Source organism: Zonotrichia leucophrys, chromosome 6, assembly GCF_028769735.1.
Source record: "Zonotrichia leucophrys gambelii isolate GWCS_2022_RI chromosome 6, RI_Zleu_2.0, whole genome shotgun sequence".
Taxonomy (NCBI): domain Eukaryota; kingdom Metazoa; phylum Chordata; class Aves; order Passeriformes; family Passerellidae; genus Zonotrichia; species Zonotrichia leucophrys.
Window position 1 is genome coordinate 32,096,433 of NC_088176.1, and position 57,706 is coordinate 32,154,138.

At 54.1% G+C, this 57,706-nt stretch overlaps 8 protein-coding genes across 11 annotated transcripts; 5 read left to right on the forward strand and 3 right to left on the reverse strand.

The window, feature by feature from the left end:
- The first annotated feature begins 6,693 nt into the window (after window positions 1–6,693).
- On the forward strand, window positions 6,694–14,525 carry LOC135449463 (lipase member M-like). Its single transcript, XM_064716506.1, has 10 exons — window positions 6,694–6,722; window positions 7,565–7,676; window positions 8,659–8,776; window positions 9,058–9,256; window positions 9,961–10,070; window positions 10,382–10,527; window positions 11,461–11,607; window positions 12,776–12,847; window positions 14,119–14,184; window positions 14,292–14,525. The coding sequence occupies exons 2-10, from the start codon at window positions 7,572–7,574 to the stop codon at window positions 14,523–14,525; spliced, it is 1,197 nt and encodes a 398-aa protein (XP_064572576.1). The 5' UTR covers window positions 6,694–6,722; window positions 7,565–7,571.
- Window positions 14,526–15,598: 1,073 nt separating this feature from the next.
- Window positions 15,599–18,527, forward strand: PAOX (polyamine oxidase). The gene is made up of 7 exons (XM_064716505.1): window positions 15,599–16,078; window positions 16,401–16,893; window positions 16,971–17,173; window positions 17,371–17,626; window positions 17,717–17,829; window positions 17,908–18,065; window positions 18,358–18,527. Exons 1-7 carry the CDS (start codon window positions 15,934–15,936, stop codon window positions 18,496–18,498), a joined length of 1,509 nt encoding a protein of 502 aa, XP_064572575.1. The 5' UTR covers window positions 15,599–15,933; the 3' UTR covers window positions 18,499–18,527.
- A 125-nt stretch (window positions 18,528–18,652) lies between these two features.
- MTG1 (mitochondrial ribosome associated GTPase 1) lies at window positions 18,653–21,884 on the forward strand. The gene is made up of 11 exons (XM_064716507.1): window positions 18,653–19,063; window positions 19,144–19,208; window positions 19,332–19,436; window positions 19,518–19,598; window positions 19,809–19,865; window positions 20,427–20,517; window positions 20,597–20,658; window positions 20,800–20,896; window positions 21,009–21,090; window positions 21,207–21,319; window positions 21,412–21,884. Exons 1-11 carry the CDS (start codon window positions 18,949–18,951, stop codon window positions 21,507–21,509), a joined length of 966 nt encoding a protein of 321 aa, XP_064572577.1. The 5' UTR covers window positions 18,653–18,948; the 3' UTR covers window positions 21,510–21,884.
- Window position 21,885: 1 nt separating this feature from the next.
- On the reverse strand, window positions 21,886–23,069 carry SPRN (shadow of prion protein). Its single transcript, XM_064716512.1, has 2 exons — window positions 22,998–23,069; window positions 21,886–22,590 (listed from the first exon to the last, which is right to left on the reverse strand). Exon 2 carries the CDS (start codon window positions 22,581–22,583, stop codon window positions 22,170–22,172), a length of 414 nt encoding a protein of 137 aa, XP_064572582.1. The 5' UTR covers window positions 22,584–22,590; window positions 22,998–23,069; the 3' UTR covers window positions 21,886–22,169.
- A 307-nt stretch (window positions 23,070–23,376) lies between these two features.
- ECHS1 (enoyl-CoA hydratase, short chain 1) lies at window positions 23,377–25,619 on the forward strand. Its single transcript, XM_064716509.1, has 8 exons — window positions 23,377–23,509; window positions 24,152–24,349; window positions 24,421–24,548; window positions 24,627–24,726; window positions 24,807–24,911; window positions 24,989–25,108; window positions 25,195–25,262; window positions 25,373–25,619. Exons 1-8 carry the CDS (start codon window positions 23,392–23,394, stop codon window positions 25,436–25,438), a joined length of 903 nt encoding a protein of 300 aa, XP_064572579.1. The 5' UTR covers window positions 23,377–23,391; the 3' UTR covers window positions 25,439–25,619.
- A 368-nt stretch (window positions 25,620–25,987) lies between these two features.
- On the reverse strand, window positions 25,988–27,159 carry PRAP1 (proline rich acidic protein 1). Its single transcript, XM_064716511.1, has 3 exons — window positions 26,887–27,159; window positions 26,727–26,785; window positions 25,988–26,403 (listed from the first exon to the last, which is right to left on the reverse strand). The coding sequence occupies exons 1-3, from the start codon at window positions 26,953–26,955 to the stop codon at window positions 26,070–26,072; spliced, it is 462 nt and encodes a 153-aa protein (XP_064572581.1). The 5' UTR covers window positions 26,956–27,159; the 3' UTR covers window positions 25,988–26,069.
- Window positions 27,160–28,793: 1,634 nt separating this feature from the next.
- Window positions 28,794–32,430, reverse strand: ZNF511 (zinc finger protein 511). 2 transcript variants are annotated; one of them, XR_010440746.1, is made up of 6 exons: window positions 32,188–32,430; window positions 32,005–32,078; window positions 30,992–31,193; window positions 30,770–30,894; window positions 30,085–30,484; window positions 28,794–29,936 (listed from the first exon to the last, which is right to left on the reverse strand). XR_010440746.1 is itself a non-coding variant. In XM_064716508.1 (6 exons), the coding sequence occupies exons 1-6, from the start codon at window positions 32,416–32,418 to the stop codon at window positions 29,255–29,257; spliced, it is 888 nt and encodes a 295-aa protein (XP_064572578.1). In that variant the 5' UTR covers window positions 32,419–32,421; the 3' UTR covers window positions 28,794–29,254. The 2 variants fall into 2 exon arrangements, 1 of the variants encoding a protein (XP_064572578.1); XM_064716508.1 differs by having other exon boundaries at window positions 28,794–29,324; window positions 30,299–30,484; window positions 32,188–32,421.
- TUBGCP2 (tubulin gamma complex component 2) lies at window positions 32,427–56,145 on the forward strand. Of its 3 annotated transcripts, none has more exons than XM_064716502.1 (19): window positions 32,427–32,467; window positions 33,626–33,771; window positions 34,753–34,925; window positions 36,269–36,397; window positions 36,667–36,846; window positions 39,746–39,905; window positions 40,237–40,444; window positions 41,026–41,225; window positions 41,673–41,862; window positions 42,382–42,527; window positions 43,113–43,293; window positions 44,212–44,392; window positions 44,585–44,757; window positions 45,766–45,894; window positions 46,336–46,456; window positions 48,774–48,917; window positions 50,096–50,224; window positions 50,913–51,076; window positions 55,883–56,145. In XM_064716502.1, the coding sequence occupies exons 3-19, from the start codon at window positions 34,776–34,778 to the stop codon at window positions 55,986–55,988; spliced, it is 2,691 nt and encodes an 896-aa protein (XP_064572572.1). In that variant the 5' UTR covers window positions 32,427–32,467; window positions 33,626–33,771; window positions 34,753–34,775; the 3' UTR covers window positions 55,989–56,145. The 3 variants fall into 3 exon arrangements, with proteins under 3 accessions (XP_064572572.1, XP_064572574.1, XP_064572573.1); XM_064716503.1 differs by lacking the exon at window positions 32,427–32,467 and adding an exon at window positions 32,553–32,799; XM_064716504.1 differs by lacking the exon at window positions 33,626–33,771 and having other exon boundaries at window positions 32,431–32,467.
- The last annotated feature ends 1,561 nt before the right edge of the window (window positions 56,146–57,706 follow it).

The window sequence follows — 57,706 nt, forward strand, 5'->3', positions numbered from 1 at the left end:
CCAACACCACCAGGCAGGTCTGTGGTGATTGCAGAGGGTATCACAGAATCATGGAATCATGGGTGGTTTGGGTGGGAAGGGACCTCAAATCCCATCTCATCCCACCCCAAGGACACCTTGGTGGCTCCAAGCTCTGTCCAGCCTGGCCTTGGGCACTGCCAGGGATCCAGGGGCAGCCACAGCTGCTCCAGGGCCTGCCCACCCTGCCAGGGAACAATTCCTAATTCCCAATATCCCATCCAGCCCTGCCCTCTGGCACTGGGAAGCCATTCCCTGTGTCCTGGCACTCCATCCCTTTTAAACAATCTCTCCATGTTTCTTGTATCTCCTTCAGGCCCCAATTTGGTCACCCCAGAGCTTCTCCTCTCCAGGCTGAACACCCCCATCTCTCCCAGGAGAACTGCTGCATCCCTCTGCCCATCCTGGTGCCTCCCCTGGATCTGCTCCAACAGATCAATGTCCCACATATCTCAGTCCATGGTGTTCCATTCACCCACAAAGCCTCCACCACCCTTTTCTCCTCCCTGTGTGGGCAAAGCAGCCTCAGCCACACGTGGGGAGGATGTTGGTCACTCAGCCTCTCATTCAATCTTCTCCCAGGTGTGCTCATGCAGAGGGTGTCACATGAGGCTGTGAGGGCTCACAGCTGTGTCACATCCCTCCCAGGGGACAGCAGTGTCACCCTGCTGCCTGATCCATCATTTCCCACCTCACACAGGGCAGCAGCACACACAGGAGTCGTGGAGAGGAGCACAGGCTCTTTCCCACATGCACAGGCTTGAAGAGAGGTGGTGCTTTTGCAAGCAGCCCAAGGATTGCTCTGGTGTCTGCTTTAAGCAACGTGCTGGCCCGTGGGGTTGTTTGGAAACTGATTTGTCCCAGAGTTAATCTAGGACAAGGTTTCGTGGAGTTATGACAGATGGCGTGCTGCCTTTTCACGTCTTTTTGATCCTTTACAGCCTGACAACGATTTCCAGAGGCATTGCTGAGTACATTCAGGCTTTTCATTTGGTTGAAAGCACTGTGCTTTCTTATTTCAGGAACTCACAGCAATTTCCCATGTTATTTCCAGTGTAATTTTCAAATTTTCTTTTGAGTTTGTTAGATGAACCTCTGAGAGAGAGAGACTCTGGTTTTAAGATTTGCATTTTCTTGGAATGGGACTTCAAGCAGGTGGGAATATAAGGCCATGGAAAGTTAGCTGAAATCAAAATCAGATGTAATTTTCTCCAAAACTTCACAAACAGGTGTTGAAAGCTCAGCCAGATCAGTTTGTCTCCAGTATGCTGGGAAATAATCTCAGGAGCACCATGGCACCAAATTTGAAAACTGTGGGTGTTTCTTTACTGAGAAATTTTGCTCATGTTTTCCTAGGTCTGTTCAGGCACAAACCAAACTCTTTCAGCTGTAAAATACACTTTAAAGCCAATGAAGAGAAACCAGGGAAGAAGTACAACGAGTTCAGTGTTGTTCTGGGCTCTTCTGAGCACAGGAACAGGGGAGGAATTACTGAAGAAACACCAGTGACCACATCTCCATTATTTCCCAACCCACATTTATGCTTTTGTTTATTCCATTTCATTAGAGAGAATGGAATGATTGCATGAGCAACCCAAACAAGGTGTTGTGAAAAGATCAGCTCTTTCCTCAAGCTCCACTGTGCAACTCCAGCACGGGCAAAACCCCTATAAATGTGCAAACCAGAGACAGCCCAGCCTAGCCAAAGGGACTTTAAACCAGGAAAAGCACGAGCAGATAAGGACTCACCAGGTTCTTCAACCTGAGTGTTCTCCAAGGTTACTGCAAGGCAGTTTTGTGTTTATTTGGCAGGGATTGCACAAGAGCTGGCATTCATACTGCCAACAGCAGGGTGCTGCTCCCTTTCCCAGCTCAGGATGCCAGGGCCAGGTGGTTTGTGGCTGCTTCACCCTTGGCAAGAGGCACCTGGGCACAGAAAAGGGGCAGCAGGAGGAGCAGAGGGCACCATCTGGAGGGAAGGTGGGCATGGGCAGCAGGATTAACCCCAGTCCCAGAGCTGAGAGTCTGGTGCAGCGAGGGATAAGGTGGCAGAAGCCAGGACGCAGCCAGCAGGGCCCCAGCTGAGGGAAGGTGGGCATGGACAGCCCAGGAGAGCAGGGTTAACCCAAATCCCAGAGCTGAGGAGGTCCTGGTGGAAAACAGTAGCAGGAGCAGCAGCAGCAGGGCCCCAGCTGAGGGAAGGTGGGCATGGACAGCAGGATTAACCCCAATCCCAGGGCTGAGGAGGTGCCTGGTGGAAAACAGCAGCAGCAGGAGGAACAGCAGGGCTCCAGCAGTAGGGAAGGTGAGCATGGACAGCTCAGGACAGCAGGATTAACCCCTATCCCAGAGCTGAGAAGGTCCTGGTGGAAAGGGGCAGCAGGAGGAGCAGAGGGCACCATCTGGAGGGAAGGTGGTCATGGACAGCAGGATTAACCCCAGTCCCAGAGCTGAGGAGGTGCCTGGTGGAAAGGGGCAGCAGCAGGAGCAGCAGCAGGGCCCCAGCTGAGGGAAGGGAATGGAGCAGACAGGTACCCAGGAAGCAGGGGTTAAACCCAAATCACAGCAGGGCCATGAGGGAGTGCATGGTGGATAACCCCAAACCAGATGAGTCTGAAACAGAGCAGGCAGCAGCAGGGCCCCAGCTGAGGGAAGGTGGGCATGGACAGCTCAGGACAGTAGGATTAACCCCAATCCCAGAGCTGAGGAGGTGCCTGGTGGAAAACAGCAGCAGGAGCAGCAGCAGCAGGGCTCCAGCTGAGGGAAGGTGGGCATGGAGAGGGAGGATTAACCCAAATCCCAGGCTGAGGGTCCTGGTGGAAAGGGGCAGCAGGAGCACACAGGCCCAGCTGAGGGAAGGTGGCATGGACAGCAGATTACCCATGCCAGGCGAGGAGGTCTGGGAAACACAGCAGCAGCAGCAGCAGGCCCACTGAGGAAGGTGGGCATGGAGAGCAGGATTAACCAATCCAGGGCTGAGAGGTGCTGGTGAAACAGCAGCAGAGACAGCAGGCTCCAGCAGCAGGAAGTGGCATGGACTGCTCAGGACGCAGATTACCATCCAAGCTGAGAGGTCCTGGTGAACAAAGCAGAGAGCAGCAGGCCAGTTGAGGAAGGTGGGCATGGACAGCCCAGGGCAGGATTAACCCCAGTCCCAGAGGTGAGGAGGTGCTGATTGCACCCGTGTGCCTCAGAGGAGGTGACTCAGCAGCAGCAGACCTGCACCTGAGGGACAGCACTGGGGACACAGCTGATCCCACAGGCTGCTTCCCTTCCTGTTGTGCCAGCAGCAGGTGGGGTTGCAGTCCTGTGATGCCTCAAATGAGAGCATGAGAGGCATCCTGCAGCAATGCTGCCTGATGGCTGAGAAGGGTGAAGCTAACAAGCAACACACCACAGCAGAAGGTGTAAATTTTGATTCTTAAGGGCCTCAGAGGCCAAGAATAATACAGGGTTTGGGACTCAGGCAGAGTCCAGGACTCATTGGATGGAAACCTTGGCCTTCCATGTCACACCTGGACACACATCCCTCTGAGAATGTAGGATCCCAGAGTGGTTTGGGTTGGAAGGGACCTTAGAGATCACCTCATTCCACCCCTACCATGACAAAGACACCTTCCACTGTCCCAGAGTGCTCCAGCCTGGCCTTGGGCACTGCCAGGGATCCAGGGGCAGCCACAGCTGTGCCAGGGCCTGCCCACCCTGCCAGGGAACAATTCCTAATTCCCAATATCCCATCCAGCCCTGCCCTCTGGCACTGGGAGCCATTCCCTGTGTCCCATCCCTCCATTCCCTTATCCCAGCTCCCTACAAAACACCTTTTATCCAACAACATTCCAACCCCATGAAGGTGTTTTTTTAGCTGTGATTTTCCTTTCCTTACCTCCCTGTGCTTCCCTTTTCCAGGAGCAGCCACAGCTGCTCTGGGAAATCCATTCCAGGGCCTGCCCACCCTTCCAGGGAACAATTCCTTCCCAAAATCCCATCTAAACCCAACCTCCTTCAAGTCCTCAAAGGTTTGAGGACTTTCATTCCTCCCTTTGACTAAGCCACACAAGAGTTCCTCAGTAAAAATCCAGCTAGTTTTTTTTTTTTTGGCACCTTCTGTCCTTCCACCAGAGGTGGAACAACCGCAGGTGCTGAATCACACACTCACCCCAGCACTGACACACTGCTCCAATGGCCTCGTTCCACAGCCTGGGGATGCCAGAGAAGTCTCTGCTGCCTTTCCAACATCTACTACTATTAATTTATCACTGTTACTACTAGTTAGTAACTGCACTAGAGAATGAGTAGTGGGGTGAGAAGGCAGCAGGGCAGGGGGGATTCTGCCCCTCTGCCCCACTCAAGTGAGACCCCACCTGTGCACAGCCCTGGTGCTCCCAGCGTCAGAAGGACATGGAGCTGTTGGAGCAGGGCCATGGAGATGCTGAGGGGGTCTGGAGCAGCTCCCCTGTGGATCCAGGCTGGGAGAGCTGGGAATGCTCAGCCTGGAGAAGGGAAGGGTGTGTGGAGACATCACAGCTCCTTCCAGGGCCTGAAGGGACACAGGGGAGCTGGAGAGGGACCCTGCAATGGGAACTGGAGGGACAGGACACAGGGAATGGCTTCCCAGTGCCAGAGGGCAGGGCTGGATGGGATATTGGGGATTGGGAATTGTTCCCTGGCAGGGTGGGCAGGCCCTGGCACAGGGTGCCCAGAGCAGCTGTGGCTGCCCCTGGATCCCTGGCAGTGCCCAAGGCCAGGCTGGACTTCGGGGCTTGGAGCAGCCTGGGACAGTGGAAGGTGTCCCTGCCATGGCAGGGGTGGGATGAGATGAGCTTTAAGGTCCTCCCAACCTATATAAGTTCCCTTCCATGATTCTCTGACTCTTTGCAGTGGTATTTTCCTGCCCACAGAGGAAGGAAGATATTTCCAAAAGCCCAGAGCAGGAACAGCAGGCACCTCTCCTGCCTGTGTTCCCCTCCACAACTCCTGTGTGTGCTGCTGCCCTGTGTGAGGTGGGAAATGATGGATCAGCAGCAGGGTGACACTGCTGTGCCCTGGGAGGGATGTGACACAGCTGTGAGCCCTCACAGCCTCATGTGACACCCTCTGCATGAGCACACCTGGGAGAAGACTGGATAAGAGGCTGAGTGGCCAGCCTGCATGTTAGACAGTCTATCTCTGCTCTAAACCAATCCAAAAGTGCCAGCATCACCCAGAAGATGGAGGCTAGGAGGGAGAAAGAGGAAGAGCAGGGCACACCCAAATTCCTCCATCTTGGGACCCTGAACCTCCATTCTAAAAACCTTAAAATTCTACCTTTTCACCCTGTGACAAACTATTATTCTACTTAACCTCTCCTGACTTGTAATTCTTCATACAAAGCTGGTAATTTGCTCCAGCTCTGCCTTGTACCTCTGGCTGCTGGTGGGACCTCCAGCCTGGAGCTTTTCCAGAGAGTTCTACAGAGCTTTGGTGAATTGCTCTTTGCTAACATGACACTCCTGGACCTTACTGTCACTTTTCATGAGGGGAGGGATATGCAAGTGTCTGCCATCCAGGCAGGCAGGGAGGCCTGAGCTGTCCTTGGGGAGCTCAGCATGCTGCTGAGGCTTTGGAAAGGTGGGAGTGAAGCCTTCAGAATGGTGCCTTGGGTTTAAGTTTTTATATTTTTCAGATTCTGTGCTGCTTTAGTGTGTAGCTCTGAGCTTCACACTAAGGGATGGTGAGCTCTGTGCACAGAGCAGGGAGACAAAACAATTCCTGCTCTAGCTGGGGACCAAGGGCAAATGATCCAAATCTCAGGCCCAAGAGCACAAACAATGGTGAATTGAAGAGAGAAAAACAAACAGGATGGGACTTCATAACCTAAAGCTGTAATTGGACAATTAACTCCAATATGCAAATGGAGCAGAACTGATCACAGTGACAGACCCCATGACCAGGTGTCCATTTTGTGCCCATTTTGGTTCACCTTGGGTGCAGCCCTGGCTGGGCTCTTGTGCTGCCCAAGGTGGATCCATGGAGGAGATCCTTTTAATAAATCCCTGCTTTATTCTTTAGCTCTGTTCTAGGTCAGCCTTCTCAAGGCATCAGTTCAGACCAAGATTTTGTTGCCCCAGGAACTCTCCCAAATAACCCGGGGAGACAGGAAACTACCCTGAGAGTTAGGAAATGACCCTTTACCAAGAAAACCTGTTGGCTTTTATTTTGTTTGTTTGTTCTCTCTTGGCTTGTTGGCTTTTTTCTTTCCCACCCTGGCTATCAAGAGCTTAAGCTGCAACTCCATAGCTGGAATTCCTCAGCACACCAGCCCGGCTGCCTGTGCAGAACCGCAATCAAAGCCACCAGAAGCTTCCCATGAAGGGAGGTGCCCCAGGAGTGATCAGCACCCATCTGTTAATTGGAGGGCACGTGAACAGCGAGTGCCAGCGTGGCTGGGCTCTGACACAGCCCGCTCCTTTTAACTCTGGTGATGACAGAGCCACTGGCACTGCCACCAGCAGCCTGGCCAGACGCGCCAGGGCTCTGCTTGGTAACCAATTTCCCTCCTTGTCCTTCAGATCTGAGTCCTCTTGGAGCTGCCTGGTAACTTATTTCCCTCCTTGTCCTTCAGATTTGTGTCCTCTTGGAGCTGTCCCCAGCGAGGGAAAAGCATCACTCGATTTTTTTTTTTTTTTTAATTTTTGGTCTTATCTCACAGCTTGGTGACACCACAGGTAGGTTTGCTGGGAGTATTTAGAGGGTAGGAAGGTCTTTGTGGTGTGGGAGCAGAAGGAGGGAGGCAGAGAGAAATTCACAGTTCATGCTGCTGGGCTGAAGTTGGGCTCTAACTTTTGAGAGCCTGGCAAAACATCAGGAATCATTTGTAATGTTAACTGTGTGCATTTAAATAGGCCTCTAATAGCTCAGGAGCAGCTAAGGTGATCAAAAAGGTTTCTGGGTTTTTTTTTTCAGGCTGCACTGATTTAAGCAATAGCCTTCCTATGAGGCTCTACCAGTTTTACTCATAGGATCTGAAAAATAGGATCTGTTTACAGTGGGGTTTGGGTAGGAAAGCTAAGAAATAGAGAAACACAAAAAGTATAAACAAGAGTCATAGCCCAGCCACACTAAACATGTTATTTCCATAGCATAAACTCCCCCTTTAGGTTAATTCCTTCTGTGGGACAACTGACCCAGTCTGGGATTATCCCAGTACTGATTTAGTTCTTGTTTTGCATAGCTGGTTCTCTTCTTCTTGCCATTAAAAATATAAAAAAGGCTCCAGCCTAGTACCAGATCCTGTCTGTACAGTCTAAAAAATTCTAAAAATTTGGGAATTCCCTCCACTTTCCCAACCCAGAAAATGGTATGTGATCTCCAGATATGTGAGGAACCTAACACATCCCAACCAAGCAGAAACAAACATTCACATCAATTCCAGCAACAATAACAACAACAACAGCATCACTGGCGCTACCGGATTTGCTGTTGTCGCTCTTGCTGCTGCTCCTGTTGCTATTATTACTATCATTATCATTATTTTTTGCTGTTGCTGTCGCTGTTATTATTCACACAGGCACGAGATGTGGCTGCTCATGGCAGTCCTGCTCCTCCTCCAAGCACCCAGCAGCTCCGAAGGCGCCAGCAAGCAGAAGAAGGCTCTGAACCCCGAGGCTCTCATGAACGTTGTAAGCCAGGAGAACTCTGAATTCCCTGTCTGAAGGCTTGGGCACGTTCAGCTGGAGGACAGAGAGGCTGGGAGAGGGCTGGTGCTGTTGGGCTGCATCATTAACATCATTAACCAGCTCCTCCTCCCAGCAGAATTAATGCAATTACAGCAGGGCAGTTAGAGATGGGGATAATCCCAGACTGGATTTGATCAGATATCTCCCCAGAGGGTAGAAATTTGTGCATGGCTCCTCTCCTTCAATAACAGCAAGTCGCTCAGGGCCATGTCCAGGTGAGCCCTGAGAGGCTCTGAACCTGGGTTATAAGATAAAATTGCATTTAAATCTTTAAACTGCATTTAAATCTTTCCTGCCAACCTTCATAACAAAGCAACCCGTGGGCAGGACCACAGCTGGATTTTCCCAGTCTGTGGAGTTTTCAGCAAGAATAAAGCTCAGGCAGAGCCTTGGGAGCCCTGCATGGCTCCTGTGGGATTTATCCCAGTGCCCTTCCAGTCAGCCCAGCTCGGCAGGTTCATCCCTCTGCCCCAGCACCTTATCAGCCCGGCTCATCACCGGGAGCCTGATGTGACATGTGTGGCAGGAAATCGGTGCCAGCCGTCTGTAAGGCGGGGTGAGGCGTCAGGAAATCCTTCTGGTTTCAATGGTTTCAGTGAATCCTTTTGGTTTCAATGGTTTCAGTAAATCCTTTTGGTTTCAATGGTTTCAAGCCCTGCGGCCGCCAGCTCCCCTCTCACCCATGGCTGAGCATCTCCCCTTCCCCTGGGCAGGTCGCTGGGGCAGGGTTTGGACAGAGCCACAAAAAGTCCTCAGCTGATCCAGAGACAGCCTGGGCAAAGCCATGTCCCACAATTTCAGTTTTACCACATCCCAGAACTTCATTTTTACCATGTCAGATGGTAAAAGTCAGGTGCTTATCTCCTCAAGTCAGATAAGCACCTTCACCATAGAATGTTTCCCACCTGGGTTTTTCTTCCCCCAGAGCCAAATCATCTGCCACAAAGGGTACCCCAGTGAGGAGTATGAAGTGCTGACTGATGATGGCTACTACATCCACCTGAACAGGATTCCTCATGGAAGAGAAAAGCCTAAGAACAGAGGTACAGCTTGATTTCAGTCTGAGACAGCCAAAACTAAAAGCTCTGAATGCCGGCAGGGGAATGGATGAAGCTGGACAGGCTGGGGGAATAGTCATTGTTAAAGCAAAAAGACTGAATCTGTGGGATTTCTCCAATTTATACTCAAAGCTGTAGCTGAAGACATGGCCAAAATGCACATTTTGCTTGGGAAATGCAAGGCTGAGGCTTTACTGGCCTTAATTTGGGGTGAGTGAACAGAGAAAATGTGCTCCAACGAAATGTGCTGTTTCCTTTGCACCCAGGGGCCAAGCCAGTGGTGTTTCTCCAGCACGGGATATTTGGAGAAGGCAGCCACTGGGTGGAAAACCTGGCCAACAACAGCCTTGGCTTCATCCTAGCAGACTCTGGCTACGATGTGTGGCTGGCAAACAGCCGAGGGACAAGCTGGTCCCGGAGACACCAGCACCTTTCAGCCGACCAGGTGGAATTCTGGGATTTCAGGTGGGCTGGAGATGTTACAAAAGCCTGGCAGAGGCTCTCTGCCTGTCACCGAGCTCCAGGCACAGGTGGGGGCCTCTGAGCAGGCAAGTCAGGGCAGCTCAGCCCTGGCACTGAGGATGGGGCACCTGAGCAGACCTGCCTGCTGACACGGTGCCAGCTCCTCCCTGCAGTGCTGAGTGCACGGGCACTGCCACCTGTGTGGGGACACACAGAGACATCACAGAGACCTCACTGAGCTGGCCACAAGTGTCATTGCCACCTCCCCTGCTCCTAGACCTTGTTGTTGCCCCTTTCTTAAGCTGCTGCTGCCTCTCCAGAGCAGAACCCCCAAGCTCATGAAGAGGCTTTTAGAAAAACCTCACACGGCAGGTCTGCCTTTCACCACCTCCCACCAACACAACAGGAGCCAGTGCTGCATTCCCCAGGGGGAAAGAGCATCCCAGGGAGCAGAGCTGGTGCTGCAATCCTGGTGGGAGCTGGGTATGGCACAGGAATGCTGGCCAGGCTCTCTGCACAGTCTGTTTACTGCTCACCACAGCTGTGGGAGGGCTAAGCCCTTTCAGGGCAGGATGATGCCATGGCAGGAGGGATCCATGCCAGGAATTTCCCCCTGGAAAATCAGCCCCAGATGTGGAGCTGGGCAATGCAAGGCAGCTCAGGGGAAGCTGCTGCCCCACAAGCAGCATCCCCCTCCTGTGTTGCAGCTTCCATGAGATGGCAATGTTCGACCTGCCGGCTGCCATCGACTTTGTGCTGCAGAAAACGGGGCAGAAGCAGCTCCACTACGTTGGATACTCCCAGGGCTGCACAATTGGTGAGTTCCAAAGGGTCACCCACCACCTTGACTCAAAAAATTCCATTTTGGTGTTTTTGTCAGCAGAAAGCAGAGGACTCCCCCACTTGTGGGCTTAACAACCACTGACGTGTCCCATCAGCCAAGGGAATAAAGGTCGTGCCTCCCTTTGGGCATCTCTTGCACCAACATTTAGCAGGAGAAGGTGGCAACAGATCTCAGATTTCCAAGTGGAGATAATCAATTAAACAGAGCGGGGTCCAAGTGAGCCTTCAGATAAGCACCTGAGGAAAGATGGAGCAAGCCTGAGGTTGTTTTTTCTGTTTTCTCAGCGTTTATTGCGTTTTCATCCATCCCCGAACTGGCTCAGAAAGTCAAAATGTTTTTTGCCCTGGCTCCAGCAGTGTCACTGAAGCACAGCAGAAGTCCACTCATGAAGATGCAGCTCCTTGTGGACAACAAGCTCCAGATGATTCCGGTAAGGGATTGACTCCACACCCTTCTGCCCCAAAACTGACTGGCTCTAGAGGTGGGATCATGCCCAGCCACAGCCCCTGGGGCTCCCTGGTGCAACAGAAAACAGTTAATTCCTGCTGGTTTATTAGCACAGACACAATTCAGGCACACACACAGTCCTGGATGGATTGTTGAGTGCATTTCTTCTTCCCATCTGTAGGATACACATGGTCTTTATTTGGGGGCACATGGGAATAAATCACACAGGATTCCATTTTCTTCATGGTGGGAAAAGCCCCTTCTTTAGTCACATAACTCCTTTTTATACAGTTTTATAGACCTCATGTGTGGCTCCAGTTGGTCAGGAGCTTTCTTGCCAATTACTTTTATTGGTAATTAACAAGTTGTTACCCTCACTCAAACGACTGGTGTGTGTACATGCAAGAAAAGTTGTTTGTGAAGAGGTAATTTTAATTTTTTTGTCTGTGTAAAAAGAGTTTATACAGGTGCTGGTTGTTTTTTTATCCAGTGATAGATTGCTATGTTAATGAACTGCTCACCCCAGGATTGCTTCACATGGGAACTTGCACAGCACTAGCTTCCCTTAGAATAAATGACAGGCCACCCAGAGCAGGCTTGATTTTACAAGGCTTTTCTTTATAATTTTTCTACCTTACTGCACCAAGGGCACTTGTAGGGGCCCTAGACCAACACCTGGAGAAGAGCAGCTTTGCTGTGTTGGTTCCATGAAAAACAGATCCTATTCTTGGGGGAGGTGGTGGGAAAGAGGAGAGCTGTGAATATTGATTTCGTTGGCGTTTGTTCAGTCAGCACCAAGGAGCTGTGCACATCTCCATGGGGCAGGGGCTCGATTCCTGGGTGTTCCCTGTCTGGTGGGGCTGGGCAGCAGGGAGGGCAGGCAGGAGCACCCTCAGCGTGTCCCTCTGCTCCGCAGCTGCTGCTGGGCAGGACGGACGCGTCGCTGCGCATCAGGAGGCTGTGGCGCTTCCTGCCCGAGCTCTGCAGGCACACGCTGCTGCACAGGCCCTGTGCCAACCTCCTCTTCCTCCTGGGGGGCTACAACGAGAAGAACCTCAACATGGTGCGTGTGCCATCCCAGCGGGGACAAGGGTCACTGTCCGTGGGCAGGGGGGAGGTTTGCAGGCTGTCCCGACGTGGGAAGGGATGAGAATCTTGGCTCCGTGCTTCAAGAAGGCTGATTTATCATTTTATGGTATATATAGATTAAATTTATACTAATAGAATAGAAGAAAGGATTTCATCAGAAGGCTGGAAAGGAGAAGGAAAGGAAAGGGGAAAGGGGAAAGGGGAAAGGGGAAAGGGGAAAGGGAAAGGGGAAAGGGAAAGGGGGAAAGGGGAAGGGGAAAGGAGGGAAAGGGAAAGGGGAAAAGGAAGGAAAGGGGAAAGGGAAGGGAAGGGAAGGGAAAAAGGAAGAAGGGAAGGGAAGGAAGGGAAGGGAAGGAGAAGGGAAGGGAAGGAAGGAAGGGAAAGGGAAAAGGGAAGGAAGGGAAGGAAGGAAAGAGGAAAAGGAAGAAGGGAAAAGGAAAAGGAAGGAAAGGAAGAAAAGGAAGAGAAGGAAAAAAAAAAGGAGAAGGAAAGGGGAAAGAAAAGAAAAGAAAGGAAAGAAAAAGGAAAGGAAAAGAAAGGAAAAAGGAAAAGAAAGGAAAGGAAAGGAGAAGGAGAAAGGAAAAGGAAAAGGAAAAGGAAAGGAAAAGGAAAGGAAAAGGAAAGCTCATGACTCGCGCAGAGTCTGAGACAGCTGACTGTGATTGGCCATTAATTAGAAACAACCAATATGGGCCAATCACAGATGCACCTGTTGCATTCCACAGCAGCAGATAATCAATGTTTTTCATTTCCTCTGAGGCTTCTCAGCTTCTCAGGAGAAAAATCCTGGCAAAGGGATTTTTCGGAAAAGATCATGGCTACAGCCAGGTGGCCCTTGGCAGCACCTCTGAATCACTGTGACCAGCCTGGGGCGCAGCCCCTGCTGTACCCACCTGCTGAAGCAGCCTCTGGGTGAGCTCAGGCAGTCACTGAAGCCTTGGGCCCAGGGAAGGTGTCTCACAGAGCTCATCCCCATCACTCTCCTCCCCGTGCTGCCTCACAGCAATGGGTTTTTAATGAAAATCAGATCCAGCTCTTCAGGCAGTGTGACTCAGCAGTGGCTGCTCTGGGAAACACCTGGCAGCTGCCACTCCCCTCCCACCTGCTGGAAAGCACCCTCAGTGGGATTTGTTTCCTTGCAGACACGGCTGGATGTGTACACATCCCACTATCCAGATGGCACCTCTGTCAAAAACATCATCCACTGGGCCCAGGTAGGACCCCTGACACACACACACACCCCTGGGATGGGCCCTTCACTGAGGGCCAGGGCAGGCACGAGAGCTCAGGGGTCCCAGACAGTGGGAAAGGAAAGGCAAGAAGTCAGAAGCGGTGCTGGGTGCAGGATGAGCTGCCCTGGTGCCTCTGGGGACCAGGGGACACTGCAGGACACTGTGTGTCCTGTGCTGGGCCAGGCAGGACAAGGGACAGCATGGGGAGGCCACAGATGGGTGTTGGACCCCACTAGGAGTCACCAAAGCAGAGCTTGGGGACACCATGAAGCCCAAGGAGAGGCTGGGGGAACTGGATGAGGAGGAAAATGGGGAGCCAACAACATCTCCCCCTGTCCAAAGGGGGCCTGGACACCCTGGAGATGGACTCTGCAGCTTCAGCAGAGTTCAGGCCCTGCTGGAAATGGAGAACCCCACCCATGTGCCTCCCTGCAGAGCCAAATTATTGGCAATGGAGGCTGGAAAAGGACAATCAGGGTGCTGGAGGAGCTGCAGCAGCACCCTGCACACACAGCTGGTGGTGAGCAGGATTCCAGAGGGAAGAGCACCAGGGCAGCCTAGGAATCACGTGGAGCACCTTGGTTTGTCAGCCCATGGCTGGGGACAGGCATGGAGCCAGGGGTCACAAAGCCACCCTGTTAAAAAAGGTGGAATGTCATCTCCTCCTGCAACGTCCCACGGGTGAGGACACCAACACCTCTCCTTGTCCTGCCTGTCCCCAGCCAGCTGGCATGGCTGGAGATGGGCACAGGAGGGCAGGGACTTCCACAGACACTTTCTGAGCACGCTCTCATGATGGGTGCCTTGAGGGGGCCAGGAGATGTGAGACAGATGCAGGAGCAGATCCATCCTCTCCCAGCAGATCCATCCTCTCACTCACAGCAGATCCATCCTCTCACAGATCCATCCTCCCACAGCAAGTCCATCTTCTCACTCCCAGCAGCTCCATCCTCTCCCAGGAGATCCATCCTCTCACAGATCCATCCTCTCACAGATCCATTTTCTCACAGATCCATCCTCTCACGCACAGCAGATCCATCCTGTCCCAGCAGATCCATCCTCTCACAGCAGATCATTCCTCCCACAGATCCATCCTCCCACAGCAGATCCATCCTCTCCCTCACAGCAGATCCATCCTCTCACAGATCTATCCTCCCATAGCAGATCCATCCTCCCACAGATCCATCCTCTCACAGATCCATCCTCTCCCAGCAGATCCATCCCCCCACAGCATATTCCCCCTCTCTCCCCAGGTGATAAAATCCGGAGAATTCAAAGCCTTTGACTACGGCAGCGAGAACCGCGCTCGGTACCACCAGGTAGGATCCATGGCCGTGCTGGCAGCTGGAGGTGCTGGGGGCCTCTCCAGGGTGCTGCAGGGACACAGTGGCTTCCCTGAGCCCTGAGAGCCCCCCGTGTCCCCCAGGACACCCCGCCCCTGTACCCCCTGGAGCAGATGCCGGTGCCTACAGCAGTGTGGTCGGGAGGGCAGGACTGGGCAGCTGACTGGAGGGACGTGCTGGAGCTGCTGCCACGCATCAGCCACCTCGTCACTTACACCCACATCCCCGACTGGAACCACTGGGATTTTGTGTGGGGCCTGGACGCCCCCGGGCGCCTCTACAGCAGCATGCTGAGCCTGATGGAGGGCTCCCGGTAGAGCGGCAGCTCCCGGCGGCCTGGCCCCTGTCCCTCAGCTGAGACAGCCCCAGGAGGGGCTGGGACAATCCCTGCTGTCCCCTCCTTCCTGCTGGCCTGACACGCTTGTGGTGATGGTGCTTTGGTTGTTGGGTCTCTCCTCCTTGCTTGGGAGCTCCTCAAACACCGGCAGCACCGGGGTCAGCTGAGGCAGAGCCACCGGGGTCAGAGCAGGCAGGAGCCACCAGCCCTGCTGGAAGGGTCCCAACATGATGGTGCTGAGCCAGGGACACACATGGGGACTCTGCCATGACCCCACGGTGGGTTGTGGATTAGAGCAGCCAGCCTGTGAGGAGCTGGGCCTGTGGGGGGACAGGCTGAGAGCAGCCCCCAGCCATGCACACAAAGGAATGCAGGGGATGCATGGGGCCAAACCCTTCTTGGCAGCAGCAGCAACAGGGGCTCTGGCCCCAGATTGCACCCCAGGGGGTTCAGGTTGGATTTGGAGAATCCTTTTTCCCCAAGACAAGTCCTCAGGAAGTGGAAGGTCTCCATATGTGGGCAGGGACTCAGCGGCCAAAGGTCCCCAGGAGTGGCTGCTTGGCTCAGCACCAAGGCACTGGGAATGATCATCCCTCATCCCTGGGAGCTGCTGACCCCAAATGCCCTGGGCTGGGTTGCAGGGCTGCCATCCCCCAGGAAGCTGCTCCAGGCTGACGTCCCCAGCCTATCCCACCCTGCTGCTTGCTGCAAACCCGGAGGTGGGGAAAATCCATCCTAAATAAATGCTGAAAGGGGGTTTCAGGAGCCTGTGCTTTGACACTCACAGCTCTTCCTTGCATGTGAATATTTTCTGGCAGCAGGGACACAGGGCCAGCTGGTGGGTTCTCCAAGGGTCCCAACTGGGAGTATCCCAGTACATCCAGCACCCTACCCAGCCCCTGGGCAGTGGGCAGGAACTCTTGCTGGCAAAAATAACCCCAGACAGCCTTGGGAGTGGAGAGCTTTATTGTATCCATGATGGTTTGGGCATCACGGGTGGGCGGGAGCGCTGGGACTGGCCCTGGGGCAGCTCTGCTGGGATGTGTGCGGCGGGACCGCGGGGCCGTGGGCACCCACTGCTCCTCCACCTCGCCAGGCTGGCCGCCACCGTATGAGGTGGATGAGCGTGGGCAGAATGGGGAGAGGAGGAGCGTGGGGAGGTGGTCCCAGGGCTGCCCCTGCTCCAGGGGGGTCCCCTCTCCCAGCCCTGCCCTCCATGTGTGCGGGCAGCCGGTTCATCGCCGCACCGGGACCCCATCCATGCCTCCCTCCATCCCTTCCTTCCTCCTTCCCTCCGTGCCGGGGCTCGGGCCGCTCCAGGGGCGGTGCCGTTGGCGGCGGGCGGTGCCGGCGGCGGCGGAGGGCGGTACCGGCCGGCGCGGGCGGCCATGGAGGGCAGCGGGCCCCGGGTGGTGGCGGTGGGCGCGGGGCTGGCGGGGCTGGGGGCGGCCCAGCGGCTCCGCGGACACGGCTCCCTCCGCCTGCTGGAGGCGGCGGCCCGCGTTGGCGGCCGCGTCTGCACCCGCCCCTTCGGTACGGGCGGCGAGGCCGGGGCAGGCTGCGGGAACCGGGGGTGGGCGGCACCGGGGGGCGGGCCCGGGCCGGGGCGGGGGGCGGCGGTACCGGGATGCGGGAGCTGCCGCACCTGAGCCCCGGCCCGTGGGGCCGGTCCGGAGTGGGCCGGACACGTGGCGGGGGTGGCCGGTCCCGTGAGCACGCGGGCACCGAACGGAAGCCGCTCACGGGGGGCAGCGGGGGCCGTTCCGGGGCACCGGGGTCCCGCTGCGCCTCGAGCGCTTCTGCCCGGGCACGGCTCGGCGTGACCCGCTCTCCCTCTGTCCCTCCCTCCCGGCAGCGTCGGGGCTGGCGGAGATGGGGGCACACTGGATCCACGGCCCCTCGCCGGGAAATCCCGTGTTCCGCCTGGCCTCCCAGTACGGCCTGCTGGGCCCGGAGACCGCCCGGGAGGAGAACCAGCGGGTGGAGGGGGGCGGCCACCCCCCGCTGCCGTCCGTCACCTACGGCAGCTCGGGCAAGGTGCTGAATGCCCAGGCAGTGCGCGAAGCCCGCGACCTCTTCTACGCCCTGCTGGCCTCCACCCGCGCTTTCCAGGGCTCCAAGGAGCCGCCGTGGCCCAGCGTGGGGCAGTACGTGCGGGCGGAGATCGCCCGGACGGTGCCCACCATGGCGGGGGGCCAGGAGGATGCGCGGCGGCTGCAGCTGGCCGTGCTGGCCGCCTGCCTCAAGCTGGAGTGCTGCATCAGCGGGACGCACAGCATGGACCTGGTGGGGCTGGAGCCCTTCGGCGAGTACGTGTCGCTGCCCGGCCTGGACTGCACCTTCCCAGGGTAAGCGCGGGGCTCCGCGGCGGGACGCGAGGAGCGACCCGTGGCCGGCCCGTGCCCAGCGCTGACTCCTCCCACAGCGGCTACAGCAGCTTGGCCGAGCGCCTGCTCTCGGATCTGCCCGAGGGCACCGTGCTGCTCAACAAGGCCGTGAGGACCATCCACTGGCAAGGCTCCTTCCGAGGGGAAGGCGACGGTGGCGGCAGGGTTTTCCCCGTGCGGGTGGAGTGCGAGGATGGAGATGTCTTCCTTGCTGACCACGTCATCGTCACCGTCCCGCTGGGTGAGGACACCAACACCTTCCCTTGCCCCGCCCTTGCCCTCCGGCCAGATGGGCGAGCGGAGGGCAGGGATTGCCCAAGCCCCTTCCCAGCCTCCCCTCTCCCGCTGGGAAGAGGTTGGAAAGGGGTTTGGGGAGCTCAGAGCACCTCAGCCACCACTGAGAGCTTCCCCGCTGCCTGCCCGAACTTGTGGCTGCAGGTTTCCTCAAGGAACGGCACCAGGAATTCTTCCAGCCCCCCCTTCCCGAGCGGAAAGCACAGGCCATTCGCAACCTGGGCTTCGGCACCAACAACAAGATCTTCCTGGAGTTCGAGCAGCCTTTCTGGGAGCCCGAGCAGCAGCTCCTGGAGGTGGTGTGGGAGGACGAGTCGCCCCTGGAGGAGCCCGACGCTGACCTGGAGGCCAACTGGTTCAAGAAGCTCATCGGATTCGTGGTGCTGCAGCCGCCAGAGCAGTAGGTGACGGGGGATTTGGGGCATCGGGGCCGCTCCCGGGTGGGCACGGGGAGGGGGCAGCAGCTTTCAGCCCCGCCTTGCCGCCCCAGCCACGGGCACGTCCTGTGCGGCTTCATCGCGGGGAAGGAGTCGGAGCACATGGAGACGCTGAGCGACGCCGAGGTGCTCAGCGCCATGACCCACGTCCTGCGCACCATGACAGGTGCCCGCCCCTCCCCGCCCTGCCCCGCCCGCTGCCCCGGGGGGATCTCCCGATCCTATCCCTGAGCTCCGTCCGCAGGGAATCCGGACCTGCCCGCGCCCAGGAGCGTGCTGCGCTCCCGCTGGCACAGCGCTCCCTACACGCGCGGCTCCTACAGCTACGTGGCCGTGGGCAGCTCGGGGGACGACATCGATGTGCTCGCACAGCCCCTGCCCGAGGACCCCCGCGACCCCCGGGTGAGGACTCAGCCCCAGGGGGTGCGGCGGGGACAGACAGACAGACAGACACACGGCGGTGGGGACAGCACAGGGAGGTGGCACTGCTGACCCTCTGCGGGGCTCACCAGTGCTGGGGTCACCGGCTGAGCTCCACGGGGGAGGGGGCATTCCCACAAAACTCATGGGCAGGCGGCTCCTAAGGAAGGGGAAGTGCCCTTAGGGGGTTGTTAAAGCGGCGGTGCCGGAGCGCGGGGGTGAGGCTGTTCCAGCGCAGCCCGCGGCCCCTGCGCTCATCCCCCGCCTCTCGCAGCCCCTGCAGCTCCTCTTCGCCGGCGAGGCCACGCACCGCACCTTCTACTCCACCACCCACGGCGCGCTGCTCTCGGGGTGGCGAGAGGCCGAGCGGCTCAACCAGCTCTTCCAGGCGCCCGTCCCCGCGCCTCAGTCCTGAGGCGGCGAAATAAACCGCGGTGCTTTGCCCTTCGCTCTCCTTTATTGAGAAACCTCCGCGCCGGCGGCTTCTTCCTCTCGGTGGCGGGGTGGTGCGGCGGGGCTGGCTCCGCGGGGCGCTGCCGGTTCAATACCAGTTGGTGCTGGAGATGGTGTAGCGGGGATCGTCCAGCGGGTCCTGCGTCGGGCCCGGCCGCGGGGGAGCCTCCGGGGCAGGTGGGCAAGGGGGCTGAGGCTGAGGCTCAGGCACGGCGGCACGGGGAGTGCCGGGGGGCGCTCCGGGGCCTGCAGGGGGTACGCTGTGCCCCCCGCGGGTCCCGGCACTCCCCGTGCCGCCGGGGGGCGCGGACGGACCCCCCTGAGGCCCCGGTGGTGGCGGTGGCGGCGGCGGCTCCGCCATGGCTGTCACTGAGGCGGCTTCCGGTCGCGGCGGAAGTGACGCGCCGCAGCCATGCGGGTGTGGGCAGCGCTGCGGGCGGCGGGGACGGCGCCGGGAGCGTTCCGGGAGCGCTTCGAGTTCGGCGGCCGCGATGTGGCCTCGTGGTTCCCGCGACACATGGCCAAAGGTGAGCGGCGGCAGCGCGGCGGGTCGGGCTCCTCGGCCTCCCCGCCGAGCGCTCACCTCGCGCTGTGCTGTGCGCTGCAGGCCTGCGGCAGATGCGGCTGGCGCTGCGCCGCGCCGACTGCCTGGTGGAGGTGCACGACGCTCGGATATCCTGCATAGCTGCCGGACAACCCTGCCCCTTGTCCCTCCAGACCACCCCTGTCCCTCTCCGCCTCCTCTCCCTCCCCTTCCCGCTACGCTCTTGCGGTCACTGTCCTTAGCGCAGGCACATTCCGCTGTCGGGCCGGAACCCCGCGCTGCAGGAGGCGCTGGGCATCCGCCCTCACGTCCTGGTGCTGAACAAGGTGGATCTGGCTGATCCCCGCCGGCAGCCGGTGAGCGCCGGGGCAGGGCAGGGCGGGTGACAGTGGCAGTGTCACAGGTGGGTGACAGCAGTGCCTCCTCCCGTCCTGCAGGAGGTTCTGGAGCAGCTCAGGCAGCAGGGATGCTCGCACGTAGTGTTCACTGACTGCCAGCGGGATGTTAATGTCAAGAAGGTAATGGGGCAGCAGCCCAGCCCTGCTCCCTGGTGAGCTACCAGCCCACCAGGAGTGCCCTCGGTGCTCCAGCTGGCTGCTCGCTTTCCCCCTTCCCTTTCCTTGAGTCCTCTGCTCAGCCACCATTGTGCACATCCTGCTGGCGCAGTGTCACCAAGCGAGTGGCTGCTGCCAGCCAGGGCACAGAGTGACAGCCCTGTCCCTCTGCAGGTTGTCCCCATGGTTGCCAGGCTGGTGGCTGATGGCCCACGCTACCACAGGGCCGAGGTGAGGCACATGCACAGGGGGCACAGAACATCCTGGGTTGGAAGGGGCCCACAAAGACCATCCAGTCCAGCTCCTGGCCCCACACAGACACCCCAACAATCCCACCCTGGGCATCCCTGGAGCAGTGTCCAGGCTCTCCTGGAGCTCTGGCCGCCTCAGGGCCGTGGGAGCCTGGGCAGTGCCCAGCACCCTCTAGAGGAAGAACCTTGCCCTGATCTCCAGCCTGGCACAGCTCCAGCCATTCCCTGGTCCTGTCCCTGTCCCAGAGAGCAGAGATGGGAGCTGCAGCCTTTGGTGAGGTCTGACCTCAGTGTGCTCTGCTCCTTTGGACACTCCCTGACAGCTTTACATCTCTTTTATATTGTGGTGCCCCCAAGGCAGGAGGTGAGGCTGCCCCCAGTGCAGAGCAGAGGGAGGGTCACCCCCTCTCCAGCCAAGGGATGAGGCTGCTCCCTCATGTGCCACAAGTGCCTGGCAGGGCAAACCCTGGGATATTTCCCTGCTGCTGCAGGGGGTGGTTGGTGACCAGCTGCTCCTTGCCCGTGTCTCCCTGGCCTGCAGAGCTCCGAGCACAACATCCTGGTGATCGGCGTGCCCAACGTGGGCAAGTCCTCGCTCATCAACTCCCTGCGGAGGCTGCACCTCAAGAAGGGTATTCCTGCACGGTGCCAGGGCTCGGGGGGCAGCTGGGCACTGTGCCACCGTGTCCCTGACTGTGTCTGTGCCCCCAGGCAAAGCCACTGCGGTGGGGGGAGAGCCAGGGATCACCAAGGCAGTGCTGTCCAGGATCCAGGTACCGTCCCTGCATGCAGGAAAGCTCCAGGCTCACTGAGGGGTTGCTCAAGTCCCCTTTGCAGCAAGAGCTTAACTCAGGCTCAGTGCCTCGCTCATTAGCCCTGTGGTGCTAACTAGCAGCCCTGCCTGCCCGTGCCAGGTGTGTGAGAAGCCCCTGATGTACCTGGTGGACACCCCCGGCGTGCTGCCCCCCCGGCTGGGGGATGTGGAGACAGGCATGAAGCTGGCACTGTGTGGTGAGGCTGGGGTCACACTGCTGCTCACACCCCCTGTGTGTGAGGGCTGGAAGGAGGGCTGGCCAGGGCTAGGCAGGGCTGAGGGAAGCTGGGGCTCGACCCTCTTTTCCAGGAGCCATCCGTGACCACCTGGTGGGGGAGGACGTCATGGCCGACTACCTGCTGTACACCCTGAACAAGCAGCAGCAGTTCAGGTGAGCCAGCAGGGAAGGGTGCCAAGAGGGTCATGGAGATGGTCATGGAGATGCCATGGGTGATGGAGATGCCCTGCCCAGGGAGTTTTGGGGGTGTGAGCCATGTCCTCTGGCAGGTACGTGCAGCACTACGGGCTGGCCCAGCCCTGCGACCACATCGAGCCCCTGCTCAAGCACGTGGCCCTCAGCCAGGGCCGCACACAGAAGGTGAAGGTGCTCACAGGCACAGGTGGGTGATCCAGAGTGCAGGGCTGAGAGTTTTGGGGATTCCAGGGCAGCGCCAGGCTGCACTGACACGCCTGTATCTGCTCCCACCTCCAGGGAATGTCAACATGATGATGCTCAACTACGCAGCTGCTGCCTACGAGTTCCTGCGGGACTTCCGAGCAGGACGCCTGGGCAGGGTGACACTGGACTGAGACCCATCATGGACAGGCACTGCCGGCAGCCGTGGGGACTGGGGACACCCTGGTGCCCCTTGGAGCTGGGGACACCTCAGCAGGGAGCCATGGGGTGTGATTGAGGTGGCTCTGCCAGGGCTGTCCCCGGTTTTGGGCAAGAGGCCGCAGGGACAAGATGCCCTGTGGTGTCGCTGTTGTGGTGCTCCCATGGAGAGCCTGGGGCACGGCTGGTGCCTCCGGCTGGCACCTGGAGAGCTGCTTCCTCGCCAGGGAGCTGTTTCCTCTCTGGGTTTGGCTTGCCTTGGAGCCTCCATCCCGAAATAAAGCCTGTGTGGGCAGGGGCCGAGCTCTGGCCATCCCAGGGTCCCGCCCCTCGCCCCGCATCCAGCCACACTTGCTTTCGCCCAATTTTATTGCCGCCTCCTCGGCCTCCGGACACGGCGAGGCCACGGACAGGGGCGCGGTGCGGAGGGGTGCCCGAGCCGGCGGGGTTTGGCTCGGTGTGCAGGGGTGGTGGTCGTGGAGAGTCTTCCGCGGGGGTCCTGCCCCGCCGGCGGTGGGTGGCCGTATCCCCGGGAGCCGCTGCTCGCCCGGGGCGTGGGGCTCAGCCCCGTGGGGGGCGGCCGGTCCTCTCGGAGTCGTGGGTGCACCGGGCACAGTCAAGTCCCCCGCAATCCATCAGCGGCGGAGGAGGGCGGCCAGCGGGCAGAGCCAGGGCAGCGCCCGGCTCGGCGGGCTCCCGGCGGCCGGCGCGGCGGAGGTCCAGGCGCTGGCGGCCGCCGTCCAGTTGCCGTCGCGGTACTCGACGCCGTCACCCGCTTGCAGCTCTCCGGACAGCCGGGCCCGGCGCAGGGCCGCCCCCGCCGCCACGCCGGCCGCCGCTCCCGCCGCCGCCGCCCCCGCCACGCGCAGGGCCGCCCCGGCCGAGCCGTACCGGGGCACGGCCGCCCTCGGCCGGCTGCGGGCCGCCCCCCGCGCCGCGCCGCGGGCCGCCCCACGGGCACCGCCGCGCCCACCTTTGCCGGCCACCGTGTCGCAGAAGGTGGCGGCCAGCAGCACCAGCGCCCAGCACGCCGCCGCGCTCCGCCGCATCCCGCACCTGCCGCAGGGAGGGAGGGAGGGAGGGAGAGCCCCGCCGCTCAGCCGCGCCCGGCCGGGGCCGGGGACCGCGCACCGCCGCGTCCCGCTGCGCGTGTGGCGTGTGCTGCGGCCGCGCACGCGTGTGTCACGGCACACGCACCACCCCGCGTTGCATAAACGCGCTCCCCCCACCCCTGCGGATGATGCTCCTGCACACGCTCGCTCCCGCACGCCCTGGGGATGATGCTCCCGCACACACTCGCACACGCTCTGCGCCCCGCAGAACCCTGCGGGTGACGCTCCGCACAGCCGTGGGGATGGCGCTCCCGCACACGCTCGCGCCCACGCGTTTCCCCGGCTTCGCACACACCCCGCCGCAGGGCACACTCACACGCCCTCCCCTCCCTCCCCAGCCGCGGGGCTCACCGGACCCGGGGATGCCGCCGGCTCGTTCCGCTCCTCTCCGCTCCTCCCTGGCCGCGCTCCCGCCGCCGCGCTCCCGCCGCGCCCCCCGCACTCCCCCCCACTCCCCGCGCGGGGTGCGGCGGGGGAATCCCCGCTCCTCACCCTTTCCCCTTCCCTCCCCGTTCCCCGCGGCGCCTCTAAACCCCCCGCACGCCGCCGCCTCGGCCCGCCGAGCCCCGCGGGCAGCACGGCGGGACCCCCGCCCGGGGCGGCCCCAGCGCCCCCTCACACGGCCCGGGGGGCTCGGCCCCGCCCCTCGCCCCGCCTCGGCCAATGGGAACGGCGCCTGGCGGGGAGTGGCCGGCTGCACCAATGGGCGGCGGCGGGAGGGGCGGGGCTCGCTCCGCGCTCCGCCATGGCCGCCGCGCTGCGAGCGCTCCTGCGGCCCGCTGCTGCCGCCGCCACTGCGCTGCCCCGAGCGCGCCTTCCGCCGCCGCTCCGCGCCCCCTGCGGCGCTCGGGGCTGCAGCGACGGTGAGCACCGGGACACCGGGGGGGCACCGCGGGGGGGTGGGCTTGGCCCAGCCCCGTGCTCAGCGCAGGGCACCGGGTCCCTGCAGCGGGCACGGTCGTAGCCCCGGGCAGTGCCCATCGACCTGCTCGTGGTCCCTGGGCTGTGCACTAGGCCACGGCAGCGGACACCGCGTCCCTACTCCGTGTGCGGTCCCAGCGCCGGGCACCGAGTCTCTGGGCTGTGCACCGGGGCCACAGCACCGGGCACCGGGACCCAGCACAAGGTAGAGTCCCGGCACCGAGCCTGTGCCCAGCGAGTTGCACGTGGTTCCGCAGCTGCGCTCCAGAGCCCATCACCGGGCACCGGGGCCCTGCGCCATGTATGGGCAGCGGTGCTGCATACCAGGGCACCGGCACTGCGGCCCGGCACCGGGGCCGCTGGACTGTGCACCCCGTCCCAGCACAGGGTGGTCACGGGGTTTCATCTTCACGGGCTAGGGTGGCACTGGGAGCTCCTCCGAGCCCGTCCCGTCTGCTGCCGGTGACCGCCGCCACCAAGGTCGCCTTTAAATAGCCTGGAGTGACGGTTGGCGGGGTGCGGCCGGGGCCCGCCCGGTGCCCGGCTGCCGGTGGCTAACGGGGCAGTGCTGCTGTGGCGGGCAGGGGCTCCATTCCGGTACCTGCTGGTGCAGAAGACGGGCGCAATGAAGAACGTGGGGCTGATCCAGCTGAACCGGCCGCAGGCGCTCAATGCGCTCTGCGAGGGACTGATGGCGGAGCTGGGGCGGGCCCTGGAGGCCATGGAGTGCGACCCGAACGTGGGAGCCATCATCCTCACCGGCAGCCAGAAAGCCTTCGCAGGTAGGACCGTGGCCTCTGCTCACCCCAGAGTTTTGGAGGGGATTGGAGTCCCACTGCACTTCCCTTTGCAGCTGGCGCAGACATCAAGGAGATGCAGAAAAAAACCTTCCAGCAGTGCTACCGCGGTGGCTTCCTGGCCGGCTGGGACAAGGTCGCCACGGTCCGCAAACCCATCATTGCCGCCGTCAATGGCTACGCCGTGAGTGCCCCCCACACCTCCCTGCACCCCCTGTCCCCACCCTGGCACCCCTGACCCATCTGTGCCTCCCCATGCCAGCTGGGAGGCGGCTGTGAGCTGGCCATGATGTGCGACATCATCTACGCCGGGGAGAAGGCGCAGTTTGGGCAACCCGAAATCCTGCTGGGAACCATCCCAGGTGAGCAGCAGCACCTGCCAGGGGCCTCCATCCCAGCTGGGGTGGGAGCCCTCTCTGAACCTCTCCCCTCGATGCCCCAGGTGCTGGTGGCACGCAGAGGCTGACCAGGGCAGTGGGGAAGTCACTGGCAATGGAGATGGTGCTCACCGGGGACCAGATTTCAGCACAGGAGGCCAAGGAGGCAGGTAGGGCTGTGTGACAGTCCTGGCACTGCAGGGGTCTGGCAGAGAGCCATCCCCCCATGTCCCACTGCCCGTCCTAGGTCTGGTCAGCAAGGTCTACCCTGTGGACAAGCTGCTGGACGCAGCCATTGCCTGCGCTGAGAAGATCGCCAGGAACTCCAAGCTGGTGGCTGCCATGGCAAAGGAGTCAGTCAATGCTGGTAGGGGCTGGGGGCTGACTGGGAACCCCCTGGGGGGGCTGCAGCGCCAGGCAGAGGGGTCTCCCCAACTTCTCCCTTGCTTTCAGCCTTCGAAACGACGCTGACAGAGGGGAACAGGACAGAGAAGCGCCTCTTCTACGCCACCTTTGCCACCGTGAGTAGGGGGATGAGGGATAACAGGCATCCCTCGTGGCATGAGGGACAGCAGGGTCACTGCAGCCCCCCCCGAGGCTCACTGTCACCTTCCCTCTCTGCTTGTCCCAGAATGACCGCGAGGAGGGGATGACGGCATTCGTGGAGAAGCGCAAGGCCAAGTTCACCGACAGCTGAGCCGGGCAGCTGCAGGTCCCTGGGGTGGTGCAGGTCCCCACGGCCTCCTGCAGCCCGCCCACCCCCGCCTTACCCCGCACAGGGGACCGGGACCCGTCGGCGAGCCATGCTCGGGGTGACAGCCAGCAGTGGGGACCGCCTCGGCCTTCGCTATTAAAGGGTTTTCTAGGTGCTGCTGGGACATGGGGCATCCTTGCTGCGAGGTCCTGCCTTGGCTGGGAAATGTTGGGGTTCACTGAACCCCCCATGCTCCCTCACTGCTCTCCATGATGGGCTGGGCATGAGCAGCCTTGTGGAGCATAGGGCTGGGTGTTCCCCAGCCTGTGGCACCTTCTGGGGCACAACCAATGTGCTGAGTTTGTCTCAGCCTCACCTGAACTGGGATGATGGGCTGAGTCTTCTGTCCTAGGGCATCATCCTCACCCTGCCTGGCGCCTTGGGGTAACCCTGAGGGAGTTCCTGCAGGTTTGGAGGCCCCAGCAGGTTTCTGGCAGTAATGAGGAGCCCACCAGGTTGTGGAGAAGGGATGGGTTTATTGGTGGGGCTCAAGGCTTGGTAGAGAGACAAATTTCCCCAGGAAACCCCAGGGGCAGCTCCCACCCCTCATCTCACAGCCCAGGCACACCTCCACTCAGCCATGGTGGATGTAGTCAAGATCCTCCTCCGGGCCATTCTGCACCTTTGGGGCGATCATCCGGAATGGCACACGGGCATTGACCTCCCTGGCATTGTCCTGGGGGTGGTACAGGTGGTCACGATCCTCCTCTGGGCCATTCTGCACCTCTGGAACCGGCATCCAGAATGGCACACGGATCTCCCTGGCATCGTCCTGGGGCTGGTACTGATGGTCACCATCCTCTTCTGGCCTTGCCTGGCCTTGGGGTGGGCCCCTCTGAGCCCAAGCACTGCCGGAGAAGACCTTTATACCTGGTTCACCCTCCTCTGGTGTTCCCACACCCAGGATGCTGGAAGAGAGAACAAAATCAAGGAGAGGTTGCCAAATACCTCCCTGTGCCAGGAGAATCCCACCACAGTGGAGTGCAGGGACTCTGGTGAGGTTGCCCACAGCCCAGGAAGCACCAGTTAGGATCTCAGGGTGCAAACTTAAATATTTGTTTCACAAAAGGAATAGAGAAACCAGCAGGATGGTCAGAGAGTTTGCATAACTTGGGGAGGGAGATGGAGCTGGGATTCCCTTCATTTTGGGGGGCACAAAGCAACAATTGATTCCCTCCTGAAACACTTTCCCATTATTTGTTTTGGCCAGCCAGATGTGAGCACCCCTTACCTTTCCTCAGCCAAATCCTGCACTGTGGCCAGGTCCTTCCACCAGGAGCTGCTCAGAGCCTGTGGGGAGAAAGACAAGGGGATCCCGAGGGGTGGCACGGGTCACACGTGGGTGCCCTCAGCAGAGGGGACAGCAGGAGGGCAGGGGAGGCAGGGCTCACCTGGGTGCTGCCGGGTGCCAGCAGGAGCAGGGCCGTGCCCAGCAGGATGGTCACACTGCGGAGCCCCATGGTCCTCGGGTGGAGAAGAGAGGGATGGAAGAGAGTGATGGCACAAGCCGTGACACACCCTGTTCCCGAGGCCACAGCTCGTCCCTGACCCCAGCACCCCCCGTGCCCACCGGGCTGGCACAGACCTACCTGTCCGTGGCTGCCTTTTGTCACACCTGCCTCGCACTTTGGCCGCCCCGTGGCAGCCTGCTGGCACTGGGTGGATCCAGGTCCGCTCCCGCCCATCCCGTGTCCCTCTTGTCCCTGGGTGGCTCCAGGTCCCGCCCATCCCGTGTCCCTCCTGTCCCTGGGTGGCTCCAGGTCCCGCCCATCCCGTGTCCCTCCTGTCCCTGGTGGCTCCAGGTGCCGCACCCGTCCTTCCCTGTCCCTCCTGTTGTCCCCGGGAGGATCCAGGTCCCTCTGCCGCCCATCCCGTGTCCCTCCTGTCCCTGAATGGATCCAGGTCCCGCTGCCGCCCATCCCGTGTCCCTCCTGTCCCCGGGTGGATCCAGGTCCCGTCCATCCCGTGTCCCTCCTGTCCCCGGGTGGATCCAGGTCCCGCCCATCCCGTGTCCCTCCTGTCCCCGAGAGGATCCAGGTCCCGCTCCCGCCCATCCCGTGTCCCTCCTGTCCCTGGTGGATCCAGGTCCCGCTCCCGCCCATCCCGTGTCCCTCCTGTCCCTGGTGGCTCCAGGTCCCGCTCCCGCCCATCCCGTGTCCCTCCTGTCCCTGAATGGATCCAGGTCCCGCTCCCGCCCATCCCGTGTCCCTCCTGTCCCTGAATGGATCCAGGTCCCGCTGCCGCCCATCCCGTGTCCCTCCTGTCCCTGGTGGCTCCCAATCCCGCTGCTCATGGACACGGCACCCCGTGCACCCCTGGGCTCTCCAGGCAGCTCCGTGTCCTCCTGCCAGTGCACGATCTCTGGAGAGATGGGAAATTCAAGTTTTGGCATGAAATAAGGATTTTTGACAGCCACTGGCCAGCTGGGAAATAATTTGTTGGACTCTGGGAAAAGCTGGTGGGCTAGAAGAGACAATCAGAAACTTCAATTTGTTTCCCAGCAGCAAGGACAGGCTCTCAGGGAGCCTGGGGAAAGGGAATTCCAAGGTCAGAACTCCTGAACACAGTGAGGAAGAGGAGGCTGGGCAGCTGCCTGACCTTTGCACCATCACATGCCAAGGCCTGCTTCCCCTTCCCAGCTATCCCAGTGTGGGGAAAGAGCCTCCTTCAGGGCTTTAGTGTTGGAAGTGATCTTTGGTCCCTGCTGAGAGATGTCCCTGGGCAGTTCTGTGGCTGCAGGCTTTGCCTGCTGGAGACAGCCCTCTGCAGAGCCCACGGAGCAGGGATTAGGGCTGGATGAGTTCTAAACAGAGCAAAGCTTTTTAAAACTCACTGGGAAATCTCCTACATCTCTGTAAACAACATTCCCTGCTCCCATTTGCAAGGATTTTTCAAAGCCCCTTTGATCTTCTATTCCTCACAGAGGGGGGGAAGGGAAAAAAATTGCAATTATAGATCCTAAGCTTCTTGGATAAACATTGTTCCAGAAAGTTGTTCTAGAAACCTCTTTTTTTTTTTTTTTTTTTTTTTTTTTTTTTCCCTTAAGCACAATTTTTGATTGTCAGGATTCACCAGTGAGTTTCCAGTTTTTTTCCAGGGGGATGAGATTACAAAGGGAAAGGTGAGAGGGAAAACAACCTCCATCCCAACCTGACTTTGGCAGCATTTGAGCAAAGGGAGGTTCATTCCACCAGTCTGACTCTGCCTGGGCTTCAAAACAGCACTTAAATTCACTATGAAGCAATTTTGTAAAAATTCCTTTTATTTATTCACCTGCTTGGAAGTCCCTTTATTTCAACTCCCTGTGAAAATGCTTCTCCTGGCCCAGACAGACCTTTCAGAGCAGGAGCTGGGGTGCAGAGGAGACTTCAGCGAGTTGGAGGAAGTCAGAACTGAGGACCAATGGGGTTTTTTTCCCCCATTTTCTCTTCTCAGTTATTCCAGCTTCCATACAGTCACCTTGTCATCTTGTAACTTCTTGATTCCATTTTTTTTTATCCCCAAGAGGGAAAAAATAACACACCCAATCCTGTGCAGCCTCAGCTGCAGGATAGTTTCCTGAACACCTCACCACACATTCTGGGTTCCTCTTCCTCAAATCTTGAGGATTCTTAACTCAGTTGGGTGATGTCTGACATCAGGAACATGTGCCCAAATGCTGGCAGAGCTTTACTGGTTTGGCTGGTTTATTCCAGAGTGGGAACTGGAAATATCCCTGGTGGCACTGGCTCATCTTGCACAAAGCTGCTGCACTGACCTTCAGACTTTTTTCCGTGGTCCTTTAAATCCTCGGGTGGCACCTTGTCCAAAACAAATTGTGGAAGGGATCCTGGAAAGGGAGACAGCCTTTAATCCACGTGAGGATCCAGCCCTCCCAGGCTCACTGGGATGCTGAATGATCTGTGGGGCATTTTAAGCTCCCAGAGTGGGAAGAGCAAGGTGTGCGAGGAGCAGGACATGTAAATCACCACATGATTTAAAGAATTAGTGAAATACTGGTTGGATTTCCTGTGTACTCTGCACATTCCTTTCTGGAGGCCTGTTTACAACAAGGTGTGTTACCAAATTTAACACCTGGGCAGCTGCAGTGGTTGACAATGAGGAGCAGGAGAGCAGAAGCAGCATCCTGCAATACTTTGGGAAGAGATCAGCTGGGCAGATAAACACAGCTCCCACAGCATACCCATGCCCTGCTCTTCCTTCCTTCTTTCAAAAATGGCTTTGGAAGCACTTTTGGGATTCCTGCAGTGGTTGAGAATGAGGAGCAGGAGAGCAGAAGCAGCATCCTGCAATAGCTTGGGAAGAGATCAGCTGGGCAGACAAACACAGCTCCCACAGCCTGCTCTTCCTTACACCTCCTTCTTTCAAAAATGCCCTTGGAAGCACTTTTGGGATTCCTGCAGTGGTTGAGAATGAGAAGCAGGAGGGCAGAAGCAGCAACCTGCAATAGCTTGGGAAGAGAGGGCAGATAGAGCTCCCACAGCATACCCATGCCCACTCTTCCTTCCTTCTTTCAAAATGGCTTTGGAAGCACACCTGGAATTCCTGCAGTGGTTGAGAATGAGGAGCAGGAGGGCAGAAGCAGCAACCTGCAATAGCTTGGGAAGAGATCAGCTGGGCAGATAAACACAGCTCCCACAGCCTGCTCTTCCTTACACCTCCTTCTTTCAAAACTGCCCTTGGAAGCACACCTGGAATTCCTGCCTGGTTTATCCTCAGCACAGAGCAGCCCAAGCCATGCTGCAGAGGGCTGAGAAGCTGGAGTGGTCCCAGCCCCTGTTGCCCTGAGGCCAGAGCACTGACCTGGATTTGTAGAGCCGTTTCTCTGGCAGTGAGGGGCCGGGGCTGGCTGCAGGCTGGGAGATCTCCATGCTCTCCTCAGGCCCTGTTTCCATGGCATTCCCTTGGGATTGCTCTGCCATCTCCACGCTCACATCCATGGGCACGCTGCTGCCCTGCTCCACAGGAGAGTTTGTGTGCTTGGAGCCACTGCAGAGATAAAATTTTACATCCTGGCTCAGGAGCTGCCATGTGAGCCCAGAGCCAAGGAAATCAAAGGTAGTTCATGAGGAAACAAGTCCATCTGGGATGGATTCCTTCCCAATATCCCATCTCTCCCTGCCCTCTGGGAATGGGAAGCCATTCCCCCTTTTCCTGGCACCCCATCCCTTGTAAAGAGTCTTTCCATGTTTCCTGTAGCTCCCTCAGGCCACAGTGAGGTCACCTCAGAGCTGGACAACTCCAATTCCCTCAAGAGGAAAGTTCTGCAGTTACCTTTTCACCTTCTTGGGCCTGTCAAACCGAAAGTCAGCAGGATACAGGTGCACAGTCACCAAGTGATCCTTCCTGTCCTTGCTGCTCCTGAACTTCTCTGTGCAGCCTTCCACCAGACACTGGTACTGCAAGGCAGGGAGGAGAAAGGAAAAAAAACCCACATAACTGGGAAAAAACAAGCACAAACCAACCACCAGGCAAGGGCTGGGCATGGCAGCTCACCATATTTTGCTTCTCAGCCATGATCTGGAAGAGGGAGTCGTGCCACTCCAAGATGTGGATGTCCAGGAGGTTCCCAGAGGGAAAGGAGCGCTTGCAGAAGGAGCAGACATTCCTGTGCAGGGTGTTGTAGTGGTGCTCGTAGCCCTCCAGTGTGTCAAACACCTGGCTGCAGCCAGAGATGTGGCAGCTGAACTCGGACACCCTGCAGGGAAATCAGGGCTTTAAGCTAAATCAGAGCCCTGCAGGAAAATCAGGGCTTTAAGCTAAATCAGAGCCCTGCAGGGAAATAATGACTTTAGGCTAAATTAGAGCCTTATTTTCAGCTGCAAACGTCCCCTCTAGATGACTTTATCTTGGATTGGATCACAAAGCTCATCTGACTCCAGCCCCTTGCCATGGGCAGGGACACTTTCCACCAGGCCCACACCTGCAGCCACAACATTTGTGGCTTTTTATATGACTAATATGACTAATATTTAATATTAAATGCCAGGTGCAATGAACAAAGATCATGATGGCGCCAGCAGATGGAAACTTATTTGCCATTGGAAACTTATTAACCATTATGGCTCCACGATCATCTAGATCGTGCTCCTGTTGAAGGACAAACAAGCCATTAATTAATAAATTAGCTGTCTGGGCTAAAAGTTGCAGTTGTGGATGACAGCTCAGTCATCCAACACAGTCCTGCTAGGCCAGTGCTTTTATAAGAGACATCCAAAGGTGAAACTCACACTATACTCAAAGGACTTCCTGGCTTTTAAATATGACAGCAAGACCAAGATTCTCCCCCAGGCTTGGCCTTCCCGCTTGATGCTTTCCCAGCTGCTGCAGCCCAGGGAAGCTGTGGGGATCCCTGGGAGTGCCCAAGGCCGGGCTGGACAGGGCTCGGAGCAGCCCGGGGTAGATGAAGATGTCCGTGCCCATGGCAGGGAGGGAGGAATGAGATGATTTTCCAACCCAAACCATTCCTTGATGCCATGACAGACGGATTCAGAGCCCACCTCACTTACTTGGGCCTCTCGGCCACCTCCTCGAGGCTGGTGAGGACGCCCTGCAGGTAGAGGTGCCTGTGCACGTCCCCATCCTAGAGAGGAGCAGAGAGCGGCGCTGTCTGTGGGGCGGGCAGGGCTCGGGGCACAGCGCGAACCCTTCAGCCCCGCAATAACAGCGGCCCCCTCACGGCCCCGCCTCACCTCCAGCAGCGGGTGCTGCGGGCCGAGCTGGAGGCGGCGGGGGCTGAAGGTGAAGGGCGGTGTGGGCAGAGAGGCAGGCGGGGATGGGGGAGCCTGAGGGAGCGGCGGGAGCCCCTCACGGAGGAGCAGGCGGAGGTGCGGCGGCAGCGGCAGCATGGCGGGAAGGGCGAGGCGCGCAGGGCGCATGCGCATGGGCGCGCTGCCAAGGTTACCGCGCCGCCCAGGGCGCATGCGCGGGGCGCGCTTCCCGGCGCCAGCGGCGGCACTTCCGGGCGGGCAGGTAGGGATGGGATGAAATTAAATTAAATTTAATTTAATTAGTAGATAGTGTATGATAGGGTAGAGCAGGGTATGGAGGGTGGGATGAGGCGCAGCTGAGGTGCTGCCCGGGCCTGTAGGGTCATCCCGGCGATGGCGATCCCCCCGCTGGCTGTTCCGTGTGCGGTGCCCCCTCAGGCCCTCAGCCGAGCCAGCCCAGCTCCCGCTGCTCCTCCTCATTCCCTGACCCACAGACATTTCATCCGGAAATCCCTGCAGGATCACTGCCCCAGGTGGTGGGGAAGGCGGGCTTTTAAAGAGATTCAAGCTTAAACTGCACCAGCCTGTTCTAATGTGAGTCAGTTTTGAGTGGAGAGTGGGACCAAGGCTTGCAGGTGTGAAAAATGGTGTATTTTATGATTGGCTTATAGCAAATATTCAAATGAATATTATATGGGTTGTGTTAGAAAGTAATGCTGTATTAATTCTCTTAAGTAGTGTGGTAAATATAGTTTTAGGTTATAACAAAATGTTAAAATAGAAACGATGCTATGTAGCATACTTTTTTTAAAGAAAGGACTTGCAGCGAGATAGCAGCCACAGGACACCCAAATCTTTCAGAGAGAAAGAATTTATTGCCCTCTTGTCAGAAGAAACGAATTTCTTCCCACCTCAAAGGCGCTGTCAGGATTCAGAGGCAGAAGCTGACACTGCCCAGACAGAATCCTGTGTTTGAATGGAATTTATGCATCATGTATGAGGTGTATGAATATGCAACAGGCTGTTGCTTTTAAGGGTTAATCCTCTGTTAACGTGGGGCCTTTTTTGGGCTTATTTTGCCCAGAAAAAGGTACCCGGACATTCATAACTCTTTGTCTCTATTGTCTCATATTGTCCTAATTCAGATTGTCCAAATTATCATTACTCTAATTGTATTACTATTTTTATAACCATTTTATTACTATTAAACTTTTAAAATTTTAAAAACAAGTGATTGGCGTTTTTCACACAGGGATCCCTTCCAGCCTAAGTGAATTCCACGATCTTGGCAAAACAAAAGTGTGTCCCTGTGCTTGATACATGGATCTGGATTGTATCTGCTTGATACAGTCTGTGTCACGTGAATCTCCCTTATTTATTTCCATGATTCCTGACTCAGGGTCTTGTTTCTGATTTACAGAATCACAGGATGTTCTGAGCTGGAAGGGACCCACAAGGATCATCAAGTCCAGCTCTGGAGTGAATGGCCCATTCCAGGACTGGCCCCACAACCTGGGTGTTTTTAGCACCAGGCTCTGACCTGCTGAGCTCATCTCAGGGTTCTGTGTCAGTATTAAAGTTATTTAAGCATTCTGCAGTGTTTGAGTGGAGTTAGTAAAGTGGGCAGTGGAATAGGATGATGCTAAAGTTGGAAAACTGCTTTGTGGTGATTTCAGAAGCAGCAGCAGGGTCAGCCTGTCAGGACACCAAGCAGTGCTTCCAGCATTTCCTCTGAGTGAAAAACCCTCTGCTGGCCAACCTCAGCTTAAGATTCTCCCCCAGGTTTAGAGTTCCTGGCTGGAGCTGTCCCAGCTGCAGCTGTGGCTGCCCCTGGATCCCTGGAAGTGTCCAAGGCTGGGTTGGAGGGGGCTTGGAGCAGCCTGGGATAGTGGGAGCTGTCCCTGCCATGGCAGGGGGTGGAACAGAGGCTTTGAGACCACTGACCTAGAACAGAGTTAGAGAATGAAGCAGGGATTTATTAAAGAGATCTCTTTCATGGATCCACCTTGGGCAGCACAAGAGCCCAGCCAGGGCTGCATCAAAAATGAACCAAAATGGGCACAAAATGGACATACAAGGTGTCACATTTTTATAAGTTTTACTCCATTTGCATATTGGAGTAAATTGTCCGGTTACAGCTTTAGCCCATCCAGTCCCATCCTGCTTGTTTTTCTCTCTTCAGTTCACCATTGTTTGTGCTCATTTGGATCACTTGTCCTTGGTCCCCAGCTAGAGAAGGAATTGTTTTATTTAGCTATTCTGTGCAGAGAGCTCACCATCCCTTAATGTGAAGCTCAGAGGTGCAACCTAAAGCAGCACAGAGTCTGAAAAACACAAAATCTAAAACCTGAGGCACCAGAATGAGACAGGCTTTGAGTCTCTGTCCCAAACCATACCAGGAGCATCCCTGCTTGATTTGCTTTCCTCCTCCTTCCCCAGCCAAACATCTCCACATTCCAGAAGCATCTCCCTGCTGGATCTGTTTTCCCTGGTGGATCTGTTTCCCCTGCAGCAGTGTGATGACCCCTGTGGTTTCCATGTCCCCAGGGCTGGTGGCAGGAGGTGGCAGCATGAGCGAGTTCCGCATCCACCACGACGTGAACGAGCTGCTGAGCCTGCTGCGCGTGCACGGCGGCGAGGGCGCCGAGGTCTACATCGAGCTGCTGCAGAAGAACCGCACGCCCTACGTCACCACCAACGTCTCTGCCCACAGTGCCAAGGTCCTGCCACCCTCTGATGGAATAGCAGCTCGTCCTCTTGGTGTTCAGCAAGGGAAAATGGGAAAAAGAGGGAATGGTTGGGTCCGGGGTGGCGAAAAGGTGGAGTGGTTGAGGGAGAGGAGGAATGTTAGGACTGGGGTGTGGGGAAGTTCAAAGGAGGAGGTTGTTTTGTGGGATATTAGGAGGGAGCGTTCCCTGAGAAGCTGTGGCTGGCCCTGGATCCTTGGAAGTGTTCAAGGTGAGGTTGGACAGGGCTTGGAGCCACTTGGGATAGTGGAAATTGTCCCAGCCCATGGAACAAGATCACCTTGAACTTCCCTTCCCTTCCCTTCCCTTCCCTTCCCTTCCCTTCCCTTCCCTTCCCTTCCCTTCCCTTCCCTTCCCTTCCCTTCCCTTCCCTTCCCTTCCCTTCCCTTCCCTTCCCTTCCCTTCCCTTCCCTTCCCTTCCCTTCCCACAGGGCTAGGAGCCACCTGGGATGGTGGAAGGTGTCCCTGCCCATGGAACAAGATCACCTTAAAGTTCCCACTCAAACCTTTCCTTGATCCCATGATTGTGGTATTCACATTCTCTGAACAGAGATTCTGTTCTCTTTCTCCTGGGATTTTTCCTGGGAGAAGCTCAGAGAAGAGGAGAAAACAATTCTTATTTCTATCCACTGCTCCTGTTGTTGCACATGTGGAATGTGTTATGGAGATTGTTTACCCAGAGTGGTTTGTTAATTAGACACAGTGAAGATTGTTTTGATTCCTTGGCCAGTTGGGTCAAAGCTGTGTCCTGGCTGTCTCAGACAGTCACAGGTTTTTCTTTAGTATCTCTTTTAGTATAGTATACTAATAATACTAATAATATACTAAAAATACTATACTATTCTTTAGTATAGTATCTCTTTAGTATGTCATTTAGTACAGTAATAATTAATATAGTATAGCTTAATAAAGCAATTGCTCAGCCTTCTGAAATCATGGAGTCAGAGCACATTATTCCCTACACTGGGGTTGCTCTTCTACTGTACATGATGAAATGAAAATGGTATAAAATACAATTATATGACTAAAACATGACTTTTTTCTTCTGAATATCTCCCAGATATTAGAGGTTAAAGCCTGGCACTCATGACCAGACTCATATACTTTTATAGCTCTATAACTCATATAGCTTTTGTGGCTATAAGACATCTTTTTGTTTTCATTTTTAAAAGCAATCCACTAGTCAAGCTCTAAGTGCTAGGAAGTCTCCAGCTCTGTCTGAAACTTGGCATCTTTGTAGCCTGAGCTGTGTGTTTGCTCTAATTCCATTTCATTTTAATTATAACTCCATTTAATATTAACCTGCTGTTTTACAGGTGAAAATAGCAGAGTTTTCTCGAACTCCTGAAGATTTTTTAAAGAAGTATGATGAGCTGAAGTCTAAAAACACAAGACATCTGGATTCTTTAGTTTATCTGCTGTCCAAACTCACCGAAGACAAAGAGGTTGGTTCCTCCTTTAGAACTGGGTGTTGAGGAGTAGCAACAATGCAATGTTTGATTTATGGTAAAGCTCAGTGAAATCTGTAGAAATCAACAAATGAGCAGTTCTGTTAAAGCCCTGCTGAGGGTTATGCTCCTCTTGATATAATCCACCAAGACATGGAAAACTGGGACAGAGTTTGGGGTTAGATTCACACATGGTCATGTGTTTCTTGCTTTCAGTTGTGCTGCCCTGCATTCACAAAACATTTTCTTTGTTTCTCTATGTACAGACACTCCACTACCTGCAGCAAAATGCAAAAGAAAGGGCAGAACTGGCAGCAAATGCAGGCACCAGCAGCAGCAGCACAAATTTCTCCATCCCCTGCTCCACCTCCAAGATGTCTCTGCAGGAGCTGGAGGAGCTGCGCAAGCAGCTGGGCAGTGTCACAGCCAGCTCCAGTGCACAGCAGGTACAAAGCCCTTCCTTCCCAACTCTGGGCACAAAATCTTCCCTTCTCATAGTCAGACTGTGTTAAATCTTGGTGCTGTTCCTTGTAAAACTGGCTTTTTTCTATTCCAGTCAGTTAAGCTTACATTCTTTGAGGTAATTCTAAGGTAAAATTCACAGTTAAATTCTTCTCTGTGAGGAATCTGGCACAAGCTGCCCAGAGCAGCTGTGGGTGTTTCATCCCAAGGCCAGGGCTTGGAGCAACCTGGCATCATGGAAAAGACACAAAGGAAGAGGAAAACCAGGCTTAGCAAACAGCTAAACATTTCATTAGCAGCACTAGGTTGTGAAGTCAGAGTGCAAAAGGGCTGTTTATTACTTAAAATTTAAATTCTGTTTCCTGTCATTATTTGTATAAAAAACTGCACTGTGGTAGCTTGACCTGCCAAACAAGACAGGGAGAGAAAAAATGGTGAAAAACTCATGGGTCAAGATAAGGATATTTTGGCTGCAGAAGGCAGAGGGGCAAAAGTGTGTGGAGAGTTTTTTGGACAGAGGGGAAAGAAGAAAAGATGCACAGAGGTCCATAGTGCCTTCTCATGTCTGGTCAGCAAAATCTAACAGGGGACAAGCCCCAGATCACTTCAGGCCCTCAGTGGCAAGAGGGATGGATTTATTCCATGTCCCATGCTTTGGGTGTCAGCTTGAAGGGCTCTACATCAATGTGATGGTGGAGGAGAACTCAAATCCTAAACAAAGGATCCAACCCCTCACCCTGTCAGCAGTGGTGAGACCAGCCTTGTCCCACATCCCCTGAAATACTGCACAGACACTGGGCCTGACTCATCCTGATCCTTCACAGACAGTCTGAGTCAAGTGGGTGATTTAGATCATGAGGGGAAGATGAATTTCCAGTGAGATAACTGATCTTCTTACCAGGATTTATGTGTGAACTTGCTAAAAGAGGACAGACCTGGAAGTGCCGTTCCCTGGGATGTGCAGTTCACAGCCAGAGGGATTGAAATGCCATCACAAGCCAAGATCTGTGCTCCCTGCTGCTCCATTTGCAGTCTCTTCAGACTTAAAGAGCTGCAGCTGTGTTCAAAGGGCCTGATGCTCAGGCCTGTTGGGTCAGTAAGGGCTGGGACAGGAGGACATTCCTTGGAATTGTTGGTTCTGCTCAGCCTGTGACCAGATGTTCTGTCTGTGAGGGTCACAGATGGAGCTGGAGGTGTTTGTGGAGCTCAGAGACCAGCCCTTCATCCCCCTCTGTATATGTTGGCACTGCCATTGCTCAAGATGTCAGCTGCAGGTGCCCCACCATGACAGTGGCAAGCTGCCACCCTGTGCCAGGGCTGTTGGGTGCCACCTCAGGGTTGGTTCTCAGCCCTGGGAGCTTTCTCCAGGCTGTTGCTGAAGCCTGTAGTGACAGTGACCTGAATTTTGAGTTGCAGAGGGAAGGTGATTCATGCCCCTGAGGCTTGTGCTTTGTCACCAGTGCCACAAGTGCCATCTGCCCTGGGATTGCTTGGCACTGACAGAGAGATGATCATGCAGGGATTGGAGTTACTGCTTGGACCACTTTTGGTCCAGGATTCATGAAGGTGGCAAAGTTAAGTGTTCCCTTTCAGGTGGATGTGTCCTTTATAGCCAAAATGTTGATTTTTTTGACCTCTGCCAGTTAACAAAGTCACACTAGAGCTGGTTGAACTGCAACAGAACTTCCCTTGTTATAGAATAAACATAGAATAAACATATAGAATGAATATAGTGCCTCTTGCTATAAAATAAAATCAGAGTCATCAAATCCAACCCTCCACTGAATATCACCATGCCCACTAAACCATGTCCCCAGCTGCCATTTCTGCCCATGTTTTGGACACTTCCAGAGGTGGTGACACCACCATTTCCCTGAGGAGTTTGTCCCAATGATTAACCACTCTCTCAGAAAAGAAATTTTTCCTGCCTGCCATTTGGGAAGACCCACTGGTGGCTGCCCTTCTCCCAAGCAGAACATGTTCATACAACCAACTGAGATTTGCAGTTTAATAGGTTTAGCCATCCTTTGAATTGCTGGCACCTTGCTTGATGCTTCCTATTTCTCCACATCCAAGTCCCAGTTCTGTGAGGGGAGCAGAGGAAATCGAGGTCCTTTCAGCAGATCTCCCACACATGATGTAAATAAGAAAGTCAAACGAGCCTGTGCTTATCCCTTTTCTCACACACACACTCACAGCTGTGGAGTTTCTGCAATGGCCTTCACCAGCCCTGGCTTTGTGCACTTGGGGCTCCAAATGTTCACGTGGGCTGTGCATCTCACAAGCTTCCCCAGCTGATGATTGATCCTGCACTCCATTTATTTTAGTGTCAGAGCTGGGGGTGGAGAGTCTTTCAGTCTTCAAGAGCTCACTTCCTTCGCCAACTCCCACTCAGAGCAAAAAACTCCATCATTTTCCAGCTCTCTGGGGGTGGATTTGTCTGGGTTGCATTTGGCATTGAGTTCAGAGGTGCTCAGTGCCCCTGGAACAGGATGCTGGTGCTTCTGGAAGGAGTTTGGTGCTCTCTCTAAACCAGCAACCACTGCCTGCTCCTTGTGCATGTCCCCATTCTGCTTCCCTGGGTGTGCCCCAGCAGCCAAGCCAGTGGGGACAGATGCAGAAAGGCATGATTTGATGTAACCCCACATTAAAAGGTCAAATATATTTAAAAAATTGAATTTTTTGCAGCAGTGGGACAAATAGACTAGGTGGCCCTGAGAAATTAAACCCTCCACCATGCTACTGAAATACCAGCTACTCTCCTTTCTGTTCCCAAGTCCATCAATTGGTTTGCAGTCAATTTCTCCCTGAAATTAAACATTTCCTGGACTTCTGAAAGTCTCCTGATTTTTTCCTTTCTTCCCCTCTCTCTTTCTCCAACAGCCTCTCGAGCTTACCCGAAAAATCCTCCGGGATAAGCAGAACAAGAAGAATTCTGGGCAGCCCATTCCAGTATTTCCATCCTGGGTCTATGAGAGACCTGCACTCATTGGGGATTTCTTAATTGGCACCAGCCTAAGCACTGACACAACAGTACCAATAGGTATGTGAAACACAGGGGAAATTGCATTCATTTGTGGTGTTTTGTCAGAAACAGAAATGCTGTCCAGATGTTCACACTCAGCAAAACTTGGCTCTTGGCACTTCTTTTCTTTGGGCTGTTTTCTGGTTATTTGAATATTTTGGTGGCAGGTTGGGGAAGTTGTTGGTGTGGGAATAACTGGGCACTTTTGGGTGGCAGGATTTGCCTGCTGGATTTGGGTAGGAATGAGCAATGGATTCTGTTTTCCAGGAAATCAAAGTACAAGATATAAACAGGTGGCACATTTTGTCCTTTTTTTGTCTTTTTTTTTTTGTCTCCTCTTTGGGAACAGGCACTTTGCCACTGGCCTCCCAGGAATCCATGATTGTGGAGGACTTGCTGTACGTGCTGATTGGAGTGGATGGCAGGTACATCACAGCACAGGCCCTGGTGGGCAGGCAGAACAGAGCCTTCTCACTTGATCCAAACCTGGACTTGTCCATCAAGGAGTTGGTGACCAGGATTCTTCCTGTGGCTGCCAGTTACTCTGCTGTCACCAGGTACTGAGCTGGGTTTTGTCAGATCTCCTGTGAGAATAGAGAGTCTCCCATTGTGCAGGTGTTGGATTCCATGCTTAAATTCAGCTACAGGGGTATAAAATGAGTGACAATTTATTTGGGTCAGTTTTAGCTCTGCTGGGTTTTTCCTCTGTGCTGCCAGTTCACTTTTTCATTCACACAGCTTTGTTCTTTCCAGTTTTAGCCTTGGTGATTTCAAATAAAATGCAGGTATGGTGTATCTGCCTATTCTGGCTTCTCTTCCCACTCTGCTATGAAATTCCCCATATTTCCTGCTTTTTGCTCCTCTCTGGACATCCAGGACTGAGAGAACCTTTGTGTGCTGGTTCCACTTGCTACACAGTGCTTTTACAAATGGTTCTAATTCCCTTGTGGCTGGAGAGGAAGCATCTTCCCACAGCTTTCCCTTCTAGGAAATGTGGGATGGGAAATAAAGGAGAGGGACTGGTGTGATTCCCAGCATGGGATCTACTGGTGTGCCTGCACAGTGTCCTGAAAGCAGAACTTCCTGAAAATCACACAAATTGCATTGTCTGACAGAGTTTTCATTTTGCTTTTTACAGGTTTATAGAGGAGAAGTCCTCCTTCGAGTATGGACAGGTAAATCATGCTCTGGCTGCAGCCATGAGGACTCTAATCAAGGAATACATGATATTAATTACCCAGCTGGAGCACCTTCAGAGGCAGGGCCTGCTGTCACTGCAGAAGCTGTGGTTTTACATCCAGCCCACAATGAGGACCCTGGAGATTCTGGCTTCACTGGGTAAATTTCCAGAATTTACAGGTTGTGGAAGCTGCAGGGTAGCCAAACAGGCAGGGCATGTCCCATTTGGATTTCCTGCTTTATTGAAGAAAAAACCCCAGGGGAATTGTACTTGTGAGGGCACTGCACTTCTTGTGGAGAAGAGCACTCAGCTTCTAGGGGTGAATGAGCCTTTGGAGCTGTCAGGAGGCACCTCAGGGCCTTTTACCTTCACAGCCCTTGCCCTTCCCATCAGCTGGATCCACCACTGCTGCCTCTCCTCAGCTCCTTTCCAGACTCTTCCCCAGCTCTGTGTGGTTATAATCCCTGGAAATTTCTATCCAGCCCCTTGCTTACAGCTACAGAGGCAGCTCAGGGAGCCATGTCCAGTCTGGGGATTTTATTTCAGGATTTTTCAAGTTGTAAGTTCTAATATTGTTGTTTTGTTTGTTTGTTTTTTAATTCCAGCTACTTCTGTGGATAAGGGTGAGTGTATGGGAGGATCAACCCTGAGCTTGCTCCATGACAAGACTTTCAATTACACAGGGGACAGCCAGGCCCAGGAGCTGTGCCTGTATTTAACCAAGGCAGCCAGCGTGCCTTACTTTGAAATCCTGGAAAAGTGGATATATAGAGGCATCATTAATGATCCATACAGGTAAAGAACAGTACAAAATGAAATTAAATGCAAAACTTCAGAAATTCTGATCTGCTTTGTTGAGTCTGTGTTGCCTGGGGGTCTGAAACAACCCTCTTGGAAGTTTTTTGGCTTTTGTAGAGTCATTTAAAGCATTTGGATGTATTTGATAGTTTATGCAGCATTTCTCTTTCCCACATTTTCAGAATCATAAGGTGGGAACAAAGCTGAAGGTAAAATATCTGAAATTAATGCCTTTGTGCTGGTGACAAAGGTGTTTCCTCACCCCTGCACTGACAAACAGATAATGTTTAGCCTTGGCTTATGAACCCTGTAAAATTCTGTTTCTCATTGCAGATCATCAGAGACACTGCATAGTGCTTTTCCTCTTGCTTCACAAACAGACAAATTTCAGTTCTTGATTGGATGTGTGCTCATGAGACCTTATTTCTGATAGATCCCATTGCCAGTTTGCAGGTCAAAACCAGTAATCCTCATTGTGCCACTTCCTGCCCCTAAACATCTGCTTTAACTGTTCAGTGAGTTCATGGTGGAGGAGCACGAGCTGCAGAAGGAGAAGATTCAGGAGGACTATAATGACAAGTACTGGGATCAGAGATACACTGTTGTCCAGCAGCAGATCCCCTCCTTCCTGCAGAAAATGGCTGACAAAATCCTAAGCACAGGTAGGTGCTTCTGCTGTGGCAGGAACCCTGAGACAAGCTGGTCTTGTGTGAGGAGAAGGGAAATGTCACCATGCCTTGCCACTTTATGGGGTTGTCCAGCTTAAATGAGAGCAATAGAAGAGTCAGATTTAAAAGGAATCCCAAACCCTATAAATGAAACAGCACAGGAGCCCAGCAGCAAGGGGAGCTGTCTGTCTCACTGCTGTTTTGTGAGCAGGTTTTCTGGCTGGATGGAGCTGAGCTTTGACTACCTGAGTGTTAATTTAAACATTCAACCTCTTACCCTTGTACAAAGCCCTCCAAAAGTGACTTCAAAAAAAGAGTTTCAGGCCACCTGCAGAGATGTTTTGTCACCACTGGGAAACCAAACCATTTCTAAATCTCCTTAAATGTGATACCAGCTGCCTATTTTAAAATTCTGTATCATCTTTTGAAAGGTGCCTAAATCCTTTCCACACAACTTTCAGCACAACACAGTGTAAACATTTATCAGCACATCTTCCTCTTGAAGGGAGTGGTGTGGAAGTTTCCCTGTTGGCTGTACAGCAGGGATGATTATGGGACATTCTTTCTTTTTCATTTCAGGCAAATATTTAAATGTTGTGAGGGAATGTGGGCGAGATGTCACCTGCCCTGTGGCCAAAGAGGTCATCTACACTTTAAAGGAGAGAGCCTATGTGGAGCAAATAGAAAAAGCATATAACTATGCCAGCAAAGTTCTTCTGGACTTCCTGATGGAGGAGAAAGAGCTGGTGGCTCACCTAAGGTTGGATTTATTTTACTAAATGCATGATAAATAGATTGGTTCTGCTAAGGGACATAAATTTTTGAAGTTAGCTCTGTTCTCTTGGGATATTACCAAGGTGTTCTCTCTATTTCCATTTAGAATGGTTGACCTAAAAAATAAGAGTTGGATTTTTTTTTTCCCTGAAGAGGGGAAAAAAAAGTTTAAAATTATAGAAATGTTGAGTGGGAAAGATGTTGGGGGGTCTCTGGTCCAACTTCCTTAGAGGGCTGTTGCCAAAACTAGGTCAGGGCTTTGTCTAGCCCAGATCAGGAGTGTGGAGCCACCCTGTGTTATGGCTGTGCTCCTGTTTTTGCTCCAAAGCCTGCAGTTATCATGAGTGATCTCTGGCCAGGCACTTGGTTAATCCTCAGGCTCATCTCAGAACTGCTTCCAAGCTCTGTGCCCACCACTGGGAACTCTCCCTGGTGCCAGGTGAACATCAAAGTTCATGTGTCCTGTTACAGCAAAAGTCTGCTGGATTTTAAAAAGCAGCACAGATATTTGTTCACTGAGAGGAGTGCAGGATTCTGCTCAGAATTGGCAGCTGCCCCTTGGCTGGAGCAGATCTGGGAGTTGTTCAGGACAGCAGTAGGAGCCTGCACACAACACACCCAGGAGTTTTGGGGGTTTTTTTTCATTTTTCTGGACAAAAAAACACCAGCAGCAGCCCTGATCTGACTGCACAGAAGTGTCCTGATTGAGGAGGTAGGAGGGAGGAGACATCCATAAAAGACTAATCTCCAAACTGGTTATTTATGGCTGTGTGCTCTCCAGAAAGAGAAACATTTTGTGCTCAAACCCCCCAGGCTCATTTAATTGATTGCATTTCTTCCTTTAGGTTTGATATGGATTACCTTTAAGAAAAGTCATCAATTATCTTTTCATTTTCTTGAGCAGATCTATAAAACACTATTTCCTGATGGATCAAGGGGACTTTTTTGTTCACTTCATGGATCTGACAGAGGAGGAACTGAAGAAGCCTGTGGATGACATCATAACAACAAGGCTGGAGGCTCTGCTGGAATTAGCCCTGAGAATGAGCACAGCCAACACTGATCCCTTCAAGGATGATTTAAAGGTGAGGATGGGTGGAAGCAGAAGATAAATTGATTTTGAGCAGAAGGTCTGGGAGATCTGTGTGCCTGTGAGAACCTGCTGCTTCCTAGGTTGGTGTGACAGCAGTGACTCTGACCTTGGGCACCTTGCTGCTGTTCCACAGCAGCTCTGGGTGTCCTGTGGCTTCATTTTCTTTCCTGCTCTTCCCTTACAGATTGACTTGATGCCCCATGACCTCATCACACAGCTGCTGAGGGTGTTGGCCATAGAAACAAAGCAGGAGAAAGCCATCATCAGTGCAGAGCCCACAGAGCTCACCCTCAGCGGCCTGGAGGCCTTTTCCTTCGACTACATTGTGAAGTGGCCTCTGTCCCTCATCATAAACAGGTAAGGCATCAATCCACTGAGGGAAAAACAGACTGGTACTCTCCCAAGAGGCCTTTCATGCAGGAATCAAACATTCCTCAAAGCTGGAGAGCAGTCTCTGGTTGCAGACTCAAAGAATTCAGGCTGTTGCTTCTCTAACAGGCTATTTTGCGTTTAACTGAGCTGTGAGGGTCCAAATGGAATTCTGCAGGAATTTGCTCCTTGTTTCCCTGGTAAAACTCTACTGCAAGCCACAAGCAAATGGGAAAAGCAGCACTGAGTGAGCAGAGTGGCAGATTCCAAATTGCTGAATGCCAGCAATTAACTCCTCCCTTAATTTCCCCTCTAAAAATTCCATTGAATCGGTGAGACTTTCCCAACGACGCGACGCTTTTGGGATTTTGTCTCTTCCTTCCCAACACAGTGTGTTAGCTCTGGTGGTAGCTATGGAAGTGAAAATAGGATTTTGGTAAGGTTTCCTGAACTGTATCGACTGGAGCTCTGCAGACACCTACGCCCAAGTGTCTGAGCACAGACCTGAATCCAGTCCCAGAGCTATAAATAAGCAGCCCCATCTGCTTGTGACAGTGCATTGCTGCTGGGGTAATGCTGCCTGGAGCTTGGTTACAGCTTTGCCTCCCCTTCTTTGGAAAATCTGGCTAAATTCTAAAATCCTGGTGAATTCTTGGGTGACCATCTCAGCCTTAGCATGGTGACCACAGTGTCTGAACCTTCCCTCCCAGCCCATGTGAGTGACCCCTGCCTGGAGCTGGAGGGAATTTAGGAGGCTGGTGATGAACCCACTGGCAGGAAATATGGAGGAGGGTCTCCTTGGAGAGGAATTCTTTGGGAGGGGGTTGCAAATGTGGCTCTCTTGCTTCGGTTCAGTGCAGATCTGTGTGTGTCTGAAGGCGTGAGGAACATATTGTGTAAAGTCTCTTTACCTCTGAGCAGCCTCAGCCTTCACAGCTTGGTCTGTCAATCAGAGCAGGACTTCAAAATCTGGATGGGCTTCTCCTTTCTTTCCAGGAAAGCACTGACAAGGTACCAGATGCTTTTCAGACACATGTTCTACTGCAAGCACGTGGAAAGGCAGCTGTGCAATGTTTGGATCAGCAATAAGACAGCCAAACAGTTCTCCCTGCATTCAGCTAAGTGGTACAGCTTTTTATTTGGTTTTTTTCAGTTTTGGGTCTCCTTCTTGCTAATTAGATACCTCATGACATAGCTCAGACAATACTGAGCTGAAAAAGATCCTTAAAAATGTCTTGCAGGCTCAGAGACATCAATTTGTAACATTTTAGGTTTCACTCAATAGCTGTTTGTAAAGTTGCTTTAATATTTCATATCAAAATGTTAGTTTTATATGAGCAAATATTCAAAGCCTATGCCAGGTTCAAAACTCTGACTCTACTAATTGATGAAAAGCCATGAAAAATACTCAGAGCTGGTTTGCAGTGACTATAATCCCTCTCACACTGCAGCAAGGCATTTGCTAGGACAGAAATATTTAGCTCTGTGCTTGGCTGTGCAAGGCTGGTGCTAGTTCTCCGTGGCATTTGCTAGCTCTGAGCTGTGTGGGTGTGATTTCTCCCCTAGGTTTGCTGGTGCTTTCACACTGCGGCAGCGGATGCTGAATTTTGTGCAGAATATCCAGTATTACATGATGTTTGAAGTGATGGAGCCAACATGGCACATCCTGGAGAAGAACCTGAAGCTGGTGAGTGAAGTTGGAATGGAAGGCTTAACAAATGGAAGGCCTAATTTCAGTAACTGCAGCTGTCTGTTGGTTTTGTTGGAGGCATTAAAATATCTGGGAGCTGCTGTTCCTGCCACATTGCAGAGTGCTGCTGTTCTGCACCACCTTTCTGCTTGATTAGTCATACATCCCTTTCCTGTGCTGCATCCTCCTGTCTCACTCTGCTCCCTGTTATGTAAGGGCAGGTTCTGCTCAACATTCCCATGCACAGGAGAGAGAGAGCTGTGCAAAAGGAAGGTGGATGCAGAGTGCAAAGGTCATAAACCAGTCCAGGCATCTCCAGCTGATTCCTTGGCTGAGTTACAGTGCTCCTAAAGTAGAGCCTGTGCTTTCCCTTCCATGAAACTGCCAAGGACTGGCATGCAGAGAATGCTTGGTTTAAAAAATACCATTATTATCATCATCATCATCATTCCCTCTGGTAGTCACCCTGTGATCAGACCTCTGGGTTGTGCATCTTTTTCCTCTTACACCCTGAAAAACACAAAACACTCCTCTGAGGTACCAAACCACCCAACACCCCTGCAATCAGCTCTCTTGGCAGCTCTTGTGGCTCTTCAGCATCATCTGATCCTGCTTTAGTTTTTCCTGTGCCCCAAGGAGGTTTTGGGGGTCAGCTAGCCAACATTTTGATGCCCTGTCATGTTTTTTTCCTGGAGAATTCACAGGAGGGAGCAGGTCTAGGATTGTGAGTGTCTCTGCACATTCTTGGCAGAACTTCTGAATGAGAAGAGTTCATATGTCAAGCTCCTGGATAATCTGGGAATTGTACTTATTTCTTAGTTTTGTTGCAAGTTTAGGTTTGCAAAATATATCATTCAGTTTACTGTGCTTGCATGGAAGCTGTTGTTGAAGTTATCCTGTCCCTGTTTTCTCCTTTAATTTGTATTTTAGGGGGGAAAAGGATGATCCTCACTGGTCTCATGTAGTGCCTTATGGTGCATTTTATTTGTCACACTTCTCTCTTCCTAAAGTTGTGGCTGGGATCTTCATCTTCATAACATCACACAATTTCATCATCATCTTCATTAGAAAGCTGCATTTATTCCTGTTCTGCAGTAGCTTAAAGGGTTGTGGTGTTGGAATCCAAAATGCAGGGAATTCTCAGAACTTTGGGCTTGTAAACTAAAGCTTAGAATTAAACACAGGATTTGATCTGAGATCTTGGAAAAGGCTTCCAAACTCAGGTGCTAGAAGTGAGAATGTGGATTTATAGTTTAAAGCAGAGACATGTTAAGCTAAGTAGAGAAAAGTTTAGAGTTTTAGAGTTTAAGTATAAATGTACTTATAATACATTTATATTAATAAATATAAATAATAAATAATATTTGTTATTATTAATAACTAATAAAAGTAGTTACAAGGGTAAACAAAAATAAAATAAATAAAAGTAGTTACAAGGGTAAGCAAAAAGTTTAAAATGCAGTGCTGTAGGTTTGTGTGTCATAACATGATTGCCTAAGAAAGCTGTAGCATGAGTCCATAAGACAAAATTTTTAAGGAGTGGGTCAAAAACATAAATAGCCTTGTTAGCAGTGTTTTATTGGTCAATAAATCCTTAAAAGATCTTGTAACTAGAGGTCTTGTAACCTTCTAAACCATACAATAAAAATGTGAGCCAAACTCACCCTTCCTACCTATGTAGAAAATAAGAAATATAAACCACATCATCTAAAAACTCAGAAATCCCATCTCTAACTCGTTCAAAATTCCTTCCAAAACCCCCATAGTGTGGAAGGGGTTTCCTGCACTGGTCCTGCTGGAGCAGTGTGGATGCTGTGGCAATTTTAGTCCTGTGGTTCTTTCCTAAGCTTGATTTGTGTTCTGAGCTTCAGCACCGTGCAGAGTGAGAGGGAGTTTTAATCTCTCATTCAAAACTCAAGACTGAAACAGCCTGTTGGAGTAGCAGAGATGAACAAAAATCCTACAGAATCCTCCCAACACTGCATGTCCCAGCTCCTTATTGGCTCCTAAAGCATATTTCTGAATAGCCTGTATGTTTTAATGATAAGCTTATTGACATTTAAGATTCTTCAATTTGTTTTTCCCTTTTGCTCTTGTTTTCACTGACTTTACTGAGATGTGAAGGTGGGAGTGGCCATGACAAGCAGATTTAAAAACAAAGGAAATGCAAGTTCATAAAGCAGATAACTCCATCCTTTCATGGGGAGGGCTTGGGTGATCAAAGCAAGCATTTTGTGGGCAGTGAAGGGTGCTGGGCTGCAGCTTTGGGGCAGAGCATGGTTTGGTTTGTCATTTTTGGGCTGTCCTGTCACAGGCATCCAACATTGACGATGTCCTGAGCCACCACACCAGCTTCCTGGACAACTGCCTGAAGGACTGCATGCTCACCAACCCAGAGCTGCTCAAGATCTTCTCCAAGCTGATGTCTGTGTGTGTCATGTTCACCAACTGCATGCAGGTGTGTACAGCCCCCCTGTGTCACAGCCCCTGTGCCACCCCACATGGACTTGTCTCTGATCCCTCTGTCTGCAGCTTTAGGGCTTGACAGCTCACACCTCTCCCAAATGGTTTCTGTGGCTTCTTACTCCACAAAATCCTCCTTTTTCCATGCTGAGATCAGGTTCATATGGACCAAATTCCCTCTGTTGAGGTGTAAGTTGTAGGGCTCTGTAGAGATCTCTCTTGAGGGTGAGGTGAGGGGTGCATTCCAGCATGAGGGAGCCCACACAGCTTTTCTAAAATTCACTTTCCAGTGGGTTGTGAGAGATCTGTGTACCAGCATTGAAAAGACAGGTGTCTGCTAAGGAAGGCAGGAGCTTCCTTGAAATGGAAAATGGAAACCTCTTCCCTCTGAATTATTGTAATTTTGAGATTAAGGGGCTCTCAGGCAAAGATATAGGAGTAGGAATAACAGTTCTTCACTAGGAAAATCAAAATACAAATGCAATGGTACAAAAAGATAAACAGAGCCAGACCATGCCCTGCCCCCTGTGTGCCAGGGGGTGTCCCAGCCCCATCCATGGGGGCTCAGCCCTCCTGCAGTGCCAGCTGTGGCTCTGCTGCAGAGGGATCCTGCACAAGGGGGGAGTTTTCCTCTGCAGCTCCAGGGCTGCTGCAGATGGGCCTGGGCTCCCTCTGGCCATGCAGGGCAGCACAAAGCTGCTCCTCTGGCAGTGCAGGGGGCAGAGGCTGCTGTGGGGTCCCAAAGCTCAGATTGGATCCAGGTAGGAATGCTTGGCTCCTCCCCTGGGCGGAGCATCTCCCCATGGGATGATGGGATTGGATCAGCCATGCAGGGACACTCACTGGCCATGGACAGCAGATAATTAATAATTAATGGCCCATGAGCAGAAGATAATTAATAATTAATGGCCCATGAACAGAAAAGATATCCTGGAGGGAGGGTTGATTGTAGAAGAGATAAATAAAACTGCCCAGTTAACAGCAGATAGCTGCCCCACCTCTGACAGATGGGGACAGAATCCACACCCCCATTTCCAGCCTCAGACCTGCATGCTGAATTCAGACTCACAGTTAGCTCTGCAGGCAGTTGGGGTGGGCACAGCTGAGCCTCGTGCTGTGCCACAAAGGAAGAAATGAGCTGTAACCGTGTCCCCAACGCTGTCCCCTCGCCAGAGGTTCACCCAGAGCATGAAGCTGGACAATGAGATGGAGAGGCTCACCCTGGAGCACGGCACCATGCTGGGCCCTCCCACCGAGGAGGAGCGTGCTGAGGAGGCTGCCAAGAAGAAGCTGACCAACAAGGTGGGGCTCTCTGGCCAGGGTGGCCACGTGCAGGTAGCCCTTCCTGGTTTCTAGACCACCTCTGGCCCCAAAACCACAATTTTTGTGGAATTCTGGGCAGTGTGGAGCTCTGCTGGAGTTCTCAAAGCCTGCTTTGAAGACCCTGTCTCCCACTGCAGTCCCTGCACTGGTGTTTGAGTTTTACTTGTGTTTTCAGCTGTGCAGAGCCACATCCAGGCTTTCTGAAATGCCAGCACTTCACCATTCCCAGAGTGTGAGCAGGGCTTTTGCACTCCATGGCTTTCATACCTGGGGATGTGGCTTGTCCATATTTCTCTGTCTGGATGCACAGGGGATTCACTCTGGCTGGCAGATCCTGCTGTCCCTCTGGCACATCTGCATCAGCCCTGCAGTCACAGAGCTCCAGAGATCACAGCCTGTCTTAGGAAACACACATTTTCTGCCTGCTGGCTTTTCCTCCTGCTTGAAAATGAGCATTGGCAGCATTTATCTGTGGATAACTCAGCTGGGATCTGCTCTGGGCTTCTCCCAGGCTGGCCACAGCAGGGCTGTTAGCTACCAAGGACTTGGAAAGGTTTATTTCAGAGTGAAGTTTGCTGGCAGTGCTCTTGGGTGGGTTAGGGAATGGAGGGAATCACTTTGTGCAGATCAGCACCCACATGGGGCCACTCTGCCTTTGTCTTGGCAGCTTTTAGCAGAGCATGCTGACAGCCTGCACCTCACATCTGGCTTTGAAGCCACCATCAACAAGTTTGACAGCAATTTCTCCACACATCTGCTGGACCTGCTGGACAAGCTGAGCGTGTACAGCACCAATGACTGTGAGCACAGTATGCTCAACATCATCTACAGGTGAGCCAGGTCTTCCCTGTCTGTGAGTTCCCCTCCCCAGGTCCCAGGTTCAGCTCAGGAAATGCTCATTATAGCTGAGAAATGTGTTTATTTAGGAGCTCTGAGCAGCCTGGGCTAGAGGAAGGTGTCCCTGCCCATGGCAGGGGGTTGGAATGAGATGGGCTTTGAGGTGCCTTCCAACCCAGACCATTCTGCTTTGCATTTCAACCCTAGGCTTTAGGAAACCCCAGAACATTCCTTTGAATTGTGTGAAATTTGTCCATTAATATTATAAATGTAATGTTAGTTTTCCTGGGGATTGTCTCGCTGTGGAGACAGTGAATAAACCAATTTCCAACTACAGGGTAAGCATTCCAAGATGAGAAAATCATGCAAAGGTTTGATCATAAAGTGTCTATTTTAAGTTCCCATATTGCATTCATTTCAATAAGCATCTTCTTGGAAATGAAAATTCCTTCAGAAATACATAAAAGTCAGGTACACAGGATGGGAGGGAAGAGAAAGCTGATGGAAGTTTTGCTGCTGGGTGTTGCTTTTTCAAGAAAAAAAACCCCTGGATGTTCTGCTCCCTGTCCATCTGCACTGGATATCTTTTCTGGGTGGCTGATACCCCCACAGCTCTGTTGAGATGTGCTACACCTGAGAGCAGAGAGAGAGGGAATGTCTCACAAATGTTTTTTAAGGAGATTGTTGTCCCCTCCTGGTGCTGTTTCTGACAGCATCTGTCAGGGCTGTCAGGATTGCTGGTACTTTGCAAACCCTTGTTAGGTGAAGTATTCCCACAGGAGACTGTGCTTCCACTTGTCCTTTTCTTCTGGGAGCTTCTTGTCCTGCAGTGCCCCAGGGCTGCTTGGTGTTCTGAGCCCTCCTGCTTTTATTCATCCCCTGTCAGGGGAACATTCCCAGCCCCCAGAGCTGCCCCTGTGGGTGCTGCTGAGCCCATGACGTGGGAATGTGGGTGAGGAGCCCTTCTCCACAGCCCTAAGAACTCAGGTTGGCTCCAGCTCTGAAGTAACCAGAGCCAGAGGTCTTCTCCTCATCTTGGAATTCCTCCAAAAAACTGTTTGTGTGGCTGTGGTTACTGTTCCTGTCAGGACTAACCAGGGCACCCAAATCTCTGCAGGACCTTTTGGGAGAGGCTGCTGTGGCTTCTCAACATTTCATGTCACCCTTCATGTGCCTGGAGATCCCAGTTCATCATCATCATCATCAGGCTGTTGAGGTTCCAGGCAGGATCCATCTGTAGGAAAGGCTGGCAGGATTCAGCTCTCCCTGTTCCCTGGCTTCCATCACTGCCTGGTGTCACAGCAGCATCCAGACTGGGGCTGGATTCAGGGACTGGGGCCACAGGCAGCTGAGTCACCCAGGCAGGAGCATTCACTGCTCCTCAGTGCTCCAGCTCTCCTCCTTTATCCTTTTCTATAAACATTTTTCCCATCTCCAATACAAGTTTTAACAGAGGGACTTGTTCATGTTCATGTTCATGCTCATGACTTCCCCATCCAGGAGATCTTGATGGCAGCTCACCCCATGATCCCAGGGCACAGGGGACATGGCCAGCACACTGCTGAGGACCAAATTACCAACTCTGTCATGGTGGGAATGTCACACTGTGCCAGGACAGTGGGACAGCCTGGCTGTGTGTCCTGCCCAGGGTGCCACAGCAGGAGCTGCTCCATCAGTGTCACAGCCCCACTGGGGCTCAGCTGGGCCAGCAGGTGACTCCTGAGCTGTGAAACCTCTGCAGCTGCTGCTCCCAAGCACAGAGAGGTTGGGTTTTGCAAGCAGCACTTCCTGCTTCAGGAGAAAGGAGAAGTGATGGTGCAGATGATGCAGTGCTGCTGTCTGTGGTGTGTGCTGTGGACAGTGACCCAGCTGCACCCAGAGGCTCAGAGGAGGGTCTGGCTGCTTTGCCCTCCCTTTGTTCCCACATCCCTGTCCTTATGCCACCAGGGCTGTCACCACTGTCAAGTCCCCCCTAGTCTGGACTCTCTGGGACCACTTGAGTCTTCACCAAGGCATTGGAGCTGCTGGACCTTTCCTGTCAACCCAGAAATCCTGGGTGTGAGCAGCCAATGGAACCTTTCCTGTCAGATATCCCCAATTCCTCAGATGAAATCCTGGGTGTGAGCAGCCCATGGGACCTTTCCTGTCAGATATCCCCAATTCCTCAGCAGAAATCCTGGGTGTGAGCAGCCCATGGGACCTTTCCTGTCAGATATCCCCAATTCCTCAGCAGAAATCCTGGGTGTGAGCAGCCCATGGGACCTTTCCTGTCAGATATCCCCAATTCCTCAGCAGAATTCCTGGGTGTGAGCAGCCCAAGGGACCTTTCCAGACCCTGCTCAGGGCTGGTGAAAGGGTGGGAGCCCCACAGTGAATGTCACCCAGAGGTGACATTTAGCTCCCATTCAGGTTGGAGGGATTGCTGGCTCCAGGCCTGGGCTCTATGGCAACAGGAACCTGAGAAGCAGAGTGGAGACAGTTGCCATCTGAAATAACATATTTGAGAGAGTTTATAAGGAAGAGTTTGTAAGACACACCACACTTTTCTTCTAATTTATAACCTTTTTATGGGACTGCTTTCCAACAGGGATCATCAACATGTCAGATAAATAACAAAATTCACAGTTCTGGTACTTGCTCATCATTTACTTGATCCTGGTTAGCACTTATTCATTTTGTGGTACTTAGTAACTGAGACATTTTATTTGTGGCATCAACCAACAGGAGATGGAGATGCAGAGGGTTTCCTCCAGAGCTCACAGATCTCTGCTGTGCCCAAGTCCTGCTCAGTGTGTCATAGAATAGAATCAGAAAATCTCCTGAGGTGGAAGGGCCCCAACAAGGATCTTGCAGACACCACAACAATCCCACCCTGGGAGCAGTATCCAAATGCTCCTGGCAGCCTCAGAGCTGTGCCCATTCCCTGGGCAGCCTGGGCAGTGCCAGCACCCTCTGGGGGAAGAACCTTTCCCTAAAATCCAACCTAAACCTGCCCTAGCCCTTCTCCAGCCTTTCCCTTGGGAGTGCAGGAACTCTCCAGCCACTCCAACACATCCCAGGAGTGAAAAGGAGCAGAGCTACAGTGGAGAGAGCTCTCTCAGCAGGATTAGTTAAGTCCTCATTCTTAGAAATCTCATACATCAGTGTGGTTACCAGCATCCTTCCCTTACCAGTGTGGAGGAAGCTGAGCTCAGAGTAGGTCACCAGGACGTGGAGTGGTGCAAACCTCACCACAAATGAAGAAACTGGCACGTAAGCACATGCTGAGGGAGCACCACAGAGATTCTGAAGAAATGGTTATCAGGGATCACTTGAAACTAAAAACAGCTGAAGGGGAAGCCAAGCAAAATCTGCCAGTCACTGAGCTGGGCATGCAGCAGCTTTAGAAATGGAGCAGGTGCTCAAAGCAGCAAGTCCTGGCCTTGTGTTTGAAGCAAAACTTGCCCAGAGCTCTCACCTCAGTGTCAGGTTTCCCTGGTTCAGCTGCTCGAGGATGAAGGCAATGTAAAGCTTTTCAGCCAGGAGAGAGCAACAGATAAATTCCATCTGTCGAGGCTCTGTTTTCTGCAGGCACCAAAAAATGTCAAGGAACAATTTGTTGCCGTTTGTGTGAGGTTGTTAAGCAACATGAAACTCAAATATTGTGCCCATTCAGTTGGTACTGGAGCAGCCTAATTTGAGAAAGGGAGAGAGTAACTTTGGTGTGATTCATGGGCTGTCACTGCCTGCCTGCTCAGTGATCCAGGGCACACGAGCTGCACGGGCCGTGGGTGCTCTGGGATGTGCCAAGGGAAGGTCACAGCAGGTTGGGGCTGGGTGGCATCACTCTGGATTATCAGGGAGGTGGGGTTGTGGTGGTACCCCTGGTGGTGAGTGCTTTGGAGAGGCTTTTCCAAGTGTCACTTGTGGCTGAGCAACTTCTGGCCATGTGCAGGTGTTGGTGAGTTGTGGATTCATGGGGAGCATCCTGGTGTTAGCCAGGGGATGGTGGGGATGGGAACCTCAGCATTTCCTGGTGCTGGGTGGATTTCCTGTGGGAGTTAGTGCTGAACTCTGTGCTGGGGAGGGCTGGGAAGGTGCAGACCCTGAGCAACCCTTGTCCACTCAGGACACCTCTGTGTGGCCTGCAGAGGAGCTGTGAGCATTTGGTCCTTCCCAATGTGTTTGGGACAGATTCCTGATGCATTTCCCTGCCAAAGGCTTGGCACAGAGAGGGTGTCACCACACCCATGGCACAGCACACATCCCGTGCAGGGACAGGGCTCCCTGGTGTCACCGTGGTATTTTCTGAAAAATCTCCTGAGAAGCTGAGAAGCCTCAGAAAAGAGATTTAAACAATAATTATCTGATTGCTTGGGATGTGGTTTGGAGGATGTTTACCAACAGGTGAATGTTTGATTGGTTCCATGTGAATTGTTTTTAATTAATGACCAATCACAGTCCAGCTGTGTCGGACTGGTCAGTCACGGGTTTTTATTATTCATTCTTTTCTAACCTTCTGATGCATCCTTTCTCTTTCTTTAGTGTAGATTTAGTAGATAATTTTATTTGAATATAATAGAATATCATAAAATAATAAATCAGCCTTCTAGTTGAGAAGGTTGTTGAGAACTTGGGAGTCAGTTCTTGTCTCTCACCTTGTCCTGGGGACCCTCACAACAACACCGCAACAATTGGTGACAGCAATTGTTCCAACACCACAGCAATTGGTGACAAGAGTTGGTGACCAGAGCACCCTGTGGGTGTCCTGGGGGGGTTCCTGCTGCCACCTGCCCTGCCCAGGTGTGTTCTGTCCCTCAGGTTGGACTTCAATGGCTTCTACACGGAGCGCCTGGAGCACATGTCGGCCGAGCGCAGCCGCAAGGCGCCGCCGCTGCTGCCCCGCCTGGCCGTGCCTGCCCAGTGAGCCCAGCCCGCCCTGCCACAACCCCTGCCAGCCCTCACTCTCCTGACCTGTTTGTAATGTTTCAGGCTTTTTTTGCTCTTTTTTTTTTTTTACTATGTTGTACAATGATGTGTTTGTGTGTTGTAAAATAAATTAAATAACAATAACAACAAAAAAACAGGGTTGTTTGGTCTGTTAACAGAACACAAATTGTTGTGGATGCTCCATCCCTGGGAGTCCCCAAGGACAGGCTGGACAGGGCTTGGAGCAAGCTGGGATAGTGGAAGGTGTCCCTGCCCATGCCATGGGATGATCTTTAAGTTCCTTTCCAACCCCAAGCCTGCAGCAGAGGAATTCCAAGGAATCTGAATATTGCCTGAGGCAGTTTGAGAGCAGGTGCATAGAGGGAAGGAAGAACATGAAACTCAAATGTCTCCCAGGAACAAGGGGTAACCAGGGCCAGGGGCACAGAGGCCTTGGGGATAGGAGTGGGGACCTGGGATGTGTGTGAGGGCTGTGGGCACAGGACTGAGTGCTCCTGTCCTTCCTCTCCCTCACTGCTCCTGTGCAGAGGGAGAGCCAGGTTCTGTGTGCTCCATGGCCTACAGCTGCTCATCCTGCTTGCCAGAGGGAGAGAGAGCCCAGCAGAGGGTGGGGACCAGCAGCCAGCACTGAGTCCCACTGGAAGTCATGGAGAGTTCATTGAATCAACAGTGAATTTATGACTAATCCCAAATCCGCTCACACCCACGTGCCTCTGTCCATTTCCATTTCCTGGTTGTCCCTGGCCAGAAACACCCAGAAATACAAACGTGCCCAGCTTATCTGCCCTGATCTCCCAGCTCCAGTGCTTCCTGTGACAGTCCAGCCACCCCAGTGCCCTGAGTGCCCCTGCAGAGCCACAGGACATGTCCCACCAGGCAGGGGGCACCTTCATCCCCCAAGGCCATACACACAGTCCACAGTGCCACCTTGACCATCCTCCCACCCCAATGTCCTGTGGGCATCCATGTCCTGTGGGCATCCTCCTCCACGCCACTGACCCAGCCCCCCGTGTCCCAGGCACCGTCCCCAGAGCCTCGCAGCCAGCCATGACTCCCCACAGAGCGCTCCTGGATGCTCATGGACAGTCCCCAGTGTCCCCTCTGGTGTCCTGCAAACCTTCCTTGTCACCCTGTGCACCCCAGGGACCGTCCCGATGCCCTGTGACCCCTCCCAGTGCCCCTTGGACAGTCCCCAATGCCCGAGGGACCCTCTGTGTACCCTTCTCGATTCCCCACGGACCCCCGTGACTGCCCGGGGACAGTCCCCAGCGCCCCTGATGCCCACACCACCCTCCCTCAAATTCCCCGTGGGCACTCCCCATTTCCCTACGGACACCCCCGGTGCCCGAGAATCCTCCTCGATCCCCACCGCCTGCCCCCGGTGCCGTGGCCCCTCCTCAGTTCCCCATGGACGCCCTCAATGTCCCCGGAGCCCCCTCCCCATTCCCAGCAGGCAGCTCCCCATGCCCTCCCCGGTTTCCCGTGCCCCCATCTCCCGGTGTCCCCATCTCCCGGTGCCTCTCTCTCCTCTCCCGTGCCCCCCCAAACTCCCGGTGCCTCCATCTCCCGGTGCCCCCATCTCCCGGTGCCCCCATCTCCTGTGTCCCATCTCCCGTGTCCTCATCTCCCGGTGCCCCATCTCCCGGTGTCCCCATCTCCCGGTGCCCCCATCTCCCGGTGTCCCCATCTCCCGGT

Coding starts and splice junctions, on each gene's coding strand:
- LOC135449463 (XM_064716506.1), top strand. CDS start 7,572: ATGTGGCTGCTCATGGCAGTCCTGCTCCTCCTCCAAGCACCCAGCAGC. Junction 8,777..9,057: donor AGAAAAGCCTAAGAACAGAG/GTACAGCTTGAT, acceptor CTTTGCACCCAG/GGGCCAAGCCAGTGGTGTTT. Junction 10,071..10,381: donor CTCCCAGGGCTGCACAATTG/GTGAGTTCCAAA, acceptor CTGTTTTCTCAG/CGTTTATTGCGTTTTCATCC.
- SPRN (XM_064716512.1), bottom strand. CDS start 22,583: ATGCGGCGGAGCGCGGCGGCGTGCTGGGCGCTGGTGCTGCTGGCCGCC.
- PAOX (XM_064716505.1), top strand. CDS start 15,934: ATGGAGGGCAGCGGGCCCCGGGTGGTGGCGGTGGGCGCGGGGCTGGCG. Junction 16,079..16,400: donor CGTCTGCACCCGCCCCTTCG/GTACGGGCGGCG, acceptor CCCTCCCGGCAG/CGTCGGGGCTGGCGGAGATG. Junction 17,174..17,370: donor CATCGTCACCGTCCCGCTGG/GTGAGGACACCA, acceptor TTGTGGCTGCAG/GTTTCCTCAAGGAACGGCAC.
- ECHS1 (XM_064716509.1), top strand. CDS start 23,392: ATGGCCGCCGCGCTGCGAGCGCTCCTGCGGCCCGCTGCTGCCGCCGCC. Junction 23,510..24,151: donor CGCTCGGGGCTGCAGCGACG/GTGAGCACCGGG, acceptor TGTGGCGGGCAG/GGGCTCCATTCCGGTACCTG. Junction 25,109..25,194: donor AAAGGAGTCAGTCAATGCTG/GTAGGGGCTGGG, acceptor CCTTGCTTTCAG/CCTTCGAAACGACGCTGACA.
- TUBGCP2 (XM_064716502.1), top strand. CDS start 34,776: ATGAGCGAGTTCCGCATCCACCACGACGTGAACGAGCTGCTGAGCCTG. Junction 44,758..45,765: donor CTGTCCCTCATCATAAACAG/GTAAGGCATCAA, acceptor CTTTCTTTCCAG/GAAAGCACTGACAAGGTACC. Junction 48,918..50,095: donor TGTTCACCAACTGCATGCAG/GTGTGTACAGCC, acceptor TCCCCTCGCCAG/AGGTTCACCCAGAGCATGAA.
- MTG1 (XM_064716507.1), top strand. CDS start 18,949: ATGCGGGTGTGGGCAGCGCTGCGGGCGGCGGGGACGGCGCCGGGAGCG. Junction 19,437..19,517: donor CTGATCCCCGCCGGCAGCCG/GTGAGCGCCGGG, acceptor CCCGTCCTGCAG/GAGGTTCTGGAGCAGCTCAG. Junction 19,866..20,426: donor CACGCTACCACAGGGCCGAG/GTGAGGCACATG, acceptor CCTGGCCTGCAG/AGCTCCGAGCACAACATCCT.
- PRAP1 (XM_064716511.1), bottom strand. CDS start 26,955: ATGGGGCTCCGCAGTGTGACCATCCTGCTGGGCACGGCCCTGCTCCTG. Junction 26,786..26,886: donor TGGCACCCGGCAGCACCCAG/GTGAGCCCTGCC, acceptor TTCTCCCCACAG/GCTCTGAGCAGCTCCTGGTG. Junction 26,404..26,726: donor CAGGATTTGGCTGAGGAAAG/GTAAGGGGTGCT, acceptor TCTCTCTTCCAG/CATCCTGGGTGTGGGAACAC.
- ZNF511 (XM_064716508.1), bottom strand. CDS start 32,418: ATGCGCCCTGGGCGGCGCGGTAACCTTGGCAGCGCGCCCATGCGCATG. Junction 31,194..32,004: donor GAGGTGGCCGAGAGGCCCAA/GTAAGTGAGGTG, acceptor ATTTCCCTGCAG/GGTGTCCGAGTTCAGCTGCC. Junction 30,485..30,769: donor AGGCCCAAGAAGGTGAAAAG/GTAACTGCAGAA, acceptor TTATCTCTGCAG/TGGCTCCAAGCACACAAACT.